At 43.5% G+C, this 64,219-nt stretch overlaps 1 protein-coding gene across 2 annotated transcripts; it reads left to right on the top strand.

Moving 5' to 3' along the window:
- The first annotated feature begins 201 nt into the window (after window positions 1-201).
- SETD7 (SET domain containing 7, histone lysine methyltransferase) lies at window positions 202-51,523 on the top strand. Of its 2 annotated transcripts, none has more exons than XM_043603953.1 (9): window positions 202-507; window positions 1,196-1,328; window positions 8,868-8,997; window positions 22,224-22,425; window positions 27,043-27,232; window positions 32,958-33,039; window positions 36,586-36,703; window positions 39,995-40,152; window positions 50,939-51,523. In XM_043603953.1, the coding sequence occupies exons 1-9, from the start codon at window positions 439-441 to the stop codon at window positions 51,111-51,113; spliced, it is 1,257 nt and encodes a 418-aa protein (XP_043459888.1). In that variant the 5' UTR covers window positions 202-438; the 3' UTR covers window positions 51,114-51,523. The 2 variants fall into 2 exon arrangements, with proteins under 2 accessions (XP_043459888.1, XP_043459884.1); XM_043603949.1 differs by lacking the exon at window positions 50,939-51,523 and adding an exon at window positions 44,550-50,241 and having other exon boundaries at window positions 491-507.
- The last annotated feature ends 12,696 nt before the right edge of the window (window positions 51,524-64,219 follow it).

The following is a 64,219-nucleotide window of genomic DNA, read 5'->3' on the forward strand; positions in this document are numbered from 1 at the left end:
GCAATGCCACAATGACAGTAAGTGGCTGGGCCGGGAACTGGGTGCCCCGTGATTTTCTCCACTTGAAGAGCCCGAATCTATGGAGTGTTTGGCACTTGGAGAAACAGGGAGACAGCTGGGGCATCACACGTACAGGGCGGAAGGCGCGAGAAGGAGGCGCGCCAGACGGAGGGTCGTTCCTCGTTAGCTCCACTCGGTGGCTTCTTTTCCATCACCACAACCGCGAGGAGGAACCTGCCGGGCCTTCCCTGCGGCTAGTCCCCTGCCTGATAACGAGCCCGCTGCCATTTGGATTTGCTGAATTCCCGAATCACTCGAAACGCCTGACAGTCCCGAGGAGGGTGGGGACGCGGAGCGCTGGGGTGGAAGCCCCAGCCCGGAGAGGAATCGGGGCTGGATGTCACCCCCTTGAGTCTGGGAAACCTGCTCGCGGATGTGATGCGGCGACGCAGGGACACCTGCGCTCCCCTGCGTGCCTCACTCGTGCAGCTCCGGGTGGCAAACGGGGTAAAGTGGGGGCGGGGGCGAGGCCGAGAGGAAGTTGAGGTGCTGGAGCGTCAGAAACGCTGCCTTGGCTTCCCTTGCTCTTTGGAGGCTGTCCCGAGGCGGGGCTGGAGGGCTGGGCACGGGGGATTTTCCAACTTGCCCCAGCACAGCTGGAGGGCGAGAGTTCTGAGCCCCCCCCCCCGCCCCCCCCCCCCGGAGGACGGTAACCGGGCGGTCCCAAGTGCCCGCAGGAAGCCCGGTGCGCAGGACCGCGTGGCGCTCTCGGAGCGCACCCAGCCGAGCAGAAGCAAAAGATAAACCCTGATGGGCTCGGGGGCTGGTTGGCTGGGGCGCAGAGTCAGCGCGGACCAGGAGCGCCTTTCGTTTTAAGGAGCCTTACTTCTGGGAAGGGACAGGGAACTGTCAATCAGCGAGGGAGGGAGCGCACCGGCGCTGGGTGATGTCAGCGGATCATCTGCTCGATAACAAAGAGGGGGTATTACAGGAGAAAGTTGCAGCGGCGGCGGCGGCCACGGCGGCACCCCGAAGCCTCGGCGGCTAGGGGCCAGCGGGCAAAGGGAGGGGGGGGGGGGAGGACGAGTGCTGCCGCAGCAGCTTAAGACCAAGGAATTGAAAGGGCTGTAGGGGGAGGCAGTGCGAGCCAGCCCCGACTGCCCCTCCTCTTCCTCCTCCTCCTCCAAACTCGCAGGGTTCAGCCCCAGCGCTCGCTCAGCCGCCGGGAGCACCCGGACGGACGGGAGGCAGCTGCGCGGCCCAGAGCTGGGCACCGTCCCCAGCCGCCATGGATAGCGACGACGAGATGGTGGAGGAGGCGGTGGAAGGTACAAGCTTTTCTCTGGGGTTGGGGGAGGAGGCGCCGAGGGCTTGGAACGCGGAAGGAGTGGCGGGCTGCGACCCGCGCGGCGCCGGGCCCCGCGGCCGCCACTGTCCCCTACGCGGGTGGCCCGCTGCCCGGCTCGGGCACGGGCCGGGCAGCCACGGCCACGCCGCCGGGAGCGCGCACTGCGCGGTGGGGCGCAGGCCAGGAACTGGGCTCCGCGGGGCCGGGGCCCCCGGGAGGGTACGGCCGCTCCAACCCGCCGGCCACCGCCTGCATCCGCCCTCGGAGTTGCGAACCTGCCCCGCACTCTGGCCTTCCCCCTTTGGGGGATGGAAGCCGGGGGGTGCGCAAGAGGACAGGCCCCCCCGAGACCGGCGGTCTCGGCGGAACGACCCCCCGGCCCGTTTTTGGCAACCGCAAGCCCCTCTCCGGCTGCCAGCCCTTTCCTTCCGCTCGCTGCTGCGACCTGCGGTGACCGCGGCCGCGTCCGGGTCCGTCCCCCGGCGCAGCGCACGGGGCCGAACCAGGCACGTGGCAGCCGCGGCCGGGGCGGCCGCTTTTCCGAAAAGATGAAATCATTGCAGGGCAGTGAACGCCGCTCCCGACCCGGGGCTTGAACGCACGCCGACCGGGAGGCGGTGTCCCTCGCCTCTAATGCCCCCGAGCGAACTCAGTCAAACCACCCCTCCCCCTTCCTCCTTCCGAGCCTGGGTGCCGCCGCCGCCACGCTGTACAGGCGCGCCGCAAGCCCTGACCGAAATTGCTGGGTGACACTTAACTTTCTGAATTCCATGCCGTTGGCTGTGGGTGATATCACCGCCTTGGTGTCGTGTTTCTCCGCCCCTTCTCTTCTAGCGCCCCTCCCCCGACTTTTCTCGCCACTTTGTTTTGCTGAGTTTCTCCACCTCTTTTTTTTTTTTTTTTTTTTTTTTGCTAGTTCTAAAGAGCGAGGTGGGGACGTTATACAATCTACTTGTTTGTATCAGGAGATGTTATGATTTGGTAACACTGAATATTGGAAAATACTCTTTAGCGTGTTTATTTATTTGATTCCACCCCAGACAGTGCGTCGTGATGTTTTGCAATGTTGTGTGGTATTATTCGAGAATATTTTAAACCAAGCATCCAAGTAAATAATTTTAAGCTTTTGGTTGAGTCTGGTTTCTATCTAATTTGTATAAACAAGTGCTCATAAAAGGTAAAGAAAAAGTAGCAACACTGTACAAATGCATAAGGATACATTGATTTTTATAAAACATAACTGACTCTGCAGTGACCTCGAGGTCTTAATTATTCTGAATTTTCTCAGAATTATCCATCTTGGTGTGACTGTTAAAACTCCTTTATCTAGTTTCAAAGGCTGGTTGTTGTTTTAATTTCACAATGTTGTGAACTCACAGAACTGTTTGTCTAATAAAGCCAATGTTGGGGGCTCAGGGGGGCACCAGAGACATTGATTGAAAGGGTTCATTGGAAGCCTTCGTTAAATTTAAATTATTGACATCTTGTGCCTTCATGTTAGGAAAGATAAATGAAAAACATGCTCTCTTCGAATTGTTAGGGCTTGTTATTCTACAGAGTTTACTTTTACTTATAAAATTTTAATGCAAGCCCTTGATCGCAGACAGTGCTCCCCAGGTTAGACCACCTTTCTTTTTGAAGCTCTTTAGAAATATAAGGCCCAGTTGTCCACAGTCCCTGGGCTTCTTGTAAAATGCGAACAAGCAGCTTTAGAAATGTTTCTGTTGTTTTGGGGGATTCTGTATACAAACAAGAAAGAGTCTCTTATGTAGGACGGCCATATACATTACTGTCCCAAATCAGAATGTGCTTGAGAGCAAGAGGGGTCATGGTGGAAGAAACTAGTTTAAGCTTTGAATGTTTGGGGCAATCCAGGACTCATGGTCACTCAGTTGTACCTGACAGTAAACAGGTAGAGCAGCGCAGAATCTTAGAAGCATCTAGAGCTCAAACTCAGTATCTACAGCATGTGTGTGTACACAAAGTGAACTGTAGCAGTTGGCTTTTCTCCAGCCATTGTTGGCCTTTTTAGTGCCTCTGTAATAGTCTTTACTTATCATCTACCACATGCGTGGGAGACTGGTAAAAGGCTAGTCTGAATATCTTGGTGTCCCAAGTATCACCTACCTCTCTCCATGCACAGAGCCTCTGTTCTCAGCAGTTCGATTGTCTTCGCAATTATTAGCATTGCTGTGATTGTTTAGTTCTTACTGTGTTCATGCTCTGTGCTAATGTTCCACACACACATTATCCACCCCATCTTCTGAGGTGGGCACTAATATTATCCTAATTTTACAGAGGAGGAAACTGAGGCACAAATCCAAGGACACTCAGTGAGGTAGGAGATAAGCTTGGACCTCCAGAACCTCTGTCCCCCGTACCAGACTTTCTTCCTACATTTTTCCTTTTAAAAAAAAAAAAATTTTAATGAGTCATTCAAATATATGAAATACTTGGTAACTGAGTGTGGAAGCAACAGTTAAGTATTCTGTCAGTATCACTTCTTATCACTCCAGAGGTTGGTTCTGACAGAGTTCAGTGACCTTCAGAAAAATGTAGGGGAAAGAGAATTTAGCTTACAGCCCCTCCAACAGACTTCTTGTTTCTTCTTTTTCTTCCAACCTAGCAGTTTACTCTGGGGAAGAAATTGATCTTTGCAGGATCAGAGTTTATATGTTGGTTCTCTGTCAGGGTGGAACTGTAGCCTAGGTGAAGTTCTAGGCTCTGAGCAGATGAGTCCCGAGGGCAAAGGTGGGTGGTGGAGGGAATATCGGTGTACTCCGATTGGCTATGCGCCTTTGGGAAGGTAGCAACCCCTGGCCTCAGAGGGCCTGACGATGCCACCTGAGATCCTGCTGTGGCTTTTGAAAAAACTCTTCAAGGCTCATTGGTTCAGCAGGAAGTGATGTTCAGCTTTGGGAGCAGAACTGTTTATTACTAGATTTCTTTCTTTGTCTACCCGTGGATACAAAGATGAATACAAGGTGGTCCTTAATATCATTTTAAATAAGCATATCATATCCAAACAGATGAATTATGGTGGCTGAGAAGAAGTAAGACTTACTTCCAGCTTGGGGAAGTGGATGGGGAAAGATTTTCCTGGAAGAGGTGGTCCAGAGTTGGTTCTGGTGGAGAGAGGAGCTCCGTGAGTGCACACAGGTTTGGCACCTTGTTGTGACATAGGCACATTCAGAGACGAATCATTCAGTTCTGCTAGGAGGGCCGAGGAGAAGAGTGGAGGCTAAGACGGGAAGAGGCTGTGTCATGGGCCGGTGAGGTGGATTGTGTGCTGAAAGCAATAGGAAGCTATATGGGCTTTTTAGAGCTGGGAATGTCAGGCCCAGAGCTCGGCTCTGGGAAGACGAACCAGCAGTGGTGAGCAGGATAAGGGATTGCCTAGAAGGTTCCTTGAAATAATCCAGATAGGTGGTTAAGCAGACAAGAAAAAATGGAAAGGCTCAGAGAAATAGAGGAGACACTGAGGAAGAATACTCAAAAGGAGGAAATGTCAGAATTTCCAGAACTATGGAGCCAGAAAGAAAGTAAGCATCTCAGTGTTCCACTGCCCCCAACTTCCTCAAAATATTAAAAATATTTTTAAGGCCCCCTAATATCTGATCCTGTCTGTCTCTAATAAGGTTGGCCCATGTTCTGTACTTGGGAAAAAGGCATGCTCAGTGCACTGGGAGCACCCTCTCCCTGTGGGCCACGCATTAAAATTAGGACCCTCACAACTAATAATTGAGCTCTCACAAAGAATTACTCTCAAAAATCAAAGTATGTTTTTAACAACCAGTGTGAATGCATCCTCACAAGGGCATGTCCTTTGCACAAAACAGAATGTATTGTGCTTGTATTATTATGCTTGTATTATTATTACTTTTTTAAAGCATCCCTGTTCTACAAAACCAACAGTGCCTGTAAGGGTCTCTTGTTCTGAAGGAAGCACACACACACACACACACACACACACACACACACACCCTGTTCTCATATCTCCTGTGGGGTAAGCCTGAGGCAGTAAGCAGCCAGTGTCTGATCCAGAGGGAATTTCCTTTGCCCAAGTGTGCCATCATTGCACAAAATACAGGTCTGGTCTTGTGTTCTTACAAGGATACAGGAAAAAAGCTCAGAGGTAACTCCAGGGGGAGGTTTTTAACTTTCTATCTGTTTAGTAGGTAATGATCTTTAGAACAGAGTGGAAAAAGTAAATTTTTCCTTCTCTAACCTCTGTAAATATTTAGAATCGTGCTGCGGACAGATATATGGCACACGAGCCAGGACAGCATTAGCAACACAGAACAGTCATTCAAGTGAATTCCCCTTGTTGTTTGGGTCTGGTGTTCAACCTCTGTTTGGTGGGAACTGGCCCAGAAGGCTGTTGGCTGTCTTGGAGCATTTTACAAATTGACCTCAATGAGAGCAAGGAGGACTGGTGTTTCTCTCTGAGTTAGGTAACGCTTGGAAGGGATAGGAATTCGGAATCAGGACATGCTCTTGAAGATCCTGGTGGGTTTTTTTTTGAGAACCTTGTTAACTACAAAGGCTTCTTCCGCTTCTCTTCCCGGGTCCTGCGGATACCTGCCCCTAGCAGTACCTTCTTCGGCCAGCAGCAAGGAAGAAAGGGCAGTTTGCTAGTGTGCCCTTCTCTAGAGAGAAAAGAAAGGATTGAAGGAATTGGGAAGGGGCTTTCAATATCATTAGCACATTCAGAGTAGTTAGTGTGTTTCTTAGGTGCTTAGCATTGGCTTCCTCAGATGAGGCAATAAGCTTGGAATGTGGGGGGTTGTGGTAAGGTTTACTTTAGATAACAAGGAAGGACATCGCCCATTGGTTTGCACACTTTTTTCTTTTCTGTATAGCAGTAGCCCCCTCCGTTAAACGGCCATTACTGACCGGACAAATATTACAGGATGTTATTATCCAAAGGGTGCTTGCATAAGAGTTGTACCAGAGGATCTTCTATGTGACGTGAGGGCGTCACAGCCCGATTTCTTCTCTTCCCTACAGTTCTTTCTTTGGAAAGTCTCTTTGCTGTTGTTATTGTTTTGGTTGTGGCTGTTGTTTAGATACAAAGCTCTCCTGCGAGGAGAACCACTCCAGGCTATTAAATATTCAGGGTGGAATTCTTGAACGATCACAGCCTGTAATTTCTAGCTTTTTAACTGATCCTGTCCATTGATAACATCATCCTCCTTTTGGCAAAGATGAGAGGAAAACAAAACAAAGGAGCCAACAAGGGGTCCCGCTGATAGAGGGACTGATAAAGGGAGAAGGAAGTGTCATATGTCACATGTCCACAGTGTCACCCAAGAAATGATGGGACATCTCTTCCTGGCCTGTGGAAAGACACATCGACATAAGCATCCTTCTTCATGGAATGGGATGGAGTGGTGTTTTTGCTTTCATCTCGCTGGGGATCAGTACTGGCCCTCACAGTGCTTTTAGTATGTTGTATGACACTTCAAATTTTCTCTAATTTTCCACTGCTGAGGATGCACCTGCAATGTATTATCCAGAAGTAGGACAGGACTGTTGTGAATGAGGAAAGGTGCAAATGAATTTACGCTGGACTTCTTCCCCCTTGGTACTCATGAGTATCATAATAGTACTCTGGATGTCAAGTAGAAGAACAAGTTTCATCATATGTTAACTTTTTAAAGTCTGAAATACGTGAACTGTTTTCTGTGGGGAAAACAGTCTCAACTAATTAGTAACTGCCTCAGTATAAGGCTAAAATGATTATTCTGATATTTATACCTAAATTATAAGTAGAGTGCTAAATTCATAGAAATGTTAATCCTAACATTTCATAGAAGAAAGCTTTTAGTTATACACTGAGTGGGGTTTTTTTTCTATGAAAATACAAAAAAAAAGTATATTTAATTTACTTCAATCAGAGAAATGTTATCTGTACATGTTTAGGAAATAATTGTCCAAATTATTTCACATGACTCAAGTATCATTGAATATGTCATGTATAGTTAGTTTCTGGGGGAGAGAAAGCAATTATGGCCTAGTAGCTTTCTAACCACTAATTTCCTGGCTCCTTGTAGGAAAAAAATTGTGTTAAGAGGAAAGGAACCATATTGATTGTGATTTATTTAAGTAGCCCTGTTTTGCTGTAATATTCTAGGTAACTCATTCTACACAGAGTCAGATGTAGCAATAAAACAGTATATTTGTTCATTGTTATTTTATGTTTATGTAATCAATAACACAAGTGAAGAGGTTTTTTGTTCTTCATAATAATGCTTATTACTTAACCTCTCTTCTAAGGGATGATTTTTTTTTTATCATGTTAGAAGAAATCATTTTAGGAGACAAAAGCATTCATTGTGGTGATATAGTTTGTGTTTTCTTTTACGTCTGTGAGCCATCTGGAAGCCACATTTAAGTGTTTAATGTCCCTTGCACTGCACACAGTGTTTAATGCTTTCATACCTTTTTCATCCATGACCCAGGTTGTTAACCTGGGAAAAGCCAGTAGATTAATTATTGCCTTCATTTTCACCCACCTCCATAAAATTAGCTCACCAGAGAAATTGGGGAGACATCAATGAGGTGACTCCTGGGTTTTAGGAAATATGTAGAGAATAAAAAAAAAAAACCTAAATATTGACTGTATACATAAATGTTAGAATATACCACCAGTCTGTGATCCAGGAAGAACCAGCAATTTAAGGATCACAGTGTAAGTGCTGCTGATGTTCAGAATCACTACTTAAATGGCCATGTAGATACTTCTAGCTGCATTTAAAGCACAAGCCCTCTGAACATCGTGGTAGAGGGTATATGACAAGGTTATTACTAAACATTCAAAGCTGAAATGAATTGCAACGTAAACAGTTAATTCAAGGTTAAGCTTAAGTTCAGGCTTAGAAGGACTAGGAGTTCATGTGTTAGTACAGTGAGGTGTATAAATGTTAGGGCAGTTTGAGACATGGCTATGTCCCTTGTTGTTCAAATGTAACAACTAACAAGCAGTGAGGTTTTCAAAAGTCACCTGGCTAGCAGTCCTCCACATCATACTATATAATAAGCTATAAAATCATACTGTATACTGAGTTCTACAATTAGATAACTTACTGCAAAGGTAATGTACCTTATAATAGACTATAAACTGGTGCTCAGTCACATTTCAATTAAGCATGATAGTTTGGGGACATTAATTCCAAATAGAAGCGGTGCTTCGTAGGGAAGTACTTGGTAAATTGAAGCATGCAGATGTTATTATTGGTAATAACTTTTAGTCCCCAGTAACATGCAAGCTTATTTTTTTGGTTCATATTCTGAAACGTGTGTAAGTCCCTCTGCTGTGGTCCCCATCCATTCACAAAGCGTACCTAACAGTCAAGTTGATCCTGCTGATGCAGGCACAGAGACCTTGACATTCACTGTCCCCTCAGACGAGGAGGGGATGCTGCTCAGGGAACTTGCTGGCAGGATCTGAGCACGAACATTTCGGTGGGAGAGCGCTGAAGATGCTAAGGTTTGCCTTGCGGTTCCCTTCCTCCAGGGCACCTGGATGATGATGGATTGCCACACGGATTCTGCACAGTCACCTACTCCTCCACGGACAGATTCGAGGGGAACTTTGTTCATGGAGAGAAGAATGGACGAGGAAAGTTCTTCTTCTTTGATGGCAGGTACCACTCACAGTTGTGTTTTATTTTGTTTTGGGCGGGGTACCAAATTACTTTACTTGAAGGAATGGTACAAATGAAATTTCAGTGGATGTTTTAGTACAACTAATAGAAAAGGCGAAAGCAACCCCAACATGTAAGCACTGCCTTGGGGACCAAGAAAGTCACTTGTGTTGCTGTGGGGAGGCCAGCCTCAGGCTTGGGTCCGTCATCACTGCCTCCTACAGTGTGCTTGACACAGCCACTCTGTCACGCCAGAATCGGGGGCTCCCGTCGCACACCAGTTGGTTACGTGGGTCCCAATTCTTTGATGGATTCCACCTGCTCCTCCAGCGAATGGATCTCCATGAAGTCCCACAAATGGGGATTGTTTTTGTCAGGGGCCAGTTTGGGCAGTTCTCAAGTACAACACACTCAGTCCACTGCATGCAGCCCTTTCTCCCCATCACGGTCTGGTTTCTTCACATCCCAAAGGAAGATGCGGCCAGCTCGTGGGTTCTTGATTTCCTCAGCATACTCTGTCCTCATGAGATTAGTCAAGAAAATATTCAGCCAAGCTCTTCAGAACCACATCATCAGGGCTCATGCAGTGAGACATGTGACAGGTAAACATAGGAGGCATACAGCTCCAGACCCACGGTGTTTGAAATACTGCTCTTTGGGATAACCTTCATTATGTGCGAGACCTTAGTGCTGTCTTAACTAGTATGTTCTGCTTAAAATATGTTTCCCAGCAGAGTTCTTGTTACTGTCCTTTCGCCTCCTACCTGACAACGCTGTGAGGCAGAAGCTCCTTCCCCTCTTGAGATAGGTGGGAATGACTGTAGAAATGACTTTTCTCTTTCGAGAAGAGTTGGAGTTGCACACACCCAGCCTTTGAACCATGACTTCTAAACCTTGTCAGCTTCAGAAACAAAGAGCAGCCACGTGAATTTCTCTAGCATTTGGAGGAATTCTGAGCCATGCGAGGACCAGCTCTCCTTCTGACCACTTGGTTGGGTAATGTGGAAATGGATTTAGCTAAAGCAGGTTGTAGGATTCTGCAGGGCACAGGGCAGAGCAACTGCTTCTAAGCTCTGGACATTGGTAATGAGCTGAAGCTTCCTAAAACATGGATTTCCTTTGGGAAAGGGAATGTCTAAGGTGACAGTTCAAGGGTGATCGAGAGACTGGCTTGTGATCCAGAATCCCTTTTCTATAGATGGAATGTTTTTTTTTTTTTTTTTAATGCTTATTTATTTATTGGAGAGAGAGAGAAGAGAGCACACATAAGCGGGAGAGGGGCAGAGAGAGACACACAGAATGTGAAACAGGCTCCAGGCCCCGAGCTGTCAGCACAGAGACTGACTTGGGGCTCAGACCCACGAACCATGAGATCATGACCTGTGCCGAAGTCAGGTGCTTAACCAACTGAGCCACCCAGGCACCCCTGAAGTGGGTTGTTTAAAGTTTTTAAGAGTCCCTCAGGCTCTCCCATTATCTGATACAAGGAAGTAAGGAAAGCAATAAAAACCCATCATAGACTTTTTGTTAAATTGTATTTTCATTATTAATTCCAACCTTCTCTTTCCCATTGTTCCCAACCCAACACCACATCTCCTTTTAGCTGAGGTTTGCTTGCAAACTGTTCATTTAAATAGCCAGATATTTCCTTTATTTTGCCCTGCTGTGGATACCTGGCAGATACCTGGGTCCCATAGAGGACTTTTAAGATTTGATATCAATGCTTTCTTCTCTCGCGGTTCCTTTCACCTGCCCAGAGGGAAAGTTTTCCTGCCTCATTTTCATAGCAGTGTATTTATACCTCTTTTCTGGAAAGTGTCACTTCTTACCTCATGATGCTGCAATTATTCTCTTATTTATTCATTCAACAAATTTATATCTCTGTAAATGTCTTATATCCCCTATAAGACAGAGGTTTCCTTGAGGGTAGAATCTGTGTCTGTTTCATCTGCTACTACATCATGGCACTTTCCCTTAATTTCATACTAACCAAAAAAAAAGTCTTGCTGAATGAGTATGGGAGCTGAAAGAAAAAGTAGAATTGTAGAATTCACCCAGAGCACCCACTCCACTCACCCCCCCCCCCCCCACACACACACACAGTCATGCTTTAAATCTGGTAGTTTGGTGATCATACCCTGTCATCCACTGACTCGGGGAAAATAGTCCAGCAGATTTGGTTTAATTTCATGTTGGTTACTTGCTTGCTTCCCAGACCTGACGCACAGTGTTGTAGGGCTAGACTGATCTTCCACACCAGTGTGCTAAGAATGAGCTGTGTTGGCTCCAAGATACTGATCCTGTCGCCTCTGGGGGTAGCTGGGTGAGACCTGACACTTCCCAAGCACCTCCCTCCCTCTATCAAGTTAGTAAGCTAGTTACTTCTGGCTGCGAGTAGTTTCATCCGTTTACCCCTGCGGTCAAGTGTACGTGTGTCACAACATGAAAAAGGTGAAGCACTATGTCAGGTGTTAACACTAGGCCAGTAACTACCTATGAAATAGAAATAAATTCATAGACCTTTTTTTTTTCTTTTTGAAGCACTAATTCATGAGTTTTTATACATACCACGCAAACACCTATAGAGACTTAGGTCAAATACTAGAATCAAAGAATGATGGTATTAGCAAGGAACTTAAGAGGTTATCTTTGTTAGCCTTCTTCAGATAGATGGGGGCTAATACTTTGAGGGGAGAAGGTCAGTATCACTGCTTTTATGACATGTGATGTAGTGGTGTCTAAGTTCTTAAAAGGTCACTGTCACCTTCTTTCTTTTTTTTTTTTTAATTTTTTTTCAACGTTTATTTATTTTTGGGACAGAGAGAGACAGAGCATGAATGGGGGAGGGGCAGAGAGAGAGGGAGACACAGAATCGGAAACAGGCTCCAGGCTCTGAGCCATCAGCCCAGAGCCTGACGCGGGGCTCGAACTCCCGGACCGCGAGATCGTGACCTGAGCCTAAGTCGGACGCTTAACCGACTGCACCACCCAGGCGCCCCCAGGTGTGGCATTTTTAAAATCTACTTTATGGAGGTGTAATTCACCTATGATAAGCTGTACATATTTAATATATACAACTTGATGAATTTGGAGTCAAGTATATATTTGTGAAGCCATTACCACAACCTCTGCCAAAAGCTGGGCATGTGATTTATGAGAGGGTTTCAAGCAAATATAAATTTATATCAGGGAAAGTCTAGAATCGCTTTTCTACTTTACATACAATATGATAATCCTGAATAAGAATTTTAAACATTGAGATCACCAGGAAAATTGGCCCTGTTAAGTTTTCAACCAAGTTCCTAGATAGAAGCAGAATATTTTATTTTTTAAAATTTGCAGGTATAGTAAATACTTTTGGTAGAATAACAAACTTTAAGAAATACACCAGTGTGGGGGCGCCTGGGTGGCGCAGTCGGTTAAGCGTCCGACTTCAGCCAGGTCACGATCTCGCGGTCCGGGAGTTCGAGCCCCGCGTCAGGCTCTGGGCTGATGGCTCAGAGCCTGGAGCCTGTTTCCGATTCTGTGTCTCCCTCTCTCTCTGCCCCTCGCCCGTCCATGCTCTGTCTCTCTCTGTCCCAAAAATAAAAATAAACGTTGAAAAAAATTAAAAAAAAAAAAAAAAAAAAGAAATACACCAGTGTAAAAAGTGAACACGCTTCCCCCTTTTTTCTCACCCCCACTCCCATGCCACAGAGATGCCCACTGTTGGTGGAGAATTGAAGCATCTTAATTAAATATATGCAAGGTAAAATCAGGAAATAGCTATCTACTTCTAAATCAATTTAAATAGCTAAAATGTACATGGTTTGCCTTTTTACTATGATCTCAGCCTCAGACTGTTCGCTAGTTTTGAGATCTTAATCAACAGTTGGCCTTTTCTTTTAGATGGCAAAATGTAGAACAGAAAAACTTATTAAAACTGGCTTAAGTCAGAACCCAGACTCAGACCAGTCCTTCTTTACCAGATCATTTATCCCACAAATTACGTCCATGAAAATGGACCTTAGTTTTTAAATTGCCTTTTCAAGCAGCTTTGTTTTCCATTTTCTCCCCCTCTGTAGAGAAATGAAGAAAGTGTCCTAAGACTAAGATTAGTTAATTGGTACTTAACATCGGCTCTGGTCCTGAGATGAAGGCATTTATGCAGTGAGGAGAAAGGAATCTTGAGGCTTTGTTGATGAGGCCCTGCAGTCTCTCTGGCCCAGTGGATTCGCTGGAGAACTGTGGTGGAGTATTATGAAAATGTTTACTGTGCAGAATACTTTGACGTACACATCTCTAATTTTTATACTAATCCCCAGGTCTGAATGTTCATTTTTCTAAAAATTTTAAATGTTTTTTATTTTGTTTTTGAGAGAGACGCAGTGTGAGTGGAGGAGGGGAGCAGAGAGAGAGGAGGGGAGACACAGGATCGGAAGCAGGCTCCAGGCTCTGAGCTGTCAGCACAGAGCCTGACATGGGGCTCTAATCCATGAACCGCGAGATCATAACCTGAGCCAAAGTCGGCCGTCAACCGACTGAGCCACCCAGGCGCCCCTAGTAGTGCATTTTAATGCATTTTTTCCTTAATTGTTCTCATTTCAACCAAGATTTATGGATGTAAAGGCAATTTTGCAGAACTTTTTGAAATTTTAGAATGGTAACAAGAAAGAGGTATTTGGCTTTGGGCTGTGGAATATTAGGGAATTGTGTGGTTTTTAGCCTGATTATGAGTTAAAGTTGAGTGAATTCATTTAGTTATATTTTTTATATTATCGATGCTCCCCCTTGATGTGCCAGTTAGATTCCAAAGTATTATTTACTACTCCTGGTGTTGATTCCCTACACTAATGTGTCCAGCTAAGAGGGCTTTTTGTAGTTTATCATTGGCCAAATAATCTAAGCAAAGGTGTCCATTTGGTGAGCCACTGAGAAAGGCTGCCATTTTCCAGGTGGCAGGCCCATGCAGGATTTCTTGTGTTTGGTTTTTAGAAAGCACTTGGTCACATTTCAGGGAAACTGGAGCTGGAATGGACTTCTGCAGTCATGTATTGCAGCCTCCCACACAAGGCAAAAGTCCCTTCTATGTTCCTGATAGTCATCCAGCTTTTGCTGGAACCGGGCTCAACAAATACATTCATCTGTATTGTAATGAACTGTGCTGATGAAAGCAACAATTCCTGTGACATACAGGAAGCAAGGGAGTGGAAAAGACATGGAGAACTTTGATACCATTTGTTCCACTTTGGACACGTTCCCTTCATAACAACCTGTGAAGTAGGCTTTATAATCCTATTTTACATGTGAAGAAACTAAGGCACAGAGAGGTTAAATAACTTGTCCAAGGCCACCTTAGTCAGTAGGAGCTGCAGCTGAGATTCAGGCCAAGGTGAGTTGACTCCAGAGCCTTCCTCTTCTCACTGCACCTACCAGTCTCTTCTAACGAGAAGCAAGGAAATAGCTCTGACCCTGACTGCCTTTCTTTCTTGCGTTAAGTTTACTTGAGGTCACTCATTAGCAGTAATTGTGACAAGTTCAGAGCCCTGGGGCGAATGTATTTACTTTCTCAGAGGAGTTTGAACAGCCTTGGTAGGAGCTTGGCAGATGATGGAAAGTTTACTTGAAGAATCAACCCACAAGAGCTCTGATCTAGTGAACTTGTTTCCTCATTTATAAAGTGGGGATAATGATACCTACTTCTCCAAGTTGTAAAGATTGAATGAGAAAACCTGTAAAGACCTTGCAGAGTGGAGACTCCCTATGAGCTAATGCATGAGAAAACATGGATTTCTTTTTGTTTACTCTGTATCTGCATTTTTCCAGTTTTATGGAGATATTATGGACATATGATATATGTAAGTGTGAGTGTACAACATGATGATATGACACATTTGTATTGTAAAATGATTACCACATTCAGGTTAGTTAATACTTCCATCCACTCATATAATTACCTTTGTTTTTATTGTGATAATATTTACTTACTTATTTTTAATGTTTATTTATTTTTGAGAGAGAGAGAGAGAGAGAGAGAGCTGAGGAGCGTCAGAGAGAGAGGGAGACAGAATCGGAAGCAGGCTCCAGGCTCCAAGCTGTCAGCACAGAGCCCGACACAGGGCTCGAACTCAGGAACTGTGAGAAGTCAAAGTCAGATGCTCAACTGACAGAGTCAGCCAGGCACCCCGACTGTGATACGGTTTAAAATCTACTGTCTTAACTTTCAAGTATATAGTATGGTATTGTTCATTATCGTCATCATGCTGTACATTAGATCCTCAGAATTTATTCATCTTATAGCTTGAAGTTTGTCTCCTTTGACCAACAACAGCTCCTCATCTCCCCCTCCCTGAGCCCCTGGCAACTGCCCCTCTATTGTCTGTCTTCATGAGTGAGGCCCTTTGAGATTCCACATGTAAGTGAGGACACACAACATTTGTCTTTGTCTGACTCATTTCACTTAGCATAATGCCCTCAAGATCAAGGATGGATTCTTATTTTTATTGTCTTTTATTATTGCTGTTACTATTATTTGTTGATAACAGTGGCTAGCAGAGTTTCCTTAGGATTTATTTTTAGGGAGCAAAACTAAATTTCACTAATTGCTCTTCAGAAATGCTACTGTCAGGGGTGCCTGGGTGACTCAGTCAGTTAAGCATCCTACTTCGGTTCAGGTCATGATCGCACGGTCTATGAGTTTGAGCCCCACATCGGGCTCTGTGCTGACATCTCAGAGCCTGGAGCCTGCTTTGGATTCTATGTCTCCCTCTCTCTCTGCCCCTCCTCCACTCGTTCTCTCTCTCTCTCTCTCTCTCTCTCTCTCTCTCTCTCTAAACAAACAAAAATAAAGTTAAAAAATGTTACTGTCGGGGCGCCTGGGTGGCGCAGTCGGTTAAGCGTCCGACTTCAGCTCAGGTCACGATCTCGCGGTCCGTGAGTTCGAGCCCCGCGTCAGTCTCTGGGCTGATGGCTCGGAGCCTGGAGCCTGTTTCTGACTCTGTGTCTCCCTCTCTCTCTCTGCCCCTCCCCCGTTCATGCTCTGTCTCTCTCTGTCCCAAAAATAAATAAACGTTGAAAAAAAAATTAAAAAAAAAAAAAATGTTACTGTCATTTTGAGCCTTTATAATAATCAGATACGACAGACTCACAGATCTATTAAAGGATAGAAGAAAACTTTAAAGACACACAACACATTCTCTTACCTGGAAGCATGATAGTGTTCCATTCAGCTTGCATATCACACCTTAGAAGAAATTGAAGTTTCTCGCAGATACAGCCCTAGTAGATGGCTTGGGTTTGTTGTTGATGTTCTTCTTATCTTTACTTAGTTTTCAACATTTTAAGAGATAATATGTAATATAATGCTGTATGTCAATTATGTCAGACTTCTAAAAATATATAATATATATTGTCATATAAAACGATTGCTGAAACAATGTTTTAATGCTAAGAGTCACAATTTAATTTGGTTAGAAGTGAGAATTTAAAGTAGAATTATGATTCATTTAAAATTTCTCTCTTGGTTCTTTTTTTTTAAATTTTAGTTTTTGGTAAAAAAATTTTTTTAATGTTTTTATTTATTTTTGAGACAGAGAGAGACAGCATGAGCAGGGGAGGGGCAGAGAGAGAGGGAGATGCAGAATCTGAAAGAGACTCCAGGCTCTGAGCTGTCAGCACAGAGCACGACGCGGGGCTCAAACTCGTGGAGTATGAGATCATGACCTGAGCTGAAGTCAGACGCTCAACCAACTGAGCCACCCAGGCGCCCCCCTACTTTTTTTTTTAAGTAGGCTTCATGCCCAGCACTGAGCCCAACGCCAGGCTAGAACTCAACGACCCTGAGTTCAAGACCCTGAAATCAAGAGTCAGAAGCTTAACTGAGCCACCCAGGCACCCCCACCCGTCTTGGTTCTATATTATTATAGCTGACCAAAGGAAGGGAGCACAGTGGAGGACGGAACAGAGAATGGAAAGCCCAAAACATTCTAGCCTCCAGAATACCAAGGAAAAGCCAAAGCTGTCAAGTCTCCTAAAAGCACTTTTTGTATTCAGTGTTAAAGAAATTTTTAACATGATAATACAGTAATATTTGAATAAAATGCAGATGTGCAGGGCACCTGGGTGGCTCAGTCAGTTAAGTATCCAACTCTTCATTTCAGCTCAGGTCATGATCTCACCGTTCGTGAGATGGAGACCCCTGTGGGGCTCTGCACTGACAGCACGGAGCTTGCTTGAGATTCTCTCTCTCTCTCTCTCTCTCTCTCTCTCTCTGCTTCTCCCCCCAAAATAAATAAATAAATACTAAAAAATAAAATGCAGATGTGTCATTCTAGATAAATAATTATAAAAGTTCCCCATTTCTTTTAAGTTAGTTTTTGTAATTTATTACCAGAAATTTAAGTATGAGAGCTTTGACAAAATAGGTAAAAATGGTCTGTGTGTATATGTAGGGAAAGAAACTTAATTAAAATTGATGTTTCAATTTCCCCACATTTCTGGTTACTTGATTCAGATGCTGGTGCCAGAAAAATCTAAATCAAAAGACCATTTTTGTAGTTTAACATACCAAAGTAACTGCCAATGTGTTGAAAGAGACTTTAAGAAAATGCAAGTCAAGAACATTGTATTCAGTATGTTCCCATTTTTATTGAAACAGCCACAACAAAGGTGGGAAAGTACATGATATATACATAGGGGGAAAAAATCTTAAGTGGTACATGCCAAATTGAGAAAGAGTAGTGGGAATTTCTACTTTCTACATCTTTGTAGTGCTGGGGTTTTTGGTTGTGGTTGTTGTTGTTGTTGTTGTTGTTTGTTTTGCAATGAATACACGTTACTTTTTTCACTTAAAGGAGCATTTATTCCATCCTGCCATGCAATGGATCACTCATAAATTATTGCAGATAGAGGAATCTTTCTTGCTTGTTTTTTTTTTTAATTTTTTTAATGTTTATTTATTTTGAAGGGAAGAGAGACAAAGTATGAGCCGGGGAGGGGCAGAGAGAGAGAGGGAGAATCAGAATCCAAAGCAGCCCCATGTGGGGCTTGAACTCATGAGCGGTGAGATCATGACCTGAGCCAAAGTCGGATGCTTAACCAGCTGAGCCACCCAGGCACCCCTTTTTCTTGCTTGCTTTTAAAGTACATTTAAAGCAGTTTTATACATTTCTTTGACTATTCTAGTATCTCATGATTATTTCCCCGATGCTGTTTTAAGCCTGGTTTCTCAGTAGAAAGCTCACCATCAAACCCATGAATGTGCATGTTTAATAATAATAGTTATTATTTATTTGAGCAGTCCCTATGTCCCAGATGATCTTCTAAACTCTTGATAGATGTTAACCCATTTAATTCTTATAGTAGCTGCAGTTGACAAGTGAAGAAATGAAGCACAGAGTTTCAGAAACTTTCCTAACTTGCAGACTGTATGCCTGTATACTGCATATAAAGAATACTCCCTGCACTTGAGTAACATTGTTACTCTTGTTATGTTTCCTCTCCATCTTCTCAAAGCAAAATTAGCCCAGTTTCCATTTCCATTCTTTCATTTAGAAAATAACCACTTGAAGACAGGCTGTGTCCATAGGTTAGGGCTGGGATGCTTGGATGGATAATGCCTAATTTGTTCCTATAAAAGGTTTTACAATCTAGAGAAATATGACACGTAAGTTGGCCATCATTAAAGACATGGACAGTCCTGTGATGGTTCATGATGTGGCTCCAGTGAGAAAGATGGACCATGGCTGCAGAGGTCAAGGTACACTGGGGGAAGTAGGGCTCCATGCAGAGAGTGGGTAGGATCTGGGTAAACCAGGATTAGCAGACTTCCTCCAAAATGCAACTCTCAATCCAATTTCCACAAGAAGGATTAGAAAGCTACTTCTCAAGTATTCTCAGAGAGCAACAATTTAGCTGCCACAAAACAGTGCCATTTTTTCAGTTTATTTCTTTTTTAAATAGAAAAATGCCAGAGGCTTGAGAAGACTCATTTTTATCCCAAGGTTATTTCTGTTTTGAATGAAAAACCAGAAAATGTGGCCCACAACTTTTTTCCTGGATGTGTCGTCCGGGATTTATAATGTTTGGTTATAAGGGTGCCTGGGTGGCTTAGTCGGTTAAGCGTCCAACTTTGGCTCAGGTCATGAACTCTGGGTTCATGAGTTTGAGCCCTGTGTCGAGCTCTGTGTTGACAGCTCAGAGCCTGGAGCCTGCTTCAGGTTCTGTCTCTCTCTCTCTTTCTCTCTCTCTTTCTTTCTCTCTGCCCCTCCCCCACTCTCTCTCTGTCTCTCTGTCATTCTCTCAAAAGTAAATAAACATTAAAAAAATTAAAACAAAAAAGTGTTTGGTTACATATATTTTACAGGAAGAAGCAAGCATCACATGGTATGGAAGCTAAGATATAAAGAGGTGTGCTTGGGACCAGCGAATAAACCAGTGTGAGTGACGACTATAGAACAGGAGTCAGCAAACGTTTTCTGTATAGGGTGAGATGGTAAATATTTTAGGCTTTAGGGACCGTATCCAGTCTCTGGTGCAACTCTGCAACTCTGCTGTTATAATATGAAAACAACCACAGAGGACACGGAAAGGAATGTGCGAGGCTGTGTTGCAATAAAACTGCATTTACACAAACAGGCAGCAGACCATGGCTTGCCAGCATCCCCTGGAAGAAGAAGTTAGAATGGCAGAACCTTTCACACCAGACTAAGAAGCTTTTATTTTCTTTCCTCGGTGACAGAGGATTTCAAAGCCTTGTCATTTTTATGGCCCTAGAGAACCCAGTTCATGTGATAACATGCCCCTTTTGTCATCAGATTTCATCCAAGCTATCATACAAATTTGCTAAGGGGGCTAAGCTGTTTCTTTCAAGCAGGTGCTGAAAAAGAACGCAGTAAGTTTGCTCTCCGGTGCCTTAAGAATTTGCATTTGTGGGGGCACCTGGGTGGCTTGGTTGGTTAAGCATCCGACTTGGGCTCAGGTCATGATCTCAAGGTCCGTGGGTTCAAGCCCTGCATCAGGCGCTGTGCTGACAGTTCGGAACCTAGAGACTGCTTCAAATTCCGTGTCTCTTCTCTCTCTGCCCCTCCCCAACTTGCACTCTGTCTCTCTCTGTCTCTCAAATATAAATAAACATTAAAATTTTTTTTAAAAAAGAATTTGCATTTGTGCAGCTTTGTCAGTCGGGCTAAGAGGGAAATAGCTGTTTGTTTTGGTGCTATGATACTAACGAGGACAGGCTCCATGGTAAGAGGATAGGACAAACTCCTGGGGATGGTTACGGGGAAGTATGTGCAAGTCCATTTTATTGTTTCAGGGATTTGCAAGACCCATGCCATGTAGATTTGATCTTCAACCTGAGAAATACTGGCAGACTCGTCTGTGGGGATAATTCTGCTCAAACACACACAGGAACGTTTTGAATGCTCCCTGAGAATCTAGTCAATAGGGTTCCCAGGTTTAGCAAATAACAATCCACAGCACCCAGTTAAAACAGCATTTCAGATAAGCAACGAGAAATATTTTAGGATAACTGTGTTCCCTTCAATATTAGGGACCTATTTAAACTACAAAAACTATCTGTTGTCTTTCTGAAATTCAAACCTAACTGAGCATCCTATATTTTATCCGCCCATCCTAACTGTGAAGATAGATGATGAAGTTGTTTTTCGCACCATCTACTGCATCATTGCGTCCGTTGATTTAGCTATCTTTCGACAGGGTTGTTGTTATTTTTGTTTGTATTTATTTACCTATTTTTTGGCTGTTGGGGGAGTCTAATGACGGTCGAATCTCATTAGTTCCAACCTCACTGATACAGAATTGTGATTACTTATGCAAGGGCTATGCTAAAGTGCACTTCATTCTCTTCATGAATTTACTCTGCCTGTTTATCACTGGTAGTACAAACAAAACTGAAAGAGAACTATTTATCTCCTCGGGAGACTACTGATAGTGTAATTACAGTGCGATCAGGGGCTACTGTGTTGTTTAGACTGTGCTTTTCATTTAATAATTACAGCTCACTCTGTCATTCAGTAAGCAAGACAAGACCTTACCAGGCACAGTCAGGTGCGACCACCTTAGTCCTCACGGCACCTTTGCGTCCCATCTGTCCCCACTACACAGTGTGTGCCTGCCGGCCTCTCCTGTTTGTTTATTTTGTTCATCATGCTCTCTAGAACCTCCCACAATGCTCGCTACTTAGAAGGCACCCTATAAATGGTTGTTGGTTGAATTGGTGAATGAACACTATCTGCAGGTACTAAAACAAACTGTCTTTGTTGCTAGTAAACATCTTACATTTTAAATTTTAAAACTTATTTGAGCTGGTCTTTCCCTTATTCCAAATTGCTGTACATAAAGGGAGTTTTTGGTGAAGTTAGTTTCCTTGCATAATGACCTTTGAGAGGCTGAAAACATACTGAAATTCCAAAAGTGTTTTATGAGGAGTGATGGAGAAGTTATTGTAATATCACCATGAGCACCCCCGTGAGCTTGCTTCTGTTCTAGAAGTATGGGTCTCGACACTGTCGGGCTACTAATGATATTAGCAAGGCTCAGCCTGCAGTCTTCCTCACTTGCCCCCATTTGCCCTGATCAGGCGCACACACACATGCACACGCACACATGCACACGCACACACGCATGCATTTACTTAAGTAAATTCCCATATATCACCCAAAGAAATGGAAGGGGTTCTTTGATTGGCTACCAATTATGATTGTCACCCATAAGTAATACATTTAATGACTTAAACAAACACATAGACATTTACATTCTAAACCACTTTCGTATTATTAGATACTTACATGTACAAGCAATCTAAAAGAGCTTGAGAACTACCAGTGAGGTCTGGACCCCTCTTGAGGGAGTTAAGCATCAATGGTTTATGTGTGATATGCCACCATTTCTATTGCCCGGTATGGGTCGGCATCTTAGCCCTGAAACGTATTCAGATGAAGCTTGTTCTCAGCTTCCACCTGTACCTTTGTTCTTCTCTATTTCTGCAAGCAGAGAAAAAGGATTAATAGGAACCAGGAAGTTAAGAAGTAGATCTCTCTCTGTCTCTAATGCTACCTGTATCTCGGGAGTGTTTTTCCCAGCGATCTAGGGAATTCAGGAGATGGGCTGAATACAGGTCAGCATCAAACCAGAGCTGGGCATGCAGTGCCTTTCATGTGGTCCTTTCTTTTCAGAGAGCACAGTCATGATCTGACCATTCCCTTTTGTTCTCCCTTCTCTCACAGCACCCTGGAGGGATATTATGTGGACGATGCCCTACAGGGCCAGGGCGTGTACACTTACGAGGACGGAGGCGTTCTCCAGGGCACGTATGTAGACGGAGAGTTGAATGGTCCCGCCCAGGAGTACGACACGGATGGGAGACTGATCTTCAAGGGGCAATACAAAGATAACATTCGGCATGGAGTCTGCTGGATATACTACCCAGTAAGCCTGGTGACTGTTCATTTTGCTGGAATGTAACATGTTTCAAGCCGATGCTTTGACTCCTCACAATGAGGAGTAACATGTACTCTCTATGTTAGAAAATATCAATCTGTGAAATTTGAGACTCACGGGAGCTGAAGCCACCAGCTTACAAGGTGTGCCCCTCACTGTTACTCACTGTCCACTTAGATTGTTGATCTTAGCAACTACTATTCGTTCCTCTTCAGTGGTGTTTTGGAAAGGAAAGAATAGTCGTGATTCAAACAAATCAATCGGGACAAAGTGGCTTTATTGTACCACTAATAAAGACCAAAAAAAAATGCATGCTTATTAAAAATAGTCTTCTGATATACAGAAAGAGATGGAATATTTCATTGTTGCACTTCATTCTGGTTCTCATACAGGAGACTGATCCAGCAATCTCCCATCTTTTGGGACTTACCGCACTGTTATTACTTGATTGTACAACCCTACTCCCTACTTTATAAGTGACTTATGGCTTATGTTGTTTAAATTAAGGTGATTAAAGTTAACTTGCCTTTGAGTACGTGGTAATATTTCCCAATATTTCTAGGGTTTACTGGAGCAAAAAGATGTGGCAAAACTCATTGGGTTGGGAATTAGTGCTCTAATTGTTGTTTGCATTTCAAATATCCCATCTGTTATTAGTTAATTTCCAGAAAATGTGTCAGAAAATAGACCTTAGAAAATATTTTATCTGAAATTTTATTTTGTCCAGGGCACCTGACTGGTTCAGTGAGTAGAGCATGTGACTCTTGATCTTGGGATCATGAGTTCAAGCCCCATGTTGGGCAAAGAGCTTACTTAACATCATCATCATCATCATCATCATCATCATCATCATAATATTTAATTTTGTCCAGAGCTTAAGTCAAAATACAATTTTTCTTACTCTGAGACCTATCTTCTTATGATTAAAAAGAAAAAAAAAAAAGATCTATTACAGGTATAACAAGAAAAATAGCTCCCAGCTAAATCTACTTACACATTATTGTTCTTTAAAAATAAGTTATACTCGGGGTGCCTGGCTGGCTCAGTTGGTGGAGTGTATGACTTTTGATCTCAGGGTTGTAAATTTGAGCCCCACATTAGGTGGGACGCCTGGGTGGCTCAGTCCGTTAAGTGGTCGACTTCGGCTCAGGTCATGATCTCAGTGTGAGGGTTCAAGCCCTGTGCCAGGCTCTGTGCTGACAGCTCAGAGCCTGGAGCCTGCTTCGGATTCTAGGTCTCCCTCTCTCTCTATGCCCCTCCCCGTTCGTGCTCTGTCTCTGTCTCTGTCTCTCTCTCTCAAAAAAATTAAATAAAAATTAAAAAACAATTTTTTAAAAATAAAATTTTAAAGGGGCGACTGGGAGGCTCAGTCGATTGAGCGTCTGACTCTTGATGTCAGTTCAGGTCATGATCTTGCGGTTTGTGGCATTTAGTCCCGTCAGGCTCTGTGCTGACAGCGCGGAGCCTGCTTGGGATTCTCTCTCTCCCCCTGTCTCTGCCCCTCCCTCGCTGTCTCTCTCTCAAAATCAACAAATAAACTTTAAAAATAAATAAATAAGTAAAATATTTTTTTAAAAGTTCTACTCTAGGAGCAGGGCAGAAGGAAAGAGTACCACAAAAGATCTTTTAAATAATTGCCCAGACGTTTAACCTATCTTCTTAGTAGGCTCTGCAATAGATCAAAAGTCCTTTCAGTCACTGCCTACAGGGCAAGCAGGAAGAGGGAAGTGGTGCAGGGTCTTAACCAGCTTAGGAAGACAGAGAGTTTTGTTGTTTCAGGAGTAGGCCGATTGAGCATCTTGCCGCCTGGCGCTGGGGATCTGCCGATGCGACAGTAAATCATGGAGTCAGGGAAAGCGGAACTCTGTGCGTGCAGTTGGGTATAGGGAAGAGGCAAAATAGGGATTACCAGATCCTCCTCCTACTTGTCATCTTACTTGTGACTAGGATCAATTAAAGTCTCTAGAGGAGATCACCTTTTGTATGAATCAGCCTGCTGTATTAATTATTATCTTATTAAATACCCAGAGAACACTCTGCCTTAGGAAAGAAGCACTGGGGAGTTATAAGCTTTCAAAATTAACCTGGGATAACACTTGCTTTATATACGGTATCTGTTGGCAGTGGAGAGGGCTAATGACATCCCTCTTCTCTCTGAATTCAGAATCCACTAAGAAATAGACCTAGGTGTCAGAGATCAAAAGGTCGGTTTTATTATGACCGTGTTGGGTCAGAGACGTGCTGTGGACCCAAAGTCAGAATGCACTTCAATTCCTTCTCCCTCTGAACGGAACAGTTGGACCAGCTGCAGATAGAGCTCTGGGAAGTCACGGGTCTCCCCAGGGAAGGAGGGCCTGCCCGGGGGAGCTTCCCCAAGGAAAGGGCAGGAATAGAGAGGGGTGCAGGTGCAGCCTGAGGGCACGGACAGCTTCCAGGACAGGACCTCTGGGGGCAGCAGGCTTTGCCCTGTCACCTCCACCTAATAGATGGGTGGCGGTGGCTGTCAGACCCCGCCTTCTCGCTGCTCAAATGAGTGATTCCTTCTCCCTGAAGGGGAGCCTCCTAGCAAAGGAGAGAAGGCAGCAGCTTCCTCCCCAGCACTCCCTGACACAGCAGGCAGACACCTGTTTTGTGATATGGGGTCAAAGCAGAAACAAGGGGAGGAAAAAAGAATGGCTCCCCTTAGAGTATTTATAAGCTTACTCTCAGGACAGCTTATTTCTTTCAGAATTTTACCTTGGAACAGTGACGTCATTTTCAGTTAAAAGTGTTTACGTCCTGTTGGAAATAAAAGAACCTCTGCTTTATCATACTAGACAGAGAAATTCACCACCACCACCCCCAAACCAGAAGTTTAGAGTATTAAGGGAGAAAAATCTGAGACCCTAGAAAGACAGAATTCTGTACAAATAACTGGTAACGTTGGCTTACATTAGTTACAGCATATGAGAAGCAGAAACGCCCTAACACCGTTCTGCTCAGTAATCACCCCTGAAAGCCTGAAGGCAGATCTTGCAGGAAGTATCATCCCCGTTTATGCTGGGTTATTAAGAATTAACTCTGGGAGGAGAAAGAGCAATAATATAGCTCTAATGCGCTTTCTGTCCATGAAAAATGCTGCCAAGTATTTTTCTTTTTATGAAAGTGCTGTGATTCGTTTTTAAATTTATAAAGTCTTTTCTCCAAAGAGCAATCAGACTATGGAGAACTATAGAAATCACGTACCTGATGCTATTTATTCCTGCTGTCTCTCTGTAAGCAGCCGTTGGGATCGCTCAGAAGTCATCCTGTACTACTGTCTTTGAGTAGCTGTTTCTAGAACCTTTGAGTTGGAGAAGTAACCAAGCGTTTAGAATATGTCATGGCACTACTCTTGTTACATCAAACCCAAAGAGGTCCCAGATTTTCAAAGTTATACCGTAAAGACCTTCCGCATGGGCAGTAAAAAAGGAAACATTTCTTGTAGTCTAGATTCAGTTATTTTTTGATTAGTTATTAGATTATTTTTTGGTATCCCAGTTCAATTCAAAAAGTATTTGTGGGTCACCTACTCTGTCCCTAGCGTTTACCAGGCTACAGAATTGTATGATAGCCTCTGCTCTGAAGTATTTAATGACCTTTAGGAATGAAAGCAAGTGACAGTTAAACAGGAAGCACAGCTGGCTTCTCTCCTGGAAGGAGGCAGAAGGGAACAGTAAATAAAGAAAAGTGGGAAGAAAGTGGTGGTGGGGGAGGGAATAGAATTCAGTTGATTTTTTTTTTTCACTTTTCCTTCTAATGCCATAAAAAGTGGTGGTATAGGATTCTTAGAAAGGCAGTGTCCAGAAGTCCTTTTTTTGTCTGTTAGAAAATGCAGGGGCACCTGGGTGGCTCAGTGGGTCGGTTAAGCATCTGACTTCAGGTCATGATCTCACAGTTCATGGGTTCACGCCCCACGTCAGGCTCCCTGCTGTCAGTCAGCACCGAGCCTGGAGCCTGCTTTTCAGATCCTCTGTCCCCATGGCTCTCTGCCCCTCCCCCACTCACACTCTCTCTCTTTCCCTCTCAAAAGTAAACATTTAAAAAAAGAAACTGCAGACAACTCTCTTTACTCATGTACACTAAATTAATTCTTAAACAAATCTGAACTAAAGATTTTTTTAATGGACCAGAAATCCAAAATGCCACATAGAGAAGTGAAATGGTATGAATAGTGAGTAAAACCATCTTGCCACAGTTCCTCATCACATTTGGTATCGGCCCAAAGTAACACTTACTGTTACATTTCCTTTAAATGTTTGTAACTAATATTACAAATACAACGTATGTTCTTCTTCAAAAACAAGCCAAGAGAGAGTGTCAGTAACTTGTGACCACTGCAAAGTGCAGCTTGGTCTCTGACTCCCTAAATCAGACTTTCTGTGCTTCTCTGCATATAACCTCTAGCCGTTTTATTTGTATGGGGTTGGATGAGAAAGTAAGTATGCATCAGGTTTTTCTCTGAGTTCTTAAGCTGTTACGTTACTGCTATCCATGAAGGGAGTGCACAAGAAAAATTTCTTGAAGTCGTGCCGTGTGGATAAATACTATATATAATATTTTCTGGCTTTTGGCTTCTCCCATCAGGATGGAGGCAGCCTTGTGGGAGAAGTAAATGAAGACGGGGAGATGACAGGCGAGAAGATAGCGTATGTGTACCCTGACGAGAGGACCGCACTTTATGGAAAATTCATCGATGGAGAGATGATAGAGGGAAAGCTGGCTACCCTTATGTCCACTGAAGAAGGAAGGCCTCACTTTGAACTGATGCCTGGAAGTAAGTTGGATCTGCTTCAGAAGCATGCTCTAATTCCAAAGCAGGTTGTTAGGGCATAATTGAGAGAAGTTAATTTCCTTGTCTAGTCCACTTTAATCATGCATTAGTCAGCTTTGCTGCATAACAAACACCTTAACATCTCAAATACAGGTGATAAGCTGTACTCCAGCTGGTCTGGGGTGGGCTGGGCTGGGCATGGCTGGACTTGAGGCTTCTTATTGTATTGTGTCTTACCGGTCTTAATTCTGGGGCCATCTGAAGGGATGTTGGTGGCCTGGGTCAAGATTTTCCCAAGTGGGTCACAAGAAGTCAGAGCATGAGCAGACACCTATGCTGCCTCTGAAAGCTTGGCTTGGAATTGACATAATTTCACCCACTTTTCATTGGTCAAAGCAAATCACATAGTCAAGCCAAACATCAATGAGACGGGGAAATATGTATTTCAGTAGCAGATGCTAAAAGTCACATGACAAGAATATAGCTATATAATAATACAGGGAAGAATTGAAGAAATGATGGCAGTAATTCCATGAATTTCAAAAGATTAGTATATCTCAGAAGAAACTGAAATACAGTTCAATGATATTAAAGAATCAAATTAGGTAGATCTCCAGGTTGTACAGATTGTAAAGCTGATTCAGCCCGAGCTCTGATTGGAAAGGATAAATGCATAGTGGCATCTTCACAGGACACATACTGGACACATGAGTGAGCCCAGTGGAATCATATTAGAAAAAAATCCTATTTCCTTTTAGTTTTTTTAATTTTATTTTTATTTTCATTTTATTTATTTATTTTTTTGTTTGTTTATTTTTTTGAGAGAGAGAGAGCTTGAGCAGGGGAGGGGCAGAGAGAGAGAGAGACAGAGAATCCTAAGCAGGCTCCACATCCATTGCAGAGCCGTAGGCAGGGTTCCATCTCGCAACTGTGAGACCATGACCTGAGCCAGAATCAAGAGTCGGGCGCTTAACTGACTGAGCCACCCATGTGCCCTCCCCCCATTTCCATATAGAAGTACAATACGGCATACTAAATGTTTTTTTCTGCGTATAAAATTATTTATTGTAGAAAGTCTGGGGGAAAAAAACAAAAAAAGAAGCTGTTTATATTGGTCTGATTCCTTGAAAACAATATATGTGTGTATTTCCAATCTAAGTTAGGTTCTAAGAAGAAAAAAGTAAAAAAGATAATAAATCTAGGCACTCACATTCCTAAATAATACTTAGCTATTTGTGATCTGAAGGAGAATCTCCAGAGGAGAATGTCCAAAAATGGGAAATCTAGCATTTATAACTTGAATTGTTTTAAATGTCTCAGTTTTTATTTTTTTTAAGTTAAAAATTGAGGCAGCTTAAATGTGATGTGGGATTCTGGGTTGGATCCTGGAAGAGAAAGAGGGCATTAGTGGAAAAACTGGTGAAATCTGAATAAAGTCTGAAGTTTAGTTAATAGTAATAGTAAACCAACAATAGCTATGTTGGTTTCTTCATTTTGACAATCATACCATGCGACATAAGAAGTTAACATTATGAGATGGGCGCCTGGGTGGCTCAGTGGATTCAGTGACTGACTCTTGATTTTGGCTCAGGTCATGATCTCACGGTTCGTGAGTTCGAGCCCAAGTCAGGCTCCGCTCTGATGGAGTGGAGCCTGCTTGGAATTCTGTTTTTCTCCCCTCTCTTTGCCTCTCTCTCTCTCTCTCTCAAAATAAATACATAAACATTAAAAAAGAAGAAGTAGAAGAAGTTAACATTGGGAGAAACCATGAGGGATATTGGGGAATCTCTGTGCTATTTTTGCAACTTTTCTATAAATTTTCAATCCTCCCCAAATGAAGTTGTTTTCATTTTAAGTGAAACGGTAATCTTTGCACTTCAGATTCTCATATCTGTGCTCTTCACATGTGTTCTGAAAGGAGACAGTGCCACAGTCTTTAGAAATGAAGGGACCTGGGCCAGGGGAGGATCCCCAAATGGTGATGCCAATTTTAAAACTTCACAGGTGGCAGCGTGTTTTAGTGGCAAGAGCCTTGAACTTTGGAGTCACCTCATTTAAGTTTCAGCTTCAGCATTTGCCACAGTGTGGTCTCGGGCAAGTTCTTTATCCCTTCGGAAACCGTTTCTTCATTATAAAAGACAGGTGCTGGCAGCGACTGTAAAAACACCACAATGAAAGTTATTGTTATTATTACCTTCTTCTTAGTATAAGTAAGAAGCAGATTTTGGGAAGTGAGGGTAATAGTTCTCAAAGGGTATTTTTTTTTTTTTTTTAGAACTCCTGGTTGTAAATGATGAACACCCTTTTCATTATAAGGCCACAGTAAAGGTCGGGAGGAGGGGCATAACTGGTGAGATTCTGGCAGGCCTGTTAATTTAAGGATACATTGAGCAATTTGAGTTTCACAAAGGTCAAGAAGCATGGCTGCTTTGGGTGACTGACAGGACACAGGTCTTCAGTGTTCTGCACCTCTCCCCACCGCACTCCCCCAGCCCCTCTCGTTACTGTCAGTGAGCTGCGGACTAACCTACAGATGAGGTCTGACAGGGCCATGCTGCCATTTGGTCCACCATGGGGAGGAGGAAAACGTAATGCAAACACCTCACACAAAGTACTCCCAACCTACCTCCCTCCCCCCCCCCCCCCACCGACCTCTCCCACCACACCCTTTCTCTTTATGCTTTTGTAACCACAAACTGCTTCTATCTTTATTTACTTAGAGCACATGTCAGAGAGGGGCAGAGGGAGAGAGAGAATCTTAAGCAAGCCCGGTGCCCAGAGCAGGGCTCAATTCCACGACCCTGGGATCATGACCTGAGCTGAAATCAATAGTCAGCCACTCAACTGACTGAGCCACCCAGGGGCTCCCCATAAATTGCTTCTAGTTCTCCACTTACCATGCGCTGATTTCTTCGTTATGCCTCAGGCGGGATTTTCTTCTTGCCTTGTCTCTTCACCTCTCGACAAAGGAACTCCTTTCTCTGTTAATTCCCATTCTGTCTTTAAGGCTTGGCTCACCTCGTAGAATTAGTGACTGTCAAGTGAATGAATGAATTCTGGTCAAAGGACATAGTATAAACTATAGAGGAGAGGAGTAAAACTAAAGATTGTGCTCCGTTTGCCTGGAGCAGATCTAGGAAAAACAGGAAGGGACATTAAGCTGGAAAAGACAGCATCGGCTCCTTGAAGAGCAGCTGGAGGTGTTTCTCCTCTTTGCACCTGCACGGTCCCTAACACAGTGCTTTACATGTAGTTGGCACTCTGTACGTTTGGGATGAAAGGTTTAGTGTAAAGAAGGGAGGTGGAGGTTCATAGATTTTCTGTGCAATACAACATGTATTTCACAGAAAAGTTTGGTTGAATTGTGTGGGTTGTTTCTTTTTAAACTAACTTCCTTTAATGGATTGTGCGTTGGTCCATTACCAGTTCGCTCCCAGATGCAATTCTTGTCCACATGTCCTGCTTTCATTGCAGGGGGCTTCTGCCGCTGGCAGGCTACGTTTCCTAGGGTCATGTGCATTGGCTTCTCTCTGGGTTTGGCCATCGGGAGGCACTGGCCAAGGGCATGGAGAGGAAAGGAATCGGGGAGAAGATCTCTCTGTGTCCAGCAGTGTCTCCAGCAGTGGCCTGTCTCCTGATTCCATCTCCCAACAGGAAGGTCCTGCATCAATCCAACTCTAGAACCCCAGGCACACCCTCTCCGCCTTTGTCCCTCTGGCTTAGGGCTGTATGGCTTCCAGTTCTTGCCAGTTTCTGGGCTCCTTACCTGCCCGTTTGGCTTCTCAGTTCTTCGGTGCTCTGTATAACCAGTTCCCTGAGTGAAATTCTCTCTTTGAAATACTCAAATGGTCTGTTTCCTAGCTAGACCTTGACTGATCCTGATTGCTTTTTAACTTTTAGTTTGAGACATTGATTTTGGATTTTGTGATTGTACAAAACAAAACAAAACTGAAAGAGGACCTAGTAACCACTGGTAACCACCAAGGAATTGCTTAATGGGACTATTTGTGATGTCTTAGTGCCTAAAAGAATTTACTTTACAGGACTAAGCCCATCGGTTCTGAAATGTGCTTCTTTACTTACTGTGCAGTAGAGTCTCGGATGTCTTCAGTGTGCTCTGGGAAGGCTCTCTGAGGTTGGTCCATTGCGGAGAACCAGTGTTAAATCTAGGACAGTTGTGTACCTTAGTTTCTGGAATAAATTACTGACTTGCTTCTGAACAACCTTAATAGGAATAAGATGACTGTGTTTTTGCTTTATCAAAAGCAGTTCTGTTCTTAATTCTGGTGAGGCTGGATGTTTATTTTTAGTGAAGGAGACAATTGCCAGGGCTGGGTGGTTGGAGTCTACAGACTGTGTCTACTGGGAAGAAAACCACGAGAAAATTTTAAAACCATCACTCAACCTGATCTGCCCAGAGAGATCTCAGAATTTCATGACAAAGCATTTTCTTGATTAAAAATTTTAATTGCACAAGCATTTTTTAAACCATTTGAATAAAGACAATTCAAAAGCAAAAATGGGATTTTAAGAAATACATACGATGGCTGTTCATTAAGACCTAAAAATGCAACTCAAAAGCAAATCTAAAAGCCATTCATTTATATTAGAGAATTTGGGGGCGCCTGGGTGACTCAGTTGGTTAAGTATTCAACTTCAGCTCAGGTCATGATCTCACAATTTGGGAGTTTGAGCCCCCTGTCGGGCTCTGTGGTGACGGTATGGAGCCTGCTTGGGATTCTGTCTCTCCCTCTCTCTGTGCCCTCCCCTGCTTGCTCACTCTCTCGCTCTCTCAAAATAAATAAACTTAAAAAATTTTTTTAATTATATTGAAGAATTTATTCCAGGTACTATGACTTTTATACACACACACACACACACACACACACACACACACACATATACGTATATGTACATACGTATATATATGTGTGTGTGTATATATATATACACGTGTATATATATATATATATATAATTTATCGTCAAATTGGCTTCCATACAACACCCAGTGCCCTCCTCCGTGCCCATCACCCACTTTCCCCTCTCCCCCATCCCCCATCAACCCTCAGTTTGTTCTCAGTATTTAAGAGTCTCTTACGGTTTGCCTCCTTTTCTGTAACTTTTTCCCCCCTTCCCCTCCCCCCGGTCTTCTGTTAAGTTTCTCAGGATCCACATATGAGTGAAAACATAGGGTATCTGTCTTTCTCTGCCTGACTTATTTCACTTGGCATAATACCCTCCAGTTCCATCCACGTTGCTACAAATGGCCAGATTTCATTCTTTCTCATTGCCAAGTAGTATTCCATTGTATATATAAACCACATCTTTATCTGTTTGTCAGTTGGTGGACATTTAGGCTCTTTCCATAATTTGGCTATTGTTGAAAGTGCTGCTGTAAACATTGGGGTACAAATGCCCCTATGCATCAGCACTCCTGTATCCCTTGGGTAAATTCCTAGCAGTGCTATTGCTGGGTCATAGGGTAGATCTATTTTTAATTTTTTGAGGAACCTCCACACTGTTTTCCAGAGCGGCTGCACCGGTTTGCATTCCCACCAACAGTGCAAGAGGGTTCCCGTTTCTCCACATCCTCTCCACCAAGTGCTATAACTTGAATAACACTTTTCATTATTTAACTCATTCTGTCCCATGAATACAGAGAGATGCTGTAAAAGTTCTTCCCTAACTCTGTAATCCCTGGATTGAGATTTTCGTTTGCTTTTCAGGTTCGGTGTACCACTTTGATAAATCGACTTCATCTTGCATTTCTACCAATGCTCTTCTTCCAGATCCATATGAATCAGAGAGGTAATTTTTTTTCCTTGTGGTTTTAATAGCCCTGTTTATAAGAGGTTAAATAGCCCTAGTGGGGGAACTAATCCTTCTTTGTGGCTCTCTGAAAAAAAGTTCATATATTGTGATGAAGAGTGTTTTTATGCTCATATAGACTCTGTCCCTGTGAGAGAGTTTCTCCACCCATAAAGCACAGAACAGCCATGTGTCAGTCCCAGAATGCAACTTCTACATATAGACAGCTGTTGGGCTAGGCAGCCAGCTATGCCCTACCCAGATGTCCCCTTTTTGAGGGCCCTGGTGCAATGAAAGCCACATGCCGGCCTCTAGAGCATTTCACCTTCTTTAAAGCTCTGTCTAGCCAAGGCAGGAACCAGAATGCCTCCTTTACTTAGCATAGCTGAGGGGATCTGGAACACAAGACAATTTCTTTATTCACTAAGGGAGAACAGGCATGAAAGAAAGACAACATAAGAAGCATAAAGACATTCCAGCTTATAAATGACAAGCTTCCGATTCTATAAGCTCATTCCCCAAGTGTCAAGTCTCATTCCATTTCATCTTCTCTAAACTCCAGTGCTCAGTTCTTGGTATGACTTGCTCTGGTATTCTCCCTGAGACGCTTGTCCCCTAGCAGCTGGCCTGCTCCTGAGTAAGAGTGCCATCTGCAGTTGGCCTTCTCTTTGCCTCACTCTTTTGTTAGCCTGGCTTGTAAAAGCACGACTCCCATTCACTTTTTGTTCTGGTCCCATCTGAAAAATGGGCCACTTCCTTGGTTTAACTGACAGGGCTCCCACCACAATGTCACAACGAATGAAAGGCCTCTTTCTTGATACAAAGCTGTGGTCCATTTACAAAGGGAAGGGTTTGGTCTCTTGTCTCTTGCCTACCGGAAACACAAAAGCGGGATAATCCTATGTATCCATCTTTTTTGTTACTTTCGTTGTGATGATGCTGTATAATGATACCCTCAAAACCTAACAGTGGTTTATGAATGCAGAAATGTCATGTTACACTCATGATTCTGTAGGTTAGCTGAGGTTCAGCCACTTTTGACCAGGCTCAACTTGGCTCAGCTGGATGAGGCTGGACTTCAGATTTCAAGTTGGGTTCAGGTCGGTTTCTCATGTCTGTATTCCAAGATGCAGGCTGAAGGAGCAGTGGCCTCCTGAAGCATCTTCTTCTGGTGGAGATGAATGGAAATCGCAGAAGACTGACAGATATTTGTCATCCTCTTAACACCTGGGCCCTGGCATGCAGTCCTCCTGCCCATGTTCCAGTAGCAAAGTAGAGCATACGGCCAAGCCCAGCATGGTCCCGGCAGGGGTACATGGCCTACCCACCGTGAAGGAGGCACCACAAGGTCACATGGCAAAGTAGCAGGATGTATAATTCTACCACAGGGAAGGAGTAAAGTTGGAAGCAATAATTTAGTCCTCTAGTCCATAAAATAAGCGTAAGACCCACGGAACAAAAATTAAAGATGAGCATTTCCACCAGAGTCATTAGATCACAGCACCCAAAGAACTGGAATGTTAGTTGTTCATGGGGCATGCACTCTCTTATTCAATCCAGTTCAATAATGATGAGTGCGTGCTGTTTTCCTGTAAACCAGGGATTGGCAAACTTTTTCTGTAAAGAGCCATATTGTAGGTCCCTACTGCAACTACTCAGTTCTGCCTTTGTAACGCTAAAGCAACAAGAGACAGCAAATAGGCGTGGCCACGTTCCATAAAACTGTATTTCCAAGAGTGGGCAGCTGCCAGATTTGACCCTTGGGCCATGGTTAGTGGACATGTTATAAACCCTTTTGTTGGGAAGTGCATATTGAATATGGTTTACTAACTGTCAGTGTTTCAAGTGAAAGATTCATCTTGGGGCTTAATTAAAACAGCCTTTCCTTCCTATTTAGCCCTGACAAATGGGCATAGCTTGAATTACTTTGGAAATGTTTACTTGTCCAGGAAGACAGTGAAAACACTCATTAAAAACATAATTTCTTTGTAAAAAAAACCTCTTATCAAATGTTGAGTTGCCTTATGAATACAGTGAAGCCTTGAACAACACAGGGGTTGGGGCACCTCCCCTCTCCCCCACTGCACACAGCTGAAAATCCACATATAATTTTTGATTCCCCAAAAACTTCACTACTAATAGCCTACTGTTGACAGGAAGCCTTACCAATAACATAAACAGTTGATGAACACATATTTTGTAGGTTATATGTATTATATACTATATTCTTAATAAATATTAGTATTTCTTACTATTTACTTACTATTACTTACTTAGTATTTCTCTAGTAAGCTAGAGAAAACAAAATGTTATGAAGGGGGTGCCTGGGTGGCTCAGTCAGTTACGTGACCAACTTCAGCTCAGGTCATGATCTCAGCTCATGGTTCGAGCCCCGCATCAGGCTCTGTGCTGACAGCTCAGAGCCTGCAGCCTGCTTCAGATTCTGTGTCTCCTCTCTCTGCCCCTCCCCTGCTCATACTCTGTCTTTGTCTCTCTCTCTCTCCCAAAAGTAAATACATTAAAAGAAAGAAAGAAAGAAAGAAAGAAAGAAAGAAAGAAAGAAAGAAAATGTTACTAAGAAAGTCATAAAGGGGCGCTCCTGCTGGCTCAGTTGGTAGAGTGTGCAACTCTTGATCGCAAGGTTATGAGTTTGAACCCCATGTTGGGTGGAGAAATTACTTAAAAATAAAACCTTAAAAAAGAAAAGAAAAGAAAAGAAAAAGTCATGAGGAAGAGAAAAGACATTTGTAGTACTGTACTGTAAAAATCCCACATATAGGAGCACCTGGGTGGCTCAGTCAGCTAAGCATCTGACTTTGGCTCAGGTCATGATCTCATGGTTCATGAGTTCTAGCCCTGCATCAGGCCCTGTGCTGACAGCTCAGAGCCTGGAGCCTGCTTCGGATTCTGTGTCTCCCTCTCACTCTGCCCCTCCCCTGTTCGTTCTCTGTCTCTCTCTGTCTCAAAAATAAATAAAAACATTTTAAAAAATTGCACATATAAATGGACCTGCATAGTTTACACCCATGGGTCAACTATATATAATATTCCCCATATTTGAGAGCGTATTTTAAACAACACTCTTTTTTTTTTAAGTTTTATTTATTTATTTTGAGAGAGAGAGAGTGCGTGAGCAGGGAGGGGCAAAGAGACAGAATCCCAAGCAGGCTCCACACTGTCAGCACAGAGCCCTATGTGGGGCTTGAGCCCTCGAACTGTGAGATCATAACATAAGCTGAAACCAAGAGTCAGATGCTTAGCTGACTGAACCACCAAGGCACCCCCTAGACATCACTCTTAAAAGGTACATAAGTAGCAGTTCCTCAATTTCTAATGCCAAATGTTAGGGCTTAACTTTCCTTCCTTCCTTCCTTCCTTCCTCCCTTCCTTCCTTCCTTCCTTCCTTCCTTCCTTCCTTCCTTCTTTCCTCACTGGATTACTATGAACTGATGTTTTGGGTTCAGTAGCCATACTATGTTGATGGTTGATATAAAAAGTAACATATCAAACTGAAAGAACCATCGTTTGACTGTTTTTCCTATTTAGGGTTTATGTTGCTGAATCTCTCATTTCCAGTGCTGGAGAAGGACTGTTTTCCAAGGTAGCAGTGGGACCTAATACTGTTATGTCTTTTTATAATGGAGTTCGAATTACACACCAAGAGGTGAGTGGGGTAGAAGCGGAGAATCAACTTGATTGGCTAACGGGCTTTGTTTCAAACACTCTTAATTTTCCTGTTAGCCCCTTCAGTATTCCCTAGAAATATGAAAGAACAGTCTTTTTTGGTAAAACTGGTGGGATATACTGTCTCATAGCAGTCTTTGGACTGCTGTCGCAAAAATACCATTCACAGCATGGCCTATAAACAACAAAAATTTATTTCTCACAGTTCCGGAGGCTGGAAGTCCAAGGTCAACGTATTGACAGATTTGGTGTCTGGTCGGTCCACTTCCTGGTTCATGAATGACCCTCTTGTCATCGCAGCCTCACATGGCGGGAGGGACAGGGGATCTCTCTGGGGTCTCTTTTAAGTTTCACAGCTATTTTATCAAAAGTGGGATATTGCCGTGAATGAGACAGCAATTGCTTTGCACTGTGCTACACCCAGTATCTGAAAAATTGAGATCCAACTGGACTCTGTTAGTAATTATTATGATCTTGCACAGGGCACTGTATAGGCAGGCCCCCTCCCGTTTGTGCGAAAGTCACACAGTAGCCTGCATCCAGCCAGGAAGTGCTCTACTGCCAAAAAAAACCCCAAAAAAAACCCCAAAAAGAAAACAAAAACAAACAAACAAACAAAAAAACGAGAACAAAAAGTTAAAGAATAATCCCCTCTTGCCTTTAAAATACAACTTTGGTATATTTTCCAGAATTCACGTGTGTTTTTGCTTCTGTTTCTTCACTTCACAATGAACTTCCTTACATGTCTGCCTAAGGGCAGAAAGTCGATGCTTTAGCCTGGCTTGTCGTCTCCATCTGGTCTCACTTGCATTAAGCGTGTAGGACTTGGGCTTGCTGGTTCTATTGCTCATTCGTGTCTTCACTTTTTTACTTCCTGCCGTGGACTGCTATGGGGGAAATGCCATGAAATCATCAAGTGTTTGCACTTTCAAAGCCGTCGTACCGACAAGGATGGCTTTGCACTCAAACTGAGCCGTGGCTGGGCACGCGGTATCCCCTGGTCATAGCCAGACTTCTGTGTCTGACGGTCCAGGAAATTAAGTATATGAAAGGTGGCTCAGGATATTGACACACTACTTATTTATTCTAACATTAGATAACCGATAACAAAACTGAAGCCCAGAGAGGGTAAGCCATTTGCCCAAGGTCACAAATACAATAACCGTCAGAGTTCAAGCACAATTTCAAACAGCAGAATCTGGCTCCAGGCGAAACTCACTGTGCTGTACTGTATAAATGGATGGGCACCCTCCTTCCTGAAATTTAGATTCTATTGGGGAGATAAGAAAAATACACAACTGACAGCAACCTAAAGTAGATGGTATCTCAGTATCACATGACAGGGCTGGAATATTAAGACCCGTGAAGATTTTTTTCACGTTCATCACTGCTATATTCCCTGCACCTAGGACAGTGCCTGGCATATGGTAGGCACTCAGTAAATAGTTGTTGAATAAATATCAGGTACAAATAACAGCCCAGTTGTAATTTAGGGGCAGGAGAGACAGTACACCTCTGAGAGTCAATAGTTCTATATAAAAATGTGATCCTGGGGCGCCTGGGTGGCGCAGTCGGTTAAGCGTCCGACTTCAGCCAGGTCACGATCTCGCGGTCCGTGAGTTCGAGCCCCGCGTCAGGCTCTGGGCTGATGGCTCAGAGCTTGGAGCCTGTTTCCGATTCTGTGTCTCCCTCTCTCTCTGCCCCTCCCCCGTTCATGCTCTGTCTCTCTCTGTCCCAAAAATAAATAAACGTTGAAAAAAAAATTTAAAAAAAAAAATGTGATCCTAGGGGCACCTGTGTGGCTCAGTCGGGGAAGCATCCGACTCTTTGATTTCGGCTCCAGTCACAATCTTATGGTTCATGAGATCAAGATCTGCACTGGGCTCCATGCTGACAGTGCAGAGCCTGCTTGGGGTTCTTTCTTTCTCTCCCTCTCTCTGCCCCTCCCCCCCACCTCAAAAATAAATAAATAAAAAAAAAAGTGATCCTATTTACTCTCAAAAAACTGTTCGACTGGCATCACCAGATCCTGGGCTGTGGCTTGGGGTGGGGAAGTGGCTTGGAGAAGGGAAGCCTATTAGTGAATGAGCCCTAATGTAGGTAAGAAAGCACACTGGTAGCTGGGGACTCTGCTGGTCACATTGGTCACCCGCTTGTAACAAAGGTGAAGGACTCTCCTGAAACACAGTTTTGCATTCTCAAGTTCTGGTTCCACTTGATGTTCTTACTTTTGTTTTTCTTTTGCCTCATCTTCACAGTAGGGGTCCAAGGGATTTGGAGGTTGATCAGAGAAACAGATAAGACCACAGGAGGCAGTAGCACACAGGTTTTCTTGACACTGGGCAGTGCTTAGACAGGGCGGCAAGAGACGGGATGTGCTCCCAGCATGAAACGGTCCAGAAGCTTGTGCACGAAGGCCACAAACAGAGCAGGAGGAAGGCAGGGAACTCCCAGGAAAGAGAGGGGCAGAGAGGGGGCTTATGTGTCTAGGTGACCTGGAGTACGGTGAGGGGTCTCTGGGCCAGAGACCTCCAAAGGACAGAGGCCGTCTGGGGGCTTTATGGCGCTGGAATGATCTAATCTACTGCTAGCAGATGTGGAGTCAGGTGTCCCCAGGAAAGCAGGCCCTGAATAGCTAAAACTCTGCTTTGTTTGGGCCCTTTAAAAAACAATTGGATGTGTAATGGGGTTCCTGGGTATCTCAGTCCGTTGAGTGTCCGACTTTGGCTCAGGTCATGATCTCTCAGTCTGTGAGTTCAAGCCCCGCATCAGGCTCTGTGCTGCCAGCTCAGAGCCTGGAGCCTGCTTCAGATTCTGTCTCTCCCTCTCTCTCTGCCCCACACCCCCACTCACACTCTGTCTGTCTGTCTCTCTTTCAAAAATAAATAAACTTAAAAAAAAAAAAAACAATTAGATGTGTAAAAATTTGAGTTCGGTGCTGGAAGGCTTTTGAAGTAACAAGTCTTAGCCTGCAGTGAAGAAATAAACAACCTAGGGACATCTGGTTATATTTTTGTGTGTCTTTTAAGGGACTTCAAATCCTTTTTTTCATAGAAGATAAAGAAAAATTAATACATTGTAAGTTGAGCTGCCTGGTGCTGCCCATAAATGGCTTTTGCACCATCAGTGTGCAGACAGATGCCTTAGGTTCTTTTCACGTATATAACACTCAAACCATGAAACATAAGGATAAATGAGTTAATATTGCTGATGTTCTTTGAGATTTAGGGAGAATGGCTATCTCTAATGTTTGCTTTCTTGTTTTCTACAGGTTGACAGCAGGGACTGGGCCCTTAATGGGAATACCCTCTCCCTCGATGAAGAGACGGTCATTGATGTGCCTGAGCCCTACAACCATGTATCCAAGTACTGTGCCTCCTTGGGACACAAGGCAAATCACTCCTTCACTCCAAACTGCATCTATGACATGTGAGTATGACACCGAGCTGCCAGGGCAGATCTTAGGTCCTATCCGCCAGGGCCCTGAGACTGAGGAGGGCATGTAACAGGTGTCATCCTGCCCCACAGAAGGCCGCTCCCTCCAAGTACCCTCCCAGGACCCTCACAGTTATGACCTGAAACTCAGAATCTAACTAGCTCCTCCTCTGGCCTTAGTAGGCCAAGAAATGGAAAAGTGCTTGGAAGGGTAGAAATGCTACAGAAATGTGTGCACTGTTTTGCTGATGCTTTTTTGTCCTTACGTTGTCTCATTCTGGAAAAGTAAGGGCGGTGTTATACTTGAAATACTAGAAAAATTAAAATTGTTCTGCACAGTGGAGATTAGTGAACTCTTTTAGGTGTGAAAGGAAGGAGGAAAATAAAACGCTAAAGCTTAGGGCACAAGGTCTCGGTGTTGGAAAAGACCCCTGAAATCAGAGTCCGCATTATTTGACAACACAGAGGAAAGAAATACTGTCACATGCTACAATGTGGATGAGCCTTGAAAACATCATGCTAAGTGCAAGAAGCTAGTCACATAAGGCCCATAGTGTATGATTCCATTGGTATGAATTGTCCACCACAGCAGAATTCATGGAGGCAGAATATAGATCAGTGGTTGCCCAGGGCCGGGGGGAGTGGAGGGAAATGAGGTTAATGGCGCATGAGCATGGGGTCTCTTTTGAGGGTGGTGCAAGGAACTAAAATTAGTGGTGATGGTTGCACGACTGAAACCCACTGAACTGTATACCTCAAATGGGTGAATTATGAGGTATATAAATTGCATCTCAACAAAGCTCTTATTTTAAAAAGTCAAATAATCCTACCTCTCAGAGTTTGAGCCTCCACTTCCACCTGCTCGTAGAACCTTTTCTTGTAAACCTCCACCGACGGGGAGCCGCCCTTGAGGGCAGCTATCTGGACAAACTGAAGATTTTATGAAACTAGCTTTTGGGCTCTGATGATTAGAATGTTGTTTCCGTGGATACTAAGTGGGTTTCCTGGAACAGCCAGCCCTTGGCCCTAATCATTTCCCTTTCTCGTGCACTATGCCAGTCTCTCTTCCCCATAGCAGCCCTACAAATATTTTAGAAGTTTTCGTATACCCCTTGAATATCCTCCTTCCAAAGTGAAGCGTCTCTGACTATTCCTTGGAGGGTATAGTTGGGATTCCTTGTACCATCATCATTGATCTCCTTAGCTCAGTTGGAGAATGCCAGATCCTCCTGGGGGCCAGGCAGCTGCATGCAACCTTTTCTGCTCAGTTAGAGCCTGCAGTCCCTCAGTGTATTGCTTGTTAACAGAAGCAGGATTAGATCCTGTGCATTTAATCTGTGGGAAAATTGCCAGGATTTGAATGTCCCTCCTTGCATCCCTGAGATGGCTTGAAAATTGTTCTGGCAGGGACTTGCTCCCCTTGGCACCCAGAAACAAGTACTGAAGCTTCAACTGCTGTTTAAAGGGCAGGTAGAAATGGCAAAGGACATGTGTCATGTAAAATGAAACTGACACTGTTATTAACTCCAAGGCTTTCGTGGCCAATGTGAGTTAGGCCAAAGCATCGTTCCAAGCTGCACACAGCTTACCAACAATCTTTTAGAGCAGTGGTAACTAGCGATAATAAATGCTACTTAGACTGCTCTTTCAAAACAAATTAGTTCTGTGATTTCATTGCAAGGACATGATTTTTCTCCCCAAAAGGAAGAGAGCACAGGAGACAAGGGAGGGAACCATTTGTGCAGAATCAAGTCCCTGTACTCTTCAGGGTTATTTTCTTTGAGTCCAATGTGAAATATTAGTTGTTTGGGGTAATGGGAAGACTACCTGAATAAGAATATATCATCATATAAAATTCAGAGACATGGGGTACCTGGGTGGCTCAGTTGGTTAAGCTTCTGACTGCAGCTCAGGTCACGATCTCACCCTTCGTGAGTTCAAGCCCCGCGTTGGGCTGTGTGCTGACAGGTCAGAGCCTGGAGTCTGCTTCAGATTCTGTGTTTCTCTCTCTGTCCCTCCCTCCCTCACTCTCTCTCTCTCTCTGTCTCTCAAAAATAAACACTAAAAAAAATTTCAGATAACAATTCATGGCATTCATTTGTCTGTAAAATCATTGGTATTAGTATGCACACTTTGACATAAACAAAACAATATCCCATAAGCTGTAGTCTGATACAAAATGCCAAATGGACTACTTTCCTAGTTGTAAATATAGGTAACATGTCACCAAGGCGCCAAACCACTCGGTGCAGAGGTTTGCTTTGACCAGTAATCGTGCTGCTGGCGTTTTCTGAGCACTTTAGGCTGGTGCTGTGCAAACAGCTTCTCCTGAATTACCTCATTTAGTCCTCCCAGTACCTCTGTGGGGCAACTTCCGTTACCATCCCCTCACTCGTGGACAGGAAACTCGGACCTCTTAGTCCAAGTGGCTAAGTGTCCTTAATTGTTGTGCCTTAGTGCTTGCCTTGGAGAATCAGCACCTGAAATTGAGTTTTTTTCAGGGTGTCCATTTTCTACTCTTTGAAAATAACAGTAACACGTAGGAAAATGAAAATAGAAGAGGGTTGTAACAGAAGTCTTAGGCTTCTCCCAGACTTTTTCAGTGCACAAGAAGATTAGCTTGAGCTCCATTTCAGGGGTATTATTATTTTTTTAATTTTTTAACCTTTATTTATTTTTGAGACAGAGAGAGACAGAGCATGAACGGGGGAGGGTCAGAGAGAGAGGGTGACACAGAACCCGAAGCAGGCTCCAGGCTCTGAGCTGTCAGCACAGAGCCCGACGTGGGGCTCGAACTCACAAACCCTGAGATCATGACCTGAACCAAAGTCGGACGCTTAACCGACTGAGCCACCCAGGCACCCCAGGGGTATTATTTTTTTCATGAAATGTTTTAATTAGGAGCAAAGAGTTGTGATTTTCATCAGGAATTCCTGAGTTCCTGGGGCAGGGATGGATGTCTGTGATGGGGCACAGTGTGAGAATTCTGTGCGTGTGCACATGCTCACACACAATGCACATGTAGTCACTTAGAGTAGCTGAGTCCTCTGTGCCAAGTATTGTGTGAGATGTTTTATATATGTGATCCTATTTTGTCACAATGACAACTCTTATAGGATTAGGATTACTACTATTACCATGAGTTTGCAGGTAAGGAAAGTGAGATTCAGAGATACGGAAGTAAGCTCTCTGAGAGGGGGCAGTAATAACGTGTCGAACCAGGACTCATACCAGAGTCTTCTGACCCTGAGTCAAGAGTGCTTTCCAGGAAAGATGACACCCACGTGGGGTGAACATAGAGACCCCTGGGAGTGAGGGTGAGGTTGTTCCTTTGTCCACCACGTAAAAGATGTCCCTAAACCACGGACCCACTCCTTTCCTCACCACCAATAGAGGGAACTAGCCAAGTACTTCCTATCATGGTGCATGTGCCAATCTAACTTAGGGTCTGGAAACTTCTCCTTTGGTGTCTCAATGTCCTTTGCTCACAATGTGACTATAAACGAATGAGATTTATTTGACCAATACATGTAGAAATAAAGCAAATGTCTTTTTGGCCATGCCTTACATATATGTATATATCCATTTGGGGTTTCGGAAGCCGTTAGGTGAGCTAAAAGTCTGTTACTGACTTATCTCCTATTCTCCCGCAGGTGTTATGGGAGTGAACCGGGTTGGGAGCCTTTGGTAGAGGAACATAGCCATAGCGTTAGCCCTGCCTCAGGTTCTGAGACACCCGCAGCTGCTCCCTTCACAAGATGCTTCACAGGGAAATATTTAAAAGGCAGGTTGGCAGAGAGGTCTAGGCTTCCCTCTTGGAAAGAAATCTTCATCTACTTTTATGCTAGAAAACAACACTTCCTCTGTCTGTATAGTTGGAATACAGAGTTTTTTGCTTTTAAAAGTCCGGAGGGCTCTTCCTTACAGCTCCCAAAGCACCCTGGTAAAGCCTTGCCCACAAGGTACAGCCGGCTCATCGCCTGCTACGGGCCACATGAGCCGAAATGCTGCTCTGGATCCAGTTTCTCATTAAGGACAGATTTTTGTGGTTGACCATGATTGTTGGTTTATAAATACAGAATGCCATATATGCTCAAAAAGGAAGATAGAACAGAGATTTTTAAACTTGAGCGTGCACATGAATCACCTGGAGCTGTTGTTAAAATGCAGATTCCAGATCAGGTCTGGGCGGGGCTGAGATTCTCCACGTCTAGCTGCTCGCAGGTGAGAAGCTGAGGCTGGCCGATACGTGGGCCACACTTGAGGACCTACCAGTGGTACCCGGGGAAGAGCTCGTGGGGGATTCCTACCCCCACCCCCACCTGCACCCAGGCTTTGCTTCTGACCTCCTGGTCTGGCCCAGGAATGACTGTGTGCATCTTGGTGTCTAGGTTTGTCCACCCCCGCTTTGGGCCCATCAAATGCATCCGCACACTCCGAGCCGTGGAGGCTGATGAGGAACTCACCGTTGCCTACGGCTATGACCACAGTCCCCCGGGGAAGAGTGGGCCTGAAGCCCCTGAGTGGTACCAGGTGGAGCTAAAGGCCTTCCAGGCCACCCAGCAGAAGTGAAAGGCTCAGCCCTGGGCTTCAGAGACCTGGAATAGAAACTTGGATCTATGCACTACGTTTTCCGACAACGGGACAACCAGGGACTGCTCATGCTGTGACATCACATCCTCTCACGCTGCGTTAGCAACGACTTTCTCGCATACTAACTAGGCTTGACTGTATTACTCATACCAGATTTAAAATTAGCTAGCCTTGCAACAACGTCCTACTGAGAGGTATTGTCGAACACTTGACACAGCATGATGTTCTTGGGTGGTTCAAGTCTAAATCTGTACCACACTCAGAGATGCCAAATGATTAGACTGAAAAAGGGAAAGGGGGCTTTTCAGTCATTTTTAGCCAGTGGTTTTTCCATGATGTTTTTTCCTACGGCCAACACCAGGTGTGTTTTCACACTTGGTGTATGTGCCGTATGGAGGATAGAGAATTACTACATTTTTATTCTCTAAATGTAGTATAATTTGCCTTTTAACCTTTGATCTGTATCTTGCAATAGAATGGCTTTGGTTTTTTTTTTTTTCCTAGCGAACAGAACCCCACTTTTTGAGTCATTTCACCCCTCAGTCTCATTCTCTATCTTAGCTATATCTTTTATAAGAGAAAACTTCCAAATGGATTTCGTGTCTGTGCCAGTGCGTAGGTCTCTCTGGCTCTTTCTATATCATTGTTTCATTATTATGTCCTAATATAAAGAACTGGCTCATAGGGCCAGGGTATTATTATAGAATTATTATTCTCGCATGTAAACAAAGATACCTTTGCTTTAAGATGTGAGAAGAGATGAGTTTACGTTGTTTGCGTTAAGTTATGGAAGAGTTGTAATATATACTTTAAGAAAGGAGAGGGGGAAATTAGTACTTCTAAGCAGTAACTGTGGCAATTTTGCAATATCTTTAATAGTACTAGTAATTTCTTCTCCTCGGGTACACTTTAAATGTACATAACATAGAGCAGTCTGGCTTGTGGTACAGTGCATCGAATTCAAAAGTCAAATAACAAACTAGAATTCTAACACAGAATTCAAAAGTTGATTTTTTTTTTTAATTGCTACTGTTAAGAGAGACATACTGATCACTAGGTACAAATCTAAACCTTAATACTAAAACTCTTCATTATTGTAACTTCAAAGCACTTACCTGCTTCAAAGCATTGTGAATTAAGAGTAATACCTGTGTAGTTTAAAAGCAATGATATCAATAGCATTTCAGCGATTTTGCGAGCCATGTGTAACCACAAGTGCAGAAATAAGGAGAAAACCCCTGTTTTTTTAGTTTAGCTAGTTAGGTATGTAACGTATCTGGGATCGCTCTGAATGAATTCGGAGAGTTCTGGGCTTTTGCCAGCGCCCTCACCACGTGCCCTAGCCATGTCTTGTTCAGATGCCTCCACAAGGCAGCTGGAAAGTTCTGGAGAGCAGCGGTGGTTCTGAAATGCAGCCGCTGGTGGTGGCACCTGTCACCTGAGCCGGTTTGGTCTTGAGAGCGAAAGCCTTCCAAGCCAGTGGCGGAGCTCTGGCTGAGCACGGATTGCTTGGTAGCAGTGAGAGGAGTAAAGAAACAGGACAGAATTTGCTCCTTCTTGTCAGGTGCACGTTGTTCTTAGGAAGAAGTTAGCAAAAGTGCTCCATCCAGCGCTGTTCACAACTTTCAGTTCAGGCGGCCCCTGGACACAGGATTCAGCCCTCAAACAGTGACAGAAGGGGCCCCTCCCTCCTTTGCAGGGCCCAGCATCCTGGAGCTCCCCCCCCCCCCCCCCGCCGCCCCAGCAGTGCCAGGGCACGTGGCCAGTGCAAGGTGTGCACCCAGGTGGCAGTGGTTTCAGGGAGGATGAGCTGAGTGTTCACAGGTGAGAAGTGGTCAGGGCTGCCAGAAAGATCTCCCGCAAAAGGAACCAATAGGGTTTTTAGATGAAAACGCAGCAGGATAGGATAGCTTCTTCTCTGTAGAAAGAGACCATTCTGTAGACAGCGACAGAGGGACAGTCTCGGGACTTGTATTGTGACGGGTGCTTTAATTCAAATGCGTCCCAAAGTCAGTGACTGTCTTCAGGAGAAAGATGGCTCTACTTGGCCCTCGGCCAGTTGAGCTGTAGAGCCAGGTCAGCGAGCGAGGTCAGGATGGAGCCGGTCACACTTCCAACACAGCTGTGCCTCGAGTGACGTCATTCCCGGGGACAATGTCATTCTTGCTGAGGCTGCAGTGGGGGTGTAATCTCTGACCTGATGGGTTATTGGAACTACCCCACTCAAATGGAATCTTTTTTTCTTCCTTTCTTTCCTTTGATATAAGGCATTGAAGAGTTGTAAGGAGTACCAGCTAACCCATTTTTCAAATTAGATATGTAATGACAACCCTCAGTTTAAAACCCAGCAGTATGTCTGTGACCTTCAGACAAATCGGGGGAAACAGTAAGTACACCCAAGCCTCTCTCTCTCTCTCTCTCTCTCTCTCTCTCTCTCGTTCTTTTCCGTCCTCTCTCTCCCTGTTCTGAGCGTCTCTCCTTTCTTGCGAGGCCCTCCGTGCGTACCTCTGGCCATTTACTCTGCGTCTCTGCCTGGCTTTGTCGCTCCTGCTCTCCCACGACACCCCCCCACCCACCAAACCCCACTCCCAAATGGAAGGCTTTGTCATGGACTGGAATCAGAGGGGGTTTGAGGTTCACTGTGTTCTGTAGGTAGGTAAAGAAGTCGTGGTGGTTTGAGGTACCATAAGGAATTAACGGGTGAGAAAGGAACGTGTTTGTTCCTTATTCGAGCCGAAGTGTGACAGGGAAAGCCTCGGGATGTATTTCTCTACTGAATCTTTACATCCACGGTGGAAGGAAACATGTCAGGAAGCAGCCAAATCTGGTAGTTTTGGTCGCATCATGACCACAGCAGAATTGTGGAAGATTCCATGCGGTGGGGAATAAAGAAATAACTTTGTGCTCTCCCAAAACACGCTGGCACCCGTGAGGGTACGTCTGGAGGAGATTCACTCAGAGTTGTCTCGGTCCAACTCCTGCATGACTAGATCTTTCCTTAGCAGCTTTTCTAGGACAAAATATTATCTTGTGTTAGAGTTAGGAATAGGAACTAATCTGTAGGAGTATGTCCCACATGGACATTTGAACGGACTAACAAGACAACGGTAAGGACTGAGTTTCCGACACAAAGGAACGATGACATTAAGAGGCAACAGGCAGGGAGGGCTTGAGTTTCGTAGTACCTATTCTTATTTTAACCTGCTTCATCCCTGGTCTACCTGAGAAACAAAGAAGGAAGTTCGTTTTTCAAGACCTCTTTAAACCTGTCCGGGGCTGTAGTTAAATGTATTTGCCTTCCGCGGTTTCTTCACACTTGAAAAACTATTTCCTTACCACCAACAACCTGGAAAGGCCAACGCGGAAGCAAAAGTGTAACCATTTACAACATTTAATTGTAACTATTAAAATGGCAGTAACTGTAAACAGTGAATTCAAGGGTTGCCTTCTCAGTGAGACAGTATGTGGCACTTTATAGAAACTTTCCTTTAATATATAAAATTTTAAATCACTCACTACAAAGTGCATTTAAGATCTTCCAAGAAAGTATAGTTTTCTGTTTTGCCTTGTTTTAAAACAGTTGCCTCAAGTTTCTGTCTTAAGAGTAGTGATTTAGAATCCAGACATCTTTTTTTTTTTTTAGAAAAACAAGCAAAACTATGTTGCAAGACTGATAGTTGTAATGTTTATTTGCCACAGATCAAAGGTTCACAAAATATATTAAATTTACATCTACTTGAGGTACCTTGATAGATTGTGTTTTCTTTGATCTTTCCCTTCAGGAATTTGGAGCCTTGTTGTCACTTTTTTATTTTAAAACTACTAAATTTTAATAGTTTTATTTTGCCAAATGTGTGCAGACATATTCAAAGCAATGAAACTATTTCAAGCCATACAACCACAGGGGTGGAAACCCTTTTCACAAATTTTAATGTGTTTGTATGTAAATAGATGTTTGTATGAAATATTTTCACGGTAGAATGAATATATTTAAATGAAGTTGAATTATTCCAGTGCTATTTAAACAAATTACAAAATTTTTGGTGAGAATTACCTGAGTCTATTGAGATACAATGCAGGTCAATTTTGATTTTTAAAACTCAAAAGCCTACAAATAACTCTGACTGATGGCAACTGCCCTGCGTTGTTGCATCTGACGTGGAGAGAGCTTGTAGGCTTCCCCAGTGCCTCTGCCGCTTCCTGGTGTAAGTTAGGTGCTCATGGAGGTGTGTCCACCTTTAAGTGACATCACTCCAGGCCTTTGAGGGCCCGCGAGTGAATTAGAGGCATTAGAGACACTGGTGCAGTTATCCGGAGCACAATTTCTTTGCAGGGCAGCAGAATCAGAAGCCAGATGTGGCCGTGGGAACCTTAGAACTGGGTTTTCTGGCCACCATCAACCGCCACCCTTACTGCCTAGTCACACATGTCAGGGAGGCTGCCCTCAGTGGAGTTGGGGTTCAGACCCCAGGGTGGAACTTCACGGTTTTGCCAGCAGTCCCTGCCTCCTGGCCTCCGCCTCACTGGGAGGAAGGAGGAGGGAGCCGCTGGCAAGGGGCCCATTTCTCAGCACAGTCCATTTCCCGTCTCAGCTCTGGGAGACTATGCACGCAAGCACCAAACTTTCAACCAGAGAGAGACGTCCTCGGATAATGCAAATCCTTGCTTCCTCTGTCTGTGACTTTACACACTGTTGTTAGAAGTCGTTTTAATATCAAGACCAATCACATCTCTGGGACATACCTCCCAACTCTCCTGACTCTTACGTTACTAGAACAACTCCTTTGTAACGGCATTCAACTTGAGTGGGTTGTTTGTTTGTTTGTTTTCCCTCTGCTTCGGTCCTGGATATAAAGAAATGATAAACATGACAAATTTTCACTGTGTATACTAGCAATATGTACACACACGCCAATGTATCTTAACATAGTGACTTGGTTATATTTTGGGTTCCTATAATTAACTTCGATCCTTGCATTGGGAAACCACAGGGGTGTGTGATGTCTGCTTACCATAGAAGAAATCAGGTTCATGGTCTGAGCTCCCTCTTTCAAAAGGTTTCCTCTTGGGTTTTCTACGTTCTCCTTTTATCCTGAAATGCATTTATTAGGTTGTGAGGTATGTTTAAGGATTGGAACCTAGGGGTATGCTTTCAGCATTCATTGCAACCAAAAGTTAACCCCGTCACAGTTAACAAAAGATTGGTCTTTTGTGGAATTTGAACTAAATCTATGAGCCTTATTCAAGATCTATGATTCTATGATTTTTTTAAATTATGGGAAATTAATGAAAGATGTTTACATGAATAATGTTTGCCCTTACTGTGTTATGAATGAGTTTTTTTGTAGTGTGTCTGGGTGCATGTGCAAGAGAGTAGGAAAAATGTTTCTGAAACAAAACTTGACAAATATTTGTAATGAAAAGTAAATTTAAAGATTGCTATAATTGCGCTATAGAAACAATGCAAGTATTAAACAAAATATACAATCATCTGTCAGTGTCTTTCTTTGTCATCTAGGGCAGAAAGGCAGTAACATTGTTCTTATGACATGTCTATTGTATGTCGAAATTACTAAGCCAACCTTTACATTTTGAGTTATTTTAAAATGTGATTAGCCATTTGCCATTTTCAAAGCATTAGAGGAGAGGGGAGGAGGGGTATAAAATGGTTAGGAGCTTTGTATTTAGCACGATTCCACGTGTACCTATGAATCCAGAAGAATTATCAACATCACACAAGAGGGTCTAGTTGATTACATAAAGGTTAAGGGTATTGGATATAAATGAATTGATCAGGGGAAATACCTGAAGGATGGGAAGCTTCGGCTCATGGTTTAAAGAAGATAATGGGAATTTTGTGAGATGTTGCGGTAGATTGTGGAGACCTTAGGACAGCTTTGAGCTGAGGAAACCGGCAACCCCTGACTCCTCCCCAGATCACAGCTTGCATTCCCAAACTTGCCCCTCCAACATTCCCAAGGAACAAAAGCCAAAGACACCGGAGGTAAAAATAATACTTTGCTATTAGTTGTGCCTTGTGCCCAGGGACCCAAAGCAATGGATTGGAGTAAGCTGGGTGGTACTATGTGACGGGCAGTTAGGCATTAAACTGAAGCAGGCGTCAAGACCTCCGGTTTTATCTCATCCCCCTCAGTTGCCCAGTCTTTGATCTTATCACACCTCCTAGGAAGAAGACCGAAGCAAGTAAGATGATTAAATCCAACCTGATGCTGGATCAGATTCATCACTTGGATCGAGACACTTCCATATGCTGGATCTTTAAGGCGAAGTTTCACCCACTAACACACAATATTAGTATTCTTCCTCCTTGTGCGGGAGAGGGGTATGAGATTAAAATTTAAATGCTAACGGGGTAAGTCTAAGAAGCTAAAATCTCAAAAGTGAAGGCTCAGGCAACTTTGGGGGCATTAAAATTGGTGTGGAGTCAAAGGTTGTGGAATAAGGTAAGGTGAGGAAGATCGAGACCCCATTCTTTTGGTCTCAGTAATCGTCCCCACGTGTACCTTCCACTAAATATCTTTAGGTTTTAATGTTTCAGACTGTTCAGCCTGCTAGTTCATATTAGACTTGAAATTATTTCAGTGGTCATATCCAGAATTAGATAGCAGCCATTCAGAAGGCACTTCTGCTGTGGTGGACGTTTAATTTCAGCTCAGCATCTGACTAATTTGGGATGGTTCAATAAGAAAGTTCTACCCCAAAAATATTTTAGAAAGCAACTGTTGCCTTTTATATAAAACGATAATGCAAACTCTGTCTGCTGCAATGTATTGGTATATGTTTTTCTTAAAATTTTGTTTGTTTATGAAAAGCAAAAGCTATGATTTTGAAATTAGAGCTTCACTTCTTATAGGGTACATAGAAAAAAAAATGAATGGATTTATCTAGATTGCTCCCCAATTTTTACTTCAAAGTGTCAGAGTGCTTCCAGCTTTAAGAAACCTAAAAACAAGAATCATAAAAACCCAACTCAATATGGCTTAAGAAATAAAGATTTATTACCGCACGTGTAAGACCCTCACAAAGCAAGACACTGTTGAGTGACGCTAGAGTTGATCACTCAGCAGCTCAACCAGGTCCTATCTTTCTGCTCTGCAGTTCTCAGATTTGCCCTCAGGGGCCAGCTCACCTCACAATCACAACATGGCTGCTGCAGTTCCAGACCTCACAGCCGGATTTGGCAGCATCCAGTGGGTAAAAAGGAAAGTCTCTTCTGTGATCTCTACCACTGAGGAAACCTAAACTAATCATTTAGCAAGGGCCATGGGGGTGCTATGATTATCTGACTGAAGCATATAGCTGTGTGGAGATGGGTGGTTGGCCTGAACAAAGCTGGGGTTTTGGCAGCAAGAAAGAAAGGAGAGATGACAGGCTGACCACCCACAGTATCTGCCTCATCTGCGACACAGGTTTTGCTTTATTTTCTTAAGAGAAGAAAGGAGGTTAGTCTCTTTAAATAAATGAAAGGATTTTTAAATTACTTCAGATCAATTTAGAGAATTCTCAAGTGGTGCATATGAGAGAGGTTCTAAACGATACACTTATGTAGAGTGTATAAGGCAGTGTTAAATATTTAGATTATTTCTTAACAGCCATGTGCTATAGCTGCTGCTATTGTTCCATTTTACAGAAGGGAAAACTGAGGCATAGAGATGTTAAGTAACTTGCAGTTAAGTAATAGTCATGGAAGTGGTAGAGGCAGAGTATGAAGCCGGATGGCTGGGCCCCAGGCTGTTCTCTTAACCACAACTGTGGGATCTCCTCTCTCCTCCTGCCCTTCACATGTTAAGACCATCAGTGAATAACCGGAGCCTTCCTTTTCCTCGATCATTTGCTTAGCCGGCCAACCGTGGAGCCCCGACCGTGGTCCCTCCTTGGGCCAATCCATGGGATACACAGACCAGCTTCCCATGCTTTTATTCTCATTGCTTTCTGCCCTGGTCCAGAGCTCCAACACCTCTCTGCCTGGATTTCTGCCATAGCCTCTCTGTCCCATCTTATGTTTCACTCCTCACTTCCACCACGTGAAGCTTCCTCAGTGACGAGACTTCCCTGTTCTTGCCCGAGGATGGTGGCCAGGGAGGGCCAGGTGGTGGGAAGGAGCTGGGCTCTACAGTGAGACTGATTTTTTGGTTTGTATTTTTATTTTTATTTTTTCCTATTTTGCCCATAGCCTACACTCTCCCTTCTGGCAGGCACCAGTTTGTTCTCTGTATTGATGTGTCTGTTTCTATTTTGTTTGTTTTGTGTCGGTGTGTGTTGTGTGTGTGTGTTTTGTTTTTTAGATTTCACACAAAAGTGAAATCATATGGCATTTGTCTTTCTCTGACTTACTTCACTTAGCATCATACCTTCTAGGTCCATCCATGTTGTCACAAATGGCAGGATTTCATTCTTTTTAATGGCTGATCAGTATTCCATTGTGCATAAATACCATGTCTTCTTTATCCATTCATCCATGCATCGATGAGCATTTTAGTTGTTTCCATATCTTGGCTATCATAGATAACACTGGAGTGAACATAGGGGTGCATACATCTTTGGAATGAGCGTTTGGTTTTCTTTGGATAAATACTCAGAAGTGGGATTGCTGGGTCATTTGGTAGTTCGAGTTCTAATTGTTTGAGGAATCTCTATACTATTTTCCATATGGCTGCACCAATTGACAACTCCCACAGTGCATGAGGGATTCCTTTTCCCCACATCCTTGCCAACATTTGTTTTTTCTTGTCTGTCTGACTTTAGCCATCCTGACAAGTGTGAGGTGGTATCTCATTGTGGCTTTGGTTTGCATTTCCGTGATGCTTAGTGATCTTGGGTACCTTTTCATGTGTCGATTGGCTATCTGTATTTCTTCTTTGGAAAAATGTCTGTTCAGGTTCTCTGCCCATTTTTAATGGATTGTTTGCTTTTGAGTCAACCTGGTGTTAGTTAGCTTTGGCACTGTCTGTGTGACTTTGGGCTCTAGGTTGCACTCTGGCAAATGTGGATAAAACCCGCTGCCCAGGGTTGCTTGGGGATTGAAAAGATTGCATGATGCATGCTACCCCTCCCTCCTCCTTCCTCCAGTGCAGACACTGGCACCTGCTTATCTTTCGAAATGCCAGGCTCGCTCCCCTCTTGGGACCTGTGGGTGTCTTCCTCCCAGATAGCTGCAGGGCTTTCTCCCTCCTTCAGATCTTCACTGAAATAAGGGCTTCCTTGGCCACCCACTTAAATTGCAATTAGAATCCCCAAACCAGTTTACCTTCCTTTCTTTGTCTCCATACCATGTGTCACCCCTAACTCGCTATGTAATTTAGTATCTATCATGCTTGTCTATTGTCTTCTCCCTGTAGACTGTCAGCTCCAGGTGGCATGTATTTTAGTCTGTTTCCTTCACTGATGGATCTTTAACAGCTGGCTCATGGTAAACATTCAATAAATTGAACGAAGGAATGGGAGAGAATGGTTAAGAGAACTTTGATCATCATCTTAGGTTGAAAAAACCAGCTCTGCCGCGTCCTAACTGCGTGACCTGACTTCTTTGTGCCTCAGTTTCCTTCTGTGTAAAATTGCATTAACAATGATGCCTGAAAAAAAACGAAACAAAACAAAAGTTTGCTTTTGACCCGTGGCACAAGCTCACTAACTGTGGCCCTGTTGCTTCAGAATGCCATTTTCCAGGCATAACCAGACTGCCCCCTTCCAAGAAGTCCCCAACGAAGAGACCATGTCACGGGAAGCTGGCCTGATTCTTCAGGACCTGCCCTCGCCATTCCCCCACGTAGTCTGCACCATGTGGACACTGACAGGCCACACCAGGGTATGCAATGCGTGTCCTCGACTGTTCAATGAGTGAAACATCTAGCTAGCTTCTCATGTACATGACAGGCTAGCAGGTGCATATGAAGCAGTCTCCAAATATCTGATGTGAGAACAACTAAGCCAGCATGTGTTTACTTGAGAAATCAGGTTCTGAGGGACTCTCCAAGATGGCAGAGAAGTAGGGGGACCGGGACTTCCCTCGTCCCTCAAGCACAGCTGTATCGAGGTCAGAACACTTAGAACACCCCAGAAACGGTCTGCGGAGTGACAGAAAAATCACGGATTTAGGAGACAGCTTGGTGAGGCAGAGGTGAGTGTGTGTGAATTGGGAGAGAGAAAGCAGCCGGCAGCATAGACATGGAGGGGAGGGGACCCCTTCTGTGGAGAGACAAAAGGAAGAGAGGGAGAGATCGGAAAGTGTGGGATTGTATGTGGACAAGAGAGAAACCTCTCCAGACTGTGGGGAATCTTTCGACCACAGGAGAAAGAAAACTACAGAGACAGTTTCTACTTTGAGAACAGCCTTAAGAGCTGAAGATCAGAATTATCAGGGATGCAGGACTTTCTCCAGACCGAAGCTGCTGCCATGTGTGCTCACATAGCGGGGCGGGCAGCCAGCCCCGGGGCACAGCAGTGATCTCGGGGGGCACTCTGGGAGAGAGCAGTCCGCTCCCTTGAGTACTGTGGGGACAGGGTATATTGCTTCCCCCCCAAGGAGAAAAGAGCCTGCAGGCGCCAGCCAGAGGCCTTTAACAGCTAGGCGGAGTGGCGCTACCCCAGAACTGGGTTCACACGGTGCGGGATCAGGGTTTGAATCCCAGCTGAGCATCTGGGACACACAGGAGACGGTGGAGCAGGGCAAGGCGCCCACCGATGCCGGCACTGCTCTGCCGGGGCAGCCTGAACAGCGTGGTTTGGGACACCTGATCCAGGGAGGAGAGATCGAAGTTTCACCATTTTTCTCCCCATCACCAACATGGTGGGGTGTCAGGGAACAGGACAGAGGCCCCCTGGTGGAGGCAGGACCAAACCCTGCCCCTCCATGCCTAGTAGCTGCTTATCTACCAGAGTGGGACTGACACGGACCAAACCCGACAGCTTTTCCCCCAGGCACCAACAGACAGCTGTCCTGTGGTTTAGTATGTCAGTCTGGTTTTTTTCTCTTTTCTTTCCTTCTCTTTTCCCTTCTTTTTTCTTCCTTTCTATGCTCTGTTTGTTTGTTTAATCAGGCATTTTTACTGCACATATAACAAACTATTAAAACATGTAAAAGACAGAAACCTAGCCAAAATGATGAAATGGAAGAATTCCCCTCAAAAGAAATTCCAGGAAGAAATGACAGCCAGAGAATTGCTCAAAACAGATAAAAACAATATATCTGAACAAGAATTTAGAATTACAGTCATAAGACTATAATTATTAGTCATAATACTAATTAGTCATAAGACTAATAGCCAGACTTGAAAAAAGCATAGAAGACAACAGAAGATATTGCTGCAGAGATCAAAGACCTAAGAAATAGTCGCCATGAATTAAGAAATGCTGTCAATGAGATGCAAAATAAACTAGATACAGTGACAGCAAGGATGGGAGAAGCAGAGGAGAGAATAGGTGAAATAGAAGATAGAATTATGGAAAATGATGAAGCTGAGAAAAAGAGGGACAGGAAATTACTAGACCATGAGGGGCAAATTAGAGACCTAAGTGATTCAATGAAATGAAATAGTATTCATATCATAGGAGTTCCAGAAGAAGAAGAAGAAGAGAGACATAAGGGGGCAGAAGGTTTATTTGAACAAATTAGAGCTGAGAACTTCCCTAATCTGGGGAAAGAAACAAACATCCAAGTCCAGGAGGCACAGAGAACTCCCTTCAGCATCAACAAAAACAGGTCAACATCACAACATATCATAGTAAAGCTGGAAAAATACAAAGATAAAGAGAGAACTCTTTATCTGGGGATAAATGGGTCTTAACCTACCCATTTAAGGGTAGTAGCAGACCAATCCACTGAAACTTGGCAAGCCAGAAGGGAGTGGCAGGAAATCTTCAACGTGCTGACTAGGAGGAATATGCAGCCAAGAATCCTTTATCCGGCAAGGCTGCCATTCAGAATAGAAAGGGAAATAAAGGCTTTCCCAAACAAAAAACGAAAGGAGTTCATGACCACTAAACCAGACATGCAGAAGATCCTAAGGGGTTGGGGGGGGGGGGCGGGAGAGAGGTCGGGGGAGGGGGACTCTGTGAGTGGAAAGCAGCAAAGACTACAAAGGACCAGAGACATCACCATAATCATGAAACCTACAGAAAGCACAATGACACTAAATCCCTATCTTTCAATAATCACTCTGAGTGTAAATGGACTAACTGCCCAATCAAAATACATAGGGTATCAGAATGGATAAAAAAATAAGATCTGTCTATATGCTGCCTACAAGAGACTTATTTTAGACCTGAGGACACCTGAAAATTGAAAGTGAGGGGATGGAGAACCATCTATCATGCACCTGGATGTCAAAAGAAAGCTGGAGTAGCCATACTTTTATCAGACAAACTAGGTTTTAAAACAAAGACTGTAACAAGAGGTGAAGAAGGGCATTATATCGTAATTACACGTGCTAACCATCGAGAAGAGCTAACAATTGTAAATGTTTATGTCCCCACTGTGGAAGCATGCAATATATAAATCAATTAATCACAAACATAAGCAAACTTATTGAGAATAATACTGTAATTATAGGTGACTTTAATACTCCACTTACAACAATGAACAGACCATCTAGGCAGAAAATCAATAAGGAAACAATGGCTCTGAATGACACATTGGACCAGAGGGACTTAACAGGTATATTCAGAACTTTTCATCCAAAAGCAGCAGAATACACATTCTTCTCAAGTGCACATGGAACATTCTCCAAAATAGATCACATACTGGGTCACAAAACAGCCCTCAACAAGTACAAAAAGATAGAGATCATACCATGCATATTTTCAGATCACACCGCTCTGAAACATGAAGTCAACCACAAGAAAAAATTTGGAAAGCCCCCAAATACATAGGGGTTAAAGAACATCCTACTAAAGAATGAATGGGTCAACCAGGAAATTAAAGGATTAATTAAAAAATATATGGGAGCAAATGAAAATGAAAACATGACAGTCCAAAACCCTTTGGGATGAACCAAAGTTAGACCTAAGAGAAAATACATTGCAATCCAGGCCTATCTCAAGAAGCAAGAAAGGTCCCAAATACGGAACCTAACCTCACACCTACAGGAACTAGAAATACAGCAGCAAAGAAAGCCCAATGCCAGAAAAAGAAGAGAAATCATAGAGATTAGAGCAGAAATAAACAATATCGAATCAAAAAACCAACAGAACAGATCAATGAATCTAAGAGCTGTTTTTTTGGGAAGAATAAACAAAATTGAAAAACCCCTACCCAGACTTCTCAAAAAGAAAACAGAGAGGACCCAAATAGATAAAATCATGAGTGAAAGGAGTGCCTGGGTAGCTCAGTTGTTTAATCGTCCGACTTCAGCACACGTCATGATCTCAGGTTCCTGAGTTTAAGCCCTGTGTGGGGCTCTTTGCTGGGACCTCGGAACCTGGAGCCTGCTTGGGATTCTGTGTCTCCCTCTCTCTCTCTGTCCTTCCCCCACTTGTGCTCTGTCTCTCTCTCTCTCTCTCAAAAATATATAAACATTAAAAAAAATTTTAAGATAAAATCACTAATGAAAGAGGAGAGATCACAACCAATACCACAGAAATACAAACAATTATTAGAGAATACTATGAAAAATTATATGCCAACAAACTGGACAATCTGGAACAAATGGACAAATTCCTAGACACTCACACACTACCAAAAATCAAAAGGGAAGAAATAGAAAATTTGAACAGACCCATAACCAGCGAAGAAATTAAATCAGTTACCAAAAATCTCCCAACAAATAAGAGTCCTGGGCCAGACAGCTTCCCAGTGGAATTCTACCAGACATTTAAAGCAGAGTTAATACCTATTCTTCTCAAGCTGTTCCAAAAAAAAAAAAAAAAAATAGAGATTGAAGGAAAGCTTCCAGACTCATTCTATAAAACCAGCATTACCTTGATTCCCAAACCAGACAAAGACCCTACTAAATAGGAGAATTATAGACCAATATCCCTGATGAACATAGATGCAAAAATTCTCAACAAGATACTAGCAAATAAAATTCAACAGTATATTAAAAGAATTATTCACCATGATCAAGTGGGATTCATTCCTGGGCTGCAGGCCTGGTTCAATATTCGCAGATCAATGTGGCACATCACATTAATAGAAGAAAGGATAAGAACCATATGATCCTGTCAATAGATGCAGAAAAAGCATTTGACAGAATACAGCATCGTTTCTTAATAAAAACTCTCAAGAAAGTCAGGATAGAAGAAACATACCTGAACATCATAAAAGCCATATATAAAAGACCCACTGCTAATATCGTCCTCAATGGGGAAAAACTGAGAGCTTTCCCCCTGAGATCAGGAACACAACAGGGATGTCCACACTCACCGCTGTTGTTCGACATAGTGTTGGAAGTCCTAGCATCAGCAATCAGACAACAAAATGAAATAAAAGGTATCCAAATTGGCAAAGAAGAAGTCAAACTCTCACTTTTCACAGATGATATGATACTCTACATGGAAAAGCTGAAAGACTCCACCAAAAAACTGTTAGAAATGGTAGATAAATTCAACAAAGTCACAGGATATAAAATCAATGCACAGAAATCAGTTGCATTTCTATACACCAATAATGAAGCAACAGAAAGAGATATCAAGGAATCGATCTCATTTACAATTGCACCAAGAACCATAAAATACCTAGGAATAAACCTAACCAAAGAGGTGAAAGATCTATATGCTAAAAACTATAGAAAGCTCATGAAAGAAATTAAAGATGTGAAACAATTAAAAAACATTCCAAGCTCATGGATTGTCAAAACAATATTGTTAAAGTGTCGATACTACCCAAAGCAATCTACACATTCAATGCAATCCCAAGTAAAATTCCACCAGCATTCTTCTCAGAGCTAGAACAAACAACCCTAAAATTTGTATGGAACCACAAAAGACCCTGAATCGCCAAAATAATGTTGAAAAAGAAAACCAAGCTGGAGACATCACAATCCCAGACTTTAGCCTGTATTACAAAGCTGTAATCATCAAGACAGTATGATATTGGCACAAAAACAGACACATAGACCAGTGGAATAGAACAGAGAGCCCAGAAATGGACCCACAAATATATGGCCAACTAATCTTCGACAAAGCAGCAAAGAGTATCCAGTGAAAAAAGACAATCTCTTTAGCAAATGGTGCTGGGAGAACTGGACAGCAACATGCAGAAGAATGGAACTGGACCACTTTCTTACACCATACACAAAAATAAATTCCAAAGGGATGAAAGACCTAAATATGAGACAGGAAACCATCAAAATCCTACAGGAGAAAGCAGGCAGCATTCTCTTTGACCTCAGCCACAGCAACTTCTTACTTGACATGTCTCCGAAGGCAAGGGAAATAAAAGCAGACATGAACTATTGGGACCTCATCAAGATAAAAAGCTTCTGCACAGCAAAGGAAACAGTCAACAAAACTAAAAGGCAACCAATGGAATGGGAGAAGCTATTTGCAAATGACATATTGGATAAAGGATTGTATCAAAAATCTATAAAGAACTTACCAAACTCAACACCTGAAAAAAAAAAAAAAATCCAGTGAAGAAATGGGCAGAAGACACAAATAGGCACTTTTCCAAAGAAGACATCCGGATGGCTAACTGACACATCAAAAGATGCTCAACATCACTCATCATCAGGGAAATACAAATTAAAACTACAATCACCTCACACTGGTCCGAGTGGCTAAAATTAACAACCCAGGAAACAACACATGTTGGCAATCATATGAAGAAAGGGGAACCCTCTTGCACTGTTGGTGGGAACGCAAACTGAACCAGCCACTCTGGAAAACAACGTGGAGGTTCCTCAAAAAATTAAAAAACAGAACTACCCTACGACCCAGCAATAGCACTACTGGGAATTTATCCAAAGGATACAGGAGGGTTGATTCACAGGGACACATGTAACCCGATGTTTATAGCAGCACTTTCAACAATAGCCAAATTATGGAAAGAGCCCAAATGTCCATCAACTGATGAATGGATAAAGAAGATGTGGTATACCTGTATACGATGGAATACCACTCAGCAATGAAAAAGAATGAAATCTTGCCATTTGCAACAACGTGGATAGAACTGGAGGGTATTATGCTAAGTGAAATAAGGCAGTCAGAGAAAGAAGGACATCATATGATTTCACTCATATGTGGAATTTGAAAACTTAACAGAAGACCATAGGGCAAGGGGAGGAAAAATAAGTTGCAAACAGAAAGGGAGGCAAATCATAAGAGACTCTTAAAATACAGAGAACAAACTGAGGGTTGATGGGGGTGGGGGGTTGAGGGCATTGAGGAGGGCACTTGTTGGTATAGGCACTGGGTGCTGTATGTAAGTGATGAATCACTGGACTCTACTGCTGAAGCCAAGACTAACTACACTGTATGTTAGCTAGCTCAACAATAAATTTTTAAAAAAATCATGTTCTCAGTTTGCTCATTCATTCAACATATATTTCTTAAGCTTTACTATCTAACAGCCAACTATTCTAGGACATTAACAACTCAGCACTGAACAACAACAAAGTCCCTGCCTTGTGGGGCTTACACATGCATGGGGCCACTAGTCACAAATGAGCCAAAGAATGGCTGTAGGTGCCAGGAAAGTGCTGTGGGACCGGGAAGGGGGAAGGAGTGTGGGAAGAGGCGTGCAGGGGCAAGATTGGGAGCCCTCACTGAGAAAGGGAGAGCACAAACCAGGGGGTCTGGGGAGTTTCCAGGTGCAGGAAGGGCTGCAATGAGCCAAGCCCTGAGGTGGGAACTTGCGTGGAGTGTCCGGGCCAGGGTGGCTGGGAAGGAGAGGATTGGGTGATGTGCTCAAGTGCTCAGAGGAAGAGCAGAAATCCAGATCTCTGGGGGCCTTCAACGCCATTTTAAGGACTTTGTTTATTAACTCAGAGTGTAATGGGAAATCAACCCATGATATAAACTCCTTTTGTCTGTTTCTAAAAACAAATCAGCTTTGTCTTAGTTTACTGTAGGTTCCAAAAACACTTTGTTTTAATGTTTATTTATTTATTTTCAGAGAGGGAGAGGGAGAAAGTGAGCAAGGGAGGGGCAGAGAGAGAGGAAGAGAGAGAGAATCTCAAACAGGCTCCGTGCTGTCAGTGCAGAGCCCCATGTGGGGCTTGAACTCACGAACTATGAGATAATGCCCTGAGTCAAAATCAAGAATCAGATGCTTAACCGACTGAGCCGCCCAGGTGCCCCTGAAAACACTTTTAAAATTTTAATTGCTATTAGCCCATCGATTGGAGTATTCTGAATGACAGAGTGGTAAGAGCTGCTTTCCAGCTGTTGCATGATCACTCTATCAGTCTGGCGGTTAACAGGTGAACAGACTAGAGTGAGCATGGGGCCAGGTAACTTCAGGAAGAACAAGAGGACGGTGGAGGGGAGCAAAGGGACAAGGATAAGGGGTTGGATCTCAGACATACAGTAAAGGCAGAGACAATAGGATTTGCAGAGACAAGATATGGGGTTAGTTATTTTCAAAGATATATTTTATTATTAGTCAGGTATGGTGAGGCCAACACACCAGGAGACAAGTGCCAGTGAAAGACAGTTGGCTATTCACAGTTCCCAAAAGTAGAGAGCACACCAGGACGGAGCCCCGGCCAGGGGCAAGCCACAGGGAAGCATCAATGCCAGTGAGAAGGGAGCAGGAGAAAAGGTGGACAAGGACCTCCATTATAATTTGGGAAAAAGGAAGAGGTGAGGCAGGGTAAGCAGGTTTAGATTGACTACTTTGAATAATTTCAACAGCTGTCTGGAGTCTGGCCCTGGGGTGATAGCGGCCCAGCGTGCGAGAGCCTGTAAGAGCCGAGTATAAAGAAGCTGGTTGCGGTGTGGGCCCTGCAGTGGTGTCTGGGCATGTGAAAAGCATGACTTGTTTGCCGTCTCTTGGACTTGGTAGCCCAGGGTCAGCAAGGCCCCAGATGTCAAAGTAACAGAATAAAAGGATATGCTTAATACCTTGGGAAGTTAGGAGTCAAGGCTAACTCTGAATTTTGATACAAGCAACTGCAAGAATGGGGTAATTACTCGTAGAATGACTTCTGCCTCCATTACTCATACTGGTCTCACCCCAAATCACATGCGCTCTCCGTTTTTAAATTCCAAAGCAACCCATTAATTCTTCATGGTCCAGCTCCCTCTTGTGGTAAGAATTTGATACTGTTTCTGACATGAAGATGGAAAGCAAAAAGAACTTCAGCAAAAGGATGATTTAACACGTTTCAAAGACAAACCTTGTGCTGATGTACATTCCCATCGTCAGGTTGAACTTAGACTCACCAAATGAAGACACCACTTCCAGAGCTTTTTTTCTTTTTAAATCAGCCCAAATTTCAAAAGAGCTCGGAACACATTTGAAACCTGCAGTAAACTAAGTTGAACAGGACGTGTTTATTTTTTAAAACAAACAAAAGTGTTTTATGGCATATAGCTCTTTAAAATCTCTATCTGGGTAGAACACAGTTTTCTGCAAAACATGGGTTATAAATTCATTAGGCCTGAATTAATCGAATCTTGTACTTCCCTAACCTATCATATTTCTCTTCTTTTTTTTTAATGAGTTAGCCATGAGTTGTGAGAGTCGTGGATCACCAGGGGACATTACCTTCTGGTTAACCATATGCAGAAATTATGCAGAACTGAATGAAAGTGCTTAAGATACCTTCACCAATGAGCAGCTTCCTGAGTTTCTTCTAGACTCTAAAATCTAGCTCTTAGCTGAGGCAGAGGAATATAGTTTCTCCAAAACAAGAGAATCTTAAGTAGCTTAAATAAAAAACTGAGTCATATTCAAGCTTGCTATGAGAGTGGGATATACACTGGGGGTAATTGTGTTCATCCCATACCTACTAAAATTGATCCCCAAAAGGAAAATAATTTATCCCAATAGGATGGGGATATTAGAGAAATTTCTCAAAATTTCTTTACACAGTGGAGCTATTCAAAATTTAGCAACTGGTGTGGGTGTGGGTGTATACTGGAATGCCATTTATGTAGGTAAGACTTACAGCCCCATGGCCATGTGGAACACAGCCAGAAACCTGAAAGCAAGTGACTTCTGAGCAGCCAATAGCTATTTCAAAGTTCATGCCCTTTGTTCTGTAGAACTTCCCTGACACAGACACTGAGGAACGTCACCATTCCAGCCCAGAGCCTCTGACCAGTGAGATGTGGGAGGCAGCAAGAGAGAGGGGAGAGAGAAGCATTAGAAAGTGTGGTTGGTTTTCTAAAAGTCTCTTTTACAGTTTTTCAGCACCTTGGCTTAAAAAAACCACGTAATGGGGCACCTGGGTGGCTCACTCGGTTAAGCGTCAGACTCTTGGTTTCAGCTCAGGTCACGATCTCATGGTTCATGAGTTCAAGCCCTGCTTCCGGCTCTGTGCTGACAGCGTGGAGCCTGCTTGGG

This window comes from Prionailurus bengalensis, chromosome B1, assembly GCF_016509475.1.
Source record: "Prionailurus bengalensis isolate Pbe53 chromosome B1, Fcat_Pben_1.1_paternal_pri, whole genome shotgun sequence".
Taxonomy (NCBI): Eukaryota; Metazoa; Chordata; class Mammalia; order Carnivora; family Felidae; genus Prionailurus; species Prionailurus bengalensis.

Excerpts from the sequence above, each read along its gene's own strand:
- SETD7 (XM_043603953.1), top strand. The coding sequence starts at position 439 with ATGCGGCGACGCAGGGACACCTGCGCTCCCCTGCGTGCCTCACTCGTG. Across the intron at positions 508-1,195 it reads AGCTCCGGGTGGCAAACGGG|GGTTCAGCCCCAGCGCTCGC; the intron begins GTAAAGTGGGGG and ends CCAAACTCGCAG. Across the intron at positions 40,153-50,938 it reads CCAAACTGCATCTATGACAT|GAAGAAGACCGAAGCAAGTA; the intron begins GTGAGTATGACA and ends CACACCTCCTAG.